The 72,089-nt window shown below is 39.4% G+C and overlaps 1 long non-coding RNA gene across 1 annotated transcript; it reads left to right on the plus strand.

Moving 5' to 3' along the window:
- The first annotated feature begins 35,459 nt into the window (after nucleotides 1-35,459).
- LOC129646489 (uncharacterized) lies at nucleotides 35,460-42,703 on the plus strand. The gene is made up of 2 exons (XR_008711979.1): nucleotides 35,460-36,588; nucleotides 42,400-42,703. It is a non-coding gene; the product is annotated as an uncharacterized LOC129646489 (long non-coding RNA).
- The last annotated feature ends 29,386 nt before the right edge of the window (nucleotides 42,704-72,089 follow it).

Here is a 72,089-nt window from a genome sequence, read left to right on the forward strand (position 1 = left end):
CCCACCTGCAGTGCAGGAGACTCCAGTTTGATCCCTGGGTCAGGAAGATCCCCCAGAGAAGGGAATTGCTACCCTTTCTTGCCTGAAGAATTCCATGGGCAGAGGAGCCTGGCAGGCTACAGTCCACGGAGTCACAGAGTCAGACATGACTGAGTGACTAACATACATACACATATCCTTCAAAGCACTTCATACTCTGGTCCTTACCTGCCCGTCAGCCTCAGATCTAATGAAATTTTCTCCCAGCCCCATTCCCTTCACATAGGTGATGGGGAAGTAGATTTTAGCTCAATATAAGGAAGAATTTTCTGACAACAAAGCTGTCCCAAAATAGCATGAACTTTCTCTAGAAGCAGCCAAGTCCCCCAAGCAATAACAAGTGTTCCAGCTGAGGCTTAATAAACTTCAGTATGGTAATTGGAAAGGGGATTGAAACAGGGTAACTAAGAAAATAGACTTCAGAATAAAAAAGTTCAAAGATGCATGATTTGGGGCAGAGTGGTAGTTTCTAGAGCTTTATTGGCCTCTTTTCAATACAGGTCTGCGGCTTAGTAGCTGTGTGACCTTGGCAAGTCATTAGAACTCTCCTGGTCTCAGTTATCTATAAAATGTAGACAACGAGAGTGCCTCCCTCACAAGGGCTGTGCTCAGCATTGTGTGAGGGCTAAGAAATAAACATGCATAAAGCTCTTAGAACATTATCTGGCATATCATAAGCACTTAATAAATGTTAATTATTTTATTATTATTTAACCACTTAAACCTATGTTTTCTCATTGATAAAATAAAGGTAGTATTTATCTCGCAAATTTCTTTTGAAAAAGAAATGATGTATGATCAACATAATTCTTAACATACAAAACAGCTATGATTATTAGTTTGATGAAATTTTTTACTGTATATAATATCACTTACAAACCTGAGATTCTATGATTAAATGACTCCAAGGGCCAGATATCAGAGGAATTTTCCCAGCATATTCTGTGGAGGCAGATGCCTATAATTTATGTATAGAAACAAAACTTTCCATCATTCCATCCAATTTAATACATGAATGATGAAAGAAGGAGAGAGGGTGAGACAGAGAATATAAATGAATTAGGAAGAGGAAGAAAGAAAGAAAGAAAATGACAGCTCAAAGATTATAATCCTTACTCCCAATAATCTATGAAACAGCACATGGAAAATTTGGTACCAAAACAAATCTTTAAAAAAAAAAACTCCATTGGTATCATAATCTTTCTGATAAGCAAGATATTTGTTATTTCTCATTACTATCATATTTTTATTGGGTTTGCAAAATATGCATTTTTCAGGTTGAAGGATGGAAACTGATTTTAAAATTCGAACATAGTTTTTGACTATATTCTAAAAGCTATAAATTCCTTATTGGTATAATCACCTATACTGAACTGTCATTATTAAGACACATATGAATTGTGCTTCTCTGTGAATATTTTTAGTGTATAGGTTTTGACACTGGATTTAAAGATGTTTCTGTCTTTTAACTTCTCTCTTTTATTCTGATATTAAAATGTTAGAATAGAAACACCTATTTTCATGGTTTGCAAGCTCCTAACAATTGAAATTGAGCTCTTCCTCCAACTGCTTTGATTTTAATTTTCTAATTGAACAGTATTCCTTTCTATAATAAGCACTAACTTGTCTACATGCAGTGGGCTCTATGGAATACACAAGGGGAGTTTAAGAGCTCATCTCCCATTTCTAGTTTAATATACTCCAGCTAGGGTGGTACAAGGAGGAGGAAATGAGAAATGTGCACAATAGTTAAGTGATAACACAAGCAGTTGGCTGTTTACAAGGTGGACACTGTCAGTACTTCGGGGTTCAGATATATTGCTGGGCAGATGTGGGAGGAATTATCACTTTGAAGAGGTCCTGCTGCAGGGCAAGAGAAAATTCTGGCTCCTGATATCTATGCTCTGTGACAGTGGGCAAAATAAGCTCCCAAAGATTCTGCTGCTTCATCTATGGAATGCGCATAATGCTGCCTCCCTCTCTTTAGAAAGAATTAAAAACAATAATAATACTATAAGTATATATATGCATATATAGTATAGTATATAGTACATATATACTATAGTATATTATCGTGTAAGTATATATATATATAAAATGTATAATATTGTATATATATATAGTATTCCATTATATGTAATAGAATACTGCTCAGCCATAGAAAAGAATGAAATAATGCCATTTGCGGCAACATGGATGTACCAGGAGATTATCATACTAGGTGAAGTAAGCCAGAAAGAGAAAGACATACACCATATGCTATCACTTATATGTAGAATCTAAAATATCACACAGATGAACTTATTTACAAAGCCGAAACAAACTCACATACATAGCAAACAAACTTATGGTTACGAAAGGAAAAAGGGGGTGTTGTTTGTTGTTTTTAGTTGCTAAGTCATGTCTGGCTCTGCAGCCCCATGGACTGTAGCATTTCAGGTGCCTCCGTCCATGGGATTTCCCAGGGAAGAATACTGGAGTGGGTTGCCATTTCCTTCTCCAGGGGATCTTCCTGACCCAGGAACTGAACCTGCATCTTCTTCTTTATTGGCTGGCAGATTCTTTACCACTAAGCCACCAGGAACCCTAGAAAGGGGATGGGGGAGGGATAATTAGGAATATGGGATTAGTAGATACAAAACTACTATATATAAAATAAACAACAAGGTCCTACTGTAGAGCACAAGGAACTGTAATCAGTATCCTGTCATAAATCATAATGGAAAAGAATATGTAAAACACACACACACACATATATATATATATACACACATATACATATACATATACATATACATATATACCAGAGAAGGCGATGGCACCCCCCTCCAGTACTCTTGCCTGGAAAATCCCATGGGCGGAGGAGCCTGGTGGGCTGCAGTCCATGGGGTAGTGAAGAGCCGGACACGACTGAGCGACTTCACTTTCACTTTTCACTTTCATGCATTGGAGAAGGAAATGGCAACCCACTCCAGTGTTCTTGCCCGGAGAATTCTAGGGACTGGGGCGGGGGCTCGTGGGCTGCCGTCTCTGGGGTCACACAGAGTCGGACACTACTGAAGCGACTTAGCAGCAGCAGCATACATATATACGTGTATATGTGTATTCTTAAATCACTTTGCTGTTCACCTAAAACTAATACAACATTGTAAATTAAATATACCACAATAAAAAAAGAACTAAAGACAATATATGGATGATGCCTATCATATGAGAAGAGCCAATAGTTAGGAGTTTGACATGCAGTGTAGCTAGGATTCAAAAGGATAGGTTAAATTCAGAGACACAAATTTTTGGGGAAAAGAAGTAAACAACAGGAATGGAAGTTTCATGTTGATAGTGATAGATTGGGAAATTTTGGAATAAACATGAGCATCCTAGAAAGGAGGGTTTGAGTCCCAAACTAGTTGTATTTAAAAAAAAAAAAGCTGGAGTGGATTTTTTTTTCATTTAATCTTGCTGCTGCTGCTGCTGCTACTAAATCACTTCAGTCATGTCTGACTCTGTGCGACCCCAGAGAAGCATATATAATTGAATATGCTCATAAGAGTTTTTATACAAAATTAGGTGAAAAATGAATGTTTATTTTGAGTGGGGAAATAAATCACAACATATTACAAATTTTTAAAGGCTGAGAGATCTCAAAAACATTACAAAATTTAGGAAATAGCATAATGTGATTGTGAACCAAAAAGGATATATAGCACTAAGTTGGATTGAAGTGTATTCTTTAACTAAAATCCTGTTATACAGATCCAAAACTTTTCCACTACTCTGTCACCTCTGGACAAAATGAGGGTGTCAACAAGGTAAAGCCAAAGCAGAACAGCATGGCAGTCTTCATGGTTTTGGATTATACTATTTTACTTTTGCCAATTTTATACTAGCCTATGATTGTGTGAACATGATGCTGAATTCCCTGCCAGGGACTAGTCCTGAATGTTAAGCCTCGTTAACGTTGTGACAAATTCACCTCAGCATGAGGACAATGGGAAAAAATCACTGGAGTGAATCATCAGAATTATTGTTTTAGGAAGATGAATCTGGTGTTGTCATAGCTAGAAAAGCAACTGGATATGGAGACAGCAACAGTCAGATATCAAAAAATGAGAGATATCAGAGAGACTTCAACACTCTGACAAGATGTGGACAATGACAGAAAAGGAGGAGCCCAAAGTGACAGGAAGGTTGAGCTCATGTCACTGAGAGAATGCACACTAGAGCGTTTAGCAGGCAAACAGCCATTTGCCGGTGAGAAAGTCTGTCCACTTTATATTGGCCACGGACCTTGGGAGGTGAGAACATCCAGTGGTTGAAGAAAAAAATGCCCCTTTTCTGGCCTGCATGACCACCTCAAACATGGAAATAGCATGGAGTAGGCAATGGCACCCCACTCCAGTACTCTTGCCTGGAAAATCCCATGGACGTAGGAGCCTGGTAGGCTGCAGTCCATGGGGTCGCTAAGAGTTGGGCACGACTGAGCGACTTCCCTTTCACTTTTCACTTTCATGCATTGGAGAAGGAAATGGCAACCCACTCCGGTGTTCTTGCCTGGAGAATCCCAGGGATGGCAGAGCCTGGTGGGCTGCTGTCTATGGGGTCTCTCAGAGTTGGACACAACTGAAGTGACTTAGCAGCAGCAGCAGCAGCGGCAGCAGTCCAGTACTTAACAGGAGTTAGAAATCAGGAAAATATGGGGTTCTCCTATGGCAGTATTATTGCCAGAGTCTAGGAGTATCTGAGATAACCTAGACCTAGTTTCTAGGAGATCACAGAGGAAAATATACTTGTAGCAAATAGCAGGTACATTATTCTTGGTTATTGTGGGTATTCTCTGCCAGTCACTGAATGAGAACTGTAGAAACTGGGATCCACCATGTGCAGAATCTCTGTTGCTCAGGTTAGAAATCTTCTCCTCAAGTCTGAGCCTAACTCCCAGTCCCAACCATGATGGGGGCTGGAAGCTGATAGATAACAAGAGGAAGAGTGCTTGTCCCTAGTACCTGTGCTGAGCCAGCCCGTGTTGGAGCCTGAGGACTAGCTCTACCTGGCTTCCAAGTGAGATGAAGAGTGAGCATCCAAACTAAGAGGGAGCAGCTAGCCAAACCCAGGTAAAATGACTACTCCAGCCATGGAAAGGAGAAGCAAGAAGGGGACCACATCCGTATTCTGTCTTAAGTAGGTAGCTGGACTCAATCTGCCATCTTCCTGGACAATGGCTAACCTACAGAATGGTGCCAATTCCTTGGCAACACGTTTATTTTTTCATCGAATCATCACCTTCACTAATGGGCAAGCACTGTTATTCTACTTCACAGATGACCAGTAGGCTCCAGGTTCAGCTACTTTACCCAAGACTGTGTAGCTCTAAAGGCAGCACCAAGCTAATAATGATACATAACACAGTATTGTAAGTAGTTTTGCTATGTTAGCTCATTTAGTCATCACCACAAGGTTCTAAGGTGATGCTATGGCTATCCCTGTTTAATAGGTGAGGCTGCTGAGGCACATTGATGTCAGGTAGCTTGTCTGAGGTCACAGCTGGGAGTTGACTAAAGGCCTTAGGTTCCAGGATATATTACATGCACCATGTACTCTTCTGCCTTTTCAAGGTTTTAGACCATGCCTGCAATGAAGGAGACCTGGGTTCAATTCTTGGGTCAGGAAGATCCCCTGGAGAAGGGCACAGCAACCCACTCAGTATTCTTGCCTGGGAAATCCCATGGGAGAGAGGAGACTGGTGGGGTCCATGGGGTCACAAAGAGTCAGACATGACTGAGTGACTAACACTTTTACTTTCTGATTCTTCAACCATCCTCCTTCTGCTCATTCCATCACAGAAAGACAGAGGGAAAATCTGTTCAAAGGATGAATAGGAGAAGTAGGAAGCACTGGGAGGGAAGGTGATTAGTCAAGTTTTGGAAATGCAAAATGAAAACTTGTGAATGCCCCTGAGGAAAGGGGGACTTTTGGGATTTGTCCTAGAAATGCAGATTTGAGAGGCGGCAGCAGGAGATAATAGAGCCATGAGATAGAATCTGCTCCTGTATAATTATGTAATTAAAATAATGATACCTTAGAGTCATTTAGTACTTGATAATTTTCAAAACACTTTTATATATACTATTATGTTTAATCACCTATGATATTTTTAAGTTTAAGTGATACAGAACCTGCTACATATTACAAATATAAAAGGAATGAATTCCTATTGCAGAGATAAAAGAACAATATGACAGAGAAAGGCAAGGGAAACCATATTTATTGAACCCCTGTTGTGTGCCCAGAAATGGGCAAGATGTTTATGCCATTATCTTACTTAATCCAACAAGGAGTTTATGGGAGAAAATCACATCTTCCCTTTAGAGATAAGGAAACAAAGGCTCCGAAAGTTTAGGTCACTTGTCCAAGATCACACCTCTTGCATGTATTGGGCCATCCTGCCAATGACACTGTCTAAATATACATTCCCAGGTTGGTGCTTCATAGCGTTCCTTTATTCATTTCTGTTTGTTCTGGATACATATCATTCACACATACAAAATGAATAGGGTGGAGATCAGAAAATCTGTGTCAACACATCTCCCACCGTGACCATGAAAATCCTGCTTCAAGCCCAGTTCAACTGCTTGCAGTTGTCTTCCACAGAGCAGACTTGGCTCTGGAGTCAAGCTGTATCCCTGTAATTGCTGCTATTTCTCATGTAATGAGAATTGCTGAATTACATCCTGTCTGCCTCTTCCATTCCTCCTATATTCTTAGCTACCCGTCTCTCGGGACTTCTGTTACTTTTAGAATAAATCAGTTTCGACCCTGAGACCTGCTGTGTCTCCTGTAACCTCAATCCCCAGCTGACCAAGCCTGAGAGTTGACCACTTTTGCTAAGAGATTTAGGGATCAGGAAGGCCATTCAAACAGCGTGACATCATAGTAGATCCAGATAGAAAAAGCTCACCATGCCAACTAGCATAAATGTGTTTGTTGGATCTAGTCTTCCCTGGGCCAGACCATTTTCTGGGCAGTCTCTAGGCTCCATGTTCAAAGCTACCTTACAAGTAGTTAAAGCAATGGGTCTTGAGTAGGGGCAGTATTATATAGTGGTTAAGACTAGCAGTTTTGTTTTTTTTTTAATTTTTAAATTGATTTTTATTTTATTTGAGTGTAGTTGCTTTACAGTGTTATGTTAGTTTCTACTGTACAGAAAAATAAACCAGCCATAGTATACACGTATCCCCTCCCTTTGAGACTTCCTTCCCATTCAGGTCACCACCGTGCATTATGTAGGGTTCCCTATGTTATGCAATATGTTCTCATTAGTCATCTCTTTCATACATAGTATCAATAGTGTAAGTTAACAGCTTTGAGATAAATCTTGTGTTCAGATCCTGCCCCCATTCTTTCAGATCAGTTCAGTTCAGTCGCTCAGTCATGTCCGACTCTTTGCAGCCCCATGAATCACAACATGCCAGGCCTCCCTGTCCATCACCAACTCCCGGAGTTCACTCAAAATCACGTCCATCGAGTCGGTGATGCCATCCAGCCATCTCATCCTCTGTTGTCCCCTTCTCCTCCTGCCCCCAATCCCTCCCAGCATCAGGGTCTTTTCCAATGAGTCAACTCTTCACAGGAGGTGGCCAAAGTATTGGAGTTTCAGCTTTAGCATCAGTCCTTCCAATGAACACCCAGGACTGATCTCCTTTAGGATGGACTGCTTGGATCTCCTTGCAGTCCAAGGGACTCCCCCCATTCTTTACTTAACTTATAAATTTGAAAGATATTTGAGACTTAGATCCCCCATTTATAAATGAGGAATTATGTCTGCCTCAGGGTTGTTACATGAATTAATGGATGTGAAATATTTGTTACCTGTGGAGCACTCAATGAGGCTTCTGCTGCTACTATTACTTTTATCACTGGGAGTTACAGGCATGAAATTTTTTAAGATTTATGGCCTGTTCATAATGTTACTATAGCAGCCTAGGGAGCTAAGTGTGATATAGACCAGTGGTTCCCAAACTTGGCTACATACTAGAATCACCTAGGGATTTTTTTTTCAACATTCAGTTTCCCATCCTATTCTAGTTTAATCAGAATATCTGGATAAGGGAACTAGGCATCCATAGTTTTCAAAGATGCCAGGTGTTTCCAACCTGCAGCAAAGTTTGGGAACCACTGTTACAGACAATTTCCTTCCATTCTTCTAGCACCTGTTCCAAGGATCAGTAGGATCAGTGCCTCTCTGTGCTCACTTCCACAGCCTAGCAAGAAAGGTCAGTGACCCTGGCTCCCTCACTCTTGTCTGCCTTCCTCCCCCAGGTACATGTGCTCCACCAATGGAATCATTGCTGAGCTTTCTTCCATAAAATGTTGAAGCCGGAAGAATGTGAACTGTTAAACAAGGACCAGGCGGGGAGGTAAAGGCCCTGCTGCTGCTGCTGCTGCTAAGTCGCATCAGTCGTGTCTGACTCTGTGCGACCCTACAGACGGCAGCCCACAAGGCTCCCCCGTCCCTGGGATTCTCCTGGCAAGAACAATGGAGTGGGTTGCCATTTCCTTCTCCAATGCATGAAAGTGAAAAGTGAAAGTGAAGTTGCTCAGTCGTGTCCGACCCTCAGCGACCTCATCCTTCCAGGCTCCTCCATCCATGGGATTTTCCAGGCAAGAGTACTGGAGTGGTGCCATTGCCTTCTCCAGGGTAAAGGCCCTAGGTTCAGCAAAAGAGCAGATGAAGAATTTAGGCCTTTGGGACTCCAAGATGATAAGAGCAGTTATTGAAATCCTAGTCAGTCTCTCTCAATGCCTCCAGGATCTTTTCACTTCGACTTTTGCTCCTGCTAATAGGCTAAAATGGAAAAATGCTGAGCTTTCAAAGAAAGTATAAATGTCCCTTGTGTGTGTTTAGTCACTCAATCATGTCCAAGTCGCTGTGACTCAATGGACTGTAGCCCACCAGGCTTCTCCATCTATGGGATTCTCCAGGCAAGAATACTGAAGTGGGTTGCCATTTCCTTCTCCAGGAGATATTCCCATAGGATTTGAACCCAGGTCTCCTGCATTGGCAGGCAGATTCTTTACTGTCTGAGCCACCAGGGAAACCCATAAATGCTCCTTCTCAGAGGAATTAATGAATAGGGAGATTAAAGGTTCCAGAGTATTCCTGTGGAAACTGTTGAAAAAGCCAGACATTAGAAGTATAGGGACAGATTTTAATTAGTAATAACTATGGCAATGGGAAGAGATTCCAGTGTGAGCCAGACTCAACTTCTCACCTGTGACTGTGTCTTTGAAAGGGAGAATGAAGGATTAGGAGGGGGTGAGCAGTGCTCAGTAGAGACAGGAAGTGGAAAATGACAACAGGCTAGAAGGCAGCTGGTCCATGTGAAACCATCTAGGTTTGCAACTCGGAGCTTATTACAGCTGGGCTCCTGCCCCCACAACAGAGCCTGGGAGGCAGGGGACCTATCTTCAGATGTTGTCTGGAACAAACAGTAAATTCTTTTAGCAGCCTTGAGTTTTCTCAGGCAGGCACTTTAAGAGGGGTTAGGGTCCACCCGTGCTTCCCTGGTGGCTCAGGTGGTAAAGAATGTGTCTGCAATGCAGGAGACCTGGGTTTGATCCCTGTGTCGGGATCTCCTGGAGATGGGAATGGCTACCCACTCCAGTATTCTTGCCTGGATAATCCCATGGAAAAGGGAGCCTGGCAGGCTATAGTCGATGGGGTCACAAACAGTCAGACACGACTAAGCACGCAAGATACACACAGGGTCCTCCTGGGGATGTAGCCTTGAGCTGTTAGAAACTACATGAATATTTTCAAGTGTTTATAGGCCAAGGTTCAGGCCTTGTGCAGAAGAGGACTTGGGTGACCTGGCTAGAGTTTGGTTAAGGAGGATCTTTATCAAGACAGAAGATTGGTGAATGTTATTTACAGTCTTTCCTTCCCCTTGATGCCTTTCTGCCATGCTGCACAATTAAGGCCAGAATCTATGTAGCATGTGCTCTGCGGTCCACAGCAAAGCAAGTAGCACAGGCCTGACCCCCTCATGAATGAGGTCCCCGTGCTTGATCTCAGGGCTTTCTCTTGTTTAACACTAACTCAGCCCCCTTGTTCTTCTCCAGTGTCTTATCTTCTTTTTACCAGTCATGTGGTTCCACTTGGCCTCTGAATATGCCCAAAAGAGAGTGGCAGGTCATCAGAGAAACTCTTATGGTGATGATCCTGGCTTTTGAGGCCTCAGCCCATTTGTCAAGATCCTGAGGGTGAAAGAGGAGAATGAAAAAAGTTGGCTTAAAACTCAACATTCAGAAAATTAAGGTCATGGCATCTGGTCCCATCACTTCATGGCAAATAGATGAGGAAAAAATGAAAACAATGACAGCCCAAGAAAACAAAAATTTTCTTGGACTCCAAAATCACTGTGGATGGTGACTGCAGCCATGAAATTAAAAGACACTTGCTCCTTGGAAGAAAAGCTATAATCAACCTGGACAGCATATTAGAAAGCAGAGACATCACTTTGCCAACAAAGGTACATATAGTAACTATGGTTTATCCAGTAGTCATGTACAAATGTGAGAATTGGACCATAAAGAAGGCTGAGCATCAAAGAATTGATGCTTTCAAACTGTGGTGCTGGAGAAGACTCTTGAGAGTTCCTTGGACAGCAATGAGATCAAATCAGTCAATCCTAAAGGAAATCAACCCTGAATATTTATTGGAAGGACTGATATTGAAGCTCTAATACCCTGGCTGCCTGATGCAAAGAGCTGACTCATTGGAAAAGACCCTGATGCTGGGAAAGATTGAGAGCAGGAGGAGAAGGGGGTGACAGAGGATGAGATGGTTGGATGGTATCATCATCTCTTGGACATGAGTTTGAATAAAGTCCAGGAGATAGTGAAGGATAGGGAAGCCTAACATGCTTCAGTCCATGGGGCTGCAAAGAGTCAGCCCTAGGGCCATGGATGTTGTAGTGTTGCCATGGCAACATGACCACCCTGACCCTTCCTGGACTCAAATTCCCTGGCAGTATGTTTTTTAGGATTGTGAAAATAAGAAAGAGTGCAAACCAGTTTCTTCCATAAACCACTACTGTGTAGCCAGATGGGAAAAGCTATCACTTAGCCATTTTTTAAACATGCTCTGCTAATTTCTGGTCAGTGCCAAGTGCCGTTCTTCTGAAACTGTGGCATCATGGAGAAGAATGCATATGCTTATTCTAAACTGTGGGTGGCGCCACAGCTCTGCTACTTAGTAGCTGCGTGACTTTGGTCAGTGCTTCTCTGTGCATAAGCTTCCGGTATGTAAAATGGAATAACAATTGTGATTATTATGTAATTAATATGTATAAAGTACTTAAAATAGTTCCTGACAGATAATAAGCACTTTAAAAATATTTATCATTGTTATCCCAAAGTTTTCAATACCCTTCTGCTTGTCTTCCCCTTTGGTAAAAGTTTACACTGTGGATTATGAATTTTTCTTGAAATTTCTTCACTGTGACTGAGACTCGCTTGTGTCTTTCGGTTTCTCTCCTCTCCGTGTTCTTGCTTTCCCTTACTATCCATCCAAATTCAGCTACCCTAGCATTTTGGTTCATGGCCTTCTTTCTGTTCATCTCTGTATGTTCCCTTCAGACAGTTTCAGTTGCTCCCTGTAGTTTCTCTCATGATAAGGTACCTGATTCACAGCCTCTGTCCCTGCCTTCAGATGGAGCTTGAGATCTGGCCTTTTGGGTGGAACTTGTGTCTTTATTTATCTAGTGGTTGATTAGCTTTGGCATCAGAAAGCCTTTTTTCGGTGGGGCTTTTCTAGATCAATGGTATAATTAGCAATTCATTTAATTTCTCTACTTCTTCATTTTTCTCCCAATAAACTGGGAGATAATAATAATAGCTTCTAGTGCAGAGTAATTATAAGCATTAAATGGATATTTTTTAGCAAATGCTTGGCAGAGTGCCTGGTGTTTAGAATGTGTTCTAGCTATTCTGGTTGAATCCTCAAATTTCACGTGTCTAAAACTCAGATTATTGCCCACTTCTCACAAAACCAGCTTTTCTCCTAAATTTGTTACAACTGCTAATATTACTGTTATATTCTGAGCCAACCTGTTTCCATGAGTTGAACCATCCTGGACTCTTTCCTCTCTTTCATCTGATGGGTCAGCAAATTCTGTTATTCAGGTTCTTGCTGATATCTTCCAACCCATGTTTTGTTTATTTTTTTCTTTTGAAATTGTCAGTTTCTCTCTTTATTCCATTTCTTTCACATGCATGAGTTAGTCCATTATAAAATTAACATATGCTCCTTGAACATCCAAAGATATATCGACATATCAAGAAAACTCCTCCTCCTATCTGCTTTCCCCCCACTATTTTATTGTCACTCTCCTATATCTTGTTTGCTCTAATTCAGTAGTCTCTCAATAATCTCTTTGACTTTAGAGGCCCACTGCCCAAATTCTATGATCAGCAATTGCACCTTGCATAATCAGGGTGACAGATGACAAAGACCTGAACAGGATGGATGTGTGCATGTGTGTGTGTTTACAATTTTAACATTGAATGTTATTATTTATATTATGTCACAAACCCAACTATTTCCTTTACTTTTAAAAATAATGTATTTGGCTGCACTGGCTCTTAGTTACAGCATGCAAAGATCCAGTCTTCGCTAAGGTATGCAGGATCTTTGAGTTATGGCATGTGTACTCTTAGTTTTGGCCTGTGGGATCTAGTTTCCTGACCAGGTATTGAATCTGGGCTCTCTGCATTGGGAGGGCAGAGTCTTAGCCACTGGACCACCAGGGAAATCCTGCCTCCTTTACTTTTTATTCTGTTTGATGCCTGAAGAGTTTTGGACTTGTAACCTCTGTTAACCTGGTTAATTCCAACCTTTTGATGATATAACAAGCAAAATTGCCCCAAAGTGCCTTTGGCAGCTAGTGGGGACTTGTACCTTCACCAAATCTCAGCTTCCCGTATGGCTTCCTCCTCTCACAGAGGTTACAGCAACATTTCATGGGTCCCAAGGTCTGCAAATCCCAGCTCTCTTATTTCCCCAGACACCAAAGAAAAATAGCAGGCTCCACAAATTGAGACTCAATCTGACTAGGTAATCTGAACATTCACCCACTGTGATGCTTAATTTATAGGTCAAATTGACCATACCATGAGGTACCAGATTAGACATTATTTCTGAGTGTGTCTGTGAGATTACTTCTGGATGAGGTTAGCATTTGAATCAGTGACTCAAGAAAGCAGATGTCCCTCCCCATTATGGAGGTGTCTTATCACCCACTCCATCAAGGGCCTGAGTAGAACAAAAGGTAGAGAAAAGAGGAATCGATTCATTTTACGTCCTGTTTGACTGCTTGAGCTGGGACATCAGTCTCCTGCCCTTGGACTAGGATGACGCCACTGCCTTGCCTGGGTGTTTGGCTGGCAGACAGCAGACTATGAGACTTCTCAGCCTCCATCATTACATGAGCCAGTTCCTCATACTAAATCTTATGTATCTTTATCTCTGTATCTGTTTGTCTATGTATACACACACCCTATTGATTCTGTTTCTCTGGAGAATCCTGACTAATACATCCACCAATGGGCACATTTTTCATACTTATCCTTAAGAAGTGAGAGTATTAAAGGAAGGTGGTCTGACAACAGTTGCTTGGAAACACAGCAAGTTCAGCAGTTCCTTGACCCCAGTACAATTCTTTGTGGCACGAAGGGAGTACCCAGGCTCCCATGACTTCTTTTCCTTGCTTATCTTTGGTCTATTTAAGCTGCTCAATGGCTCCTGTTCCTTAATTCATATGATGTGAAGTTGTGAACTTGGTACAAAACCCTAGCACATTAGAGGTAGGAACGCAGAAGTGATCTATTTAATAGCTCACCACAACCACCTTTTAGTCTACCATGGAACTTTCTTTATAACCCTGTGACTAACTTCTCTCTCCAGATTTTTCTTCCATTAGTCCTGATTGACCTTCTATGCACACAGAGATACTTACCATTTTAAGTCATCTCCTTATGATTTGTTGATTCTACTCTTTGTAAGTTCTCATCTCACTCCTGTCTCCTCCTGCCCACCTCCCACCATCTGATTTAAAGGCTACCTTCTCTCAGAAAGCTTTCTTTAGAGACTAGTTCAGGTAAGCTGTCTTCTTCCAAACCTTCTTTTTCAGACCATCTTGTGGGATAGAACCCACTCTGCCTTGGGTTGAAAATATTTGGTCACACTTAAAAAAAAAATCTCCTTATCCTTCAAAGATAGGACTGCTGTTATTCATCATTGCACTCAGCACACACTGCTTTGCTTGAAGTAGTCAATACATGAGTGGCTAAAATAGGACTTCTGCCTCATAGCATATATGAAGAAAAAGGTGGCCCTTTGAAAGCCTTCAAGCCTTTGGAGGCTTTCAAAACTAACACAGAGTTTTTCTTGAATTTTGAGGGCTGCACAAACCAATGACTTACTGAATGCAAACTACAACTAACAGCCTTTCCCTGCGATTCTGACTCATTGGAGATGCATCTTCCAGGTCTCAATGCCTGGCAAGTACCCTGAAATTAGTTTTTATTTGTTGTCTTTCTTAGCCACATCTTGTGAATAGCCCTGATATTTTTATTTGACTGTGTTTGGCCCTTAAATTACTCTCCAGCAATTTGGCTGGATGTGGGACCTCATTTCCTAGCCAGCCTGCTTATCTGTAAGCCAGCTGTTTCCTGTATGTAGACCACCACACCTATTTTTACTGTTACTGTCTTTTTTATTCAAATATATTTCAAATATGAGTGAGTGAATGCTTGAGAAGAAATCTGCATGATGAAATATCTTTCATCTTATTTAAATAAGGCTTTATCAACAGGGTGTAAAACTTCTGGGTATAATGTCAAAACAATAGAGGTGTTTGACATAAGCCATAGATCCTCCAAGTATTGGATTTTTTCTCCCACAAGATATTCAGGATACTTTGAAATAAATTTTTAAAATTTGTGATCTTTGAACTGATTTATTGTTGCTTAAAATAGGGGTGAATGGAAAACAGAGCTATCTTAACCCATCTTCTGACCAACAGCTAGTTGTTTTTGTTTTAATTTATTTTAATTGGAGGATAATTACTTTACAGTTTTGTGATAGTTTCTGCCATACATCAACATGAAACAGCCAGAGGTATACACATGTCCCCTCCCTTTTGAACCTCTCTCCCACCTCCCACCACTTCCCATCACTCTCGGTTGTCACAGGGTTTGAGTTCCCTGTGTCATACAGCAAATTCCCACTGGCTATTTTTACATATGGTAATGTAAGCTATCTGTACCCATGTTCTGATTGATAGCTAGTTTTTGACCAAAACCAAAAAGTACATAAAGTAACTAAAAATCACAGAGGAACAACTTCCACTCCCAATCAAGAGAAGCAGGGGTTCAGTTTACTCTCTGTATGGACTGAATGTTTGTGGTTTTCACTAAAACCACATTTAAAAATTAAAATGTTTAATTTAATTTAAAATTAAAACCATGTAAAAATTAAAATGTTTAAGCCCTAACCCTCAATGTGATGGTATTAAGAGGTGGGCCCTTTTTAAATGAGGTCATAAGAATAGAGATAGCATGATGGGATTAATGTCTGTTAGAGGGCAGAGATATTGAATAATATTCACCAAACTGAAAAGGAACTTTAAGACTGAAACACCAAGCAAGCAAGTGGGGTCTGAGAAGCATCCCAGCATAAGTGATGTTTGAGTTGCTTTTGAATGGTCTACATAGGGCAGGCAGTTGTGGCTCAGAGGTTAAAGCATCTGCCCGCAATGCGGGAGACCTGGGTTCAATCCCTGGGTTGGGAAGATCTTCTGGAAAAGGAAATGGCAACCCACTCCAGTATTCTTGCCTGGAGAATCCCATGGATGGAGGAGCCTGGTGGGCTATAGTCCACGGGGTCGCAAAGAGTCGGACACGACTGAGTGACTTCACTTTCATATAGGGTAAAGAGTTGGGTACAGCTTTCTAGGCAGAAGGAGTAGCAAATGCAAATCCTGGACGCATCAAACCAAATGGGGCTTGGGAGTAAATTAAGTAGTCTGTAGCCTAATCCGGACTTTTTATGTGAGGGAATGGATGAGGATTGACCCAAAGATGGAAATGGCTCAATTTTGGCAGAGTTTATTGTGGAGCATTATTCTGGAACTGCTGCTTTCTGGAATAGTAACTGGATCTTACAGACCACACTTGATCTTAGCCAAAAGACTGAGAAGCGATGCATCTTACAGACCAGAGTAATCACTCCCTTCTCAAGCCTTTCTCTGTCAGTTATTCAGGGACTTATTCAGCTTGTCTTGCACTCATCAAAAATGTCATGCTTTCCATTTTTCCTCTATATGACTCAGACTGTGGTTCATTTGTATCTTCCGTAGATGTTAGCATTGTTCTTGGTATATAATGGCCCTAAATATATAGTTGTTGCATTACAACATTTAAGAAGGTATGTATTAAATACAACGTGATCCATCTGTGATAGTCTGCTTATTAGGATGTCAGCTGAAAAGATAAACACAGTGCCATTGTAGATGTATTCATTTCTTCCACATGAATTTTGGCATATCTGATTTTAGAATATTTCTCTTTTTGGGGGTTGCTGTGATCAAATGAGAAGTACAAATGAAATGCTACACTGTTTTCTTAATTTATTTCTACACTCAAAACTTTCCCTAAGCTTAAATGGAAATGCTTTCATCAGAATATGCCTGCATATTCAAGAATAACATCACCATAAAATGAATGCTAAAAATAGCTTTTTATTCTCTTGTCAGTCCAGACTGCCAAGGTATTGTGGCATTTTTAGCAAAGTCTAGATCCTCATTTTCAAATGAGAGTTTGCTTTGTCTTCTCAATTCTGGGCTATGTATCAGCCAGACACCTCATTAAAGCCTAGCTTTATTAAAATAGAGGGAAATAACAACTCCTAGTATTGCTTCTGTAATGTACACTATCTATAACAAGCCCCCAAAATAAAACTTGAATGGCTGTAGAGTAAGGAAATAACTAATTAGCAAGATGTATTATAATGAAATATAGGACATTTGAATGTACAACCTGAATAATATAAAGCCAGAATGTTTGTATACAGTCACAAGGGAACTCTAGGAAAATATCATACTATTTCCAAATAATGTAGCACATTATTTTTATTATTGATATTATACCTTTATGAAAGAGCAGGAAATCAAAGCTATCACTTTTGCTTTTGATTTAATTATCTCCTTTTATGCTATGGTAAATGAAACTATTGGTTATTTTATCCCGCAAATATTTTCTCTACAACGCCATCTGTAAGATCCAGACTATTGCATACAAAAGATGCTCCATAAATGGTTGGAAAGAATTAAACTCCTACAATACCTGTTTTTTTCTATATATTTAAAAAATTTTATTAAAGTATAGTTGATTTACAATGTTGTAGTAATTTCTTCTGTAAAGCACAATGATTCAGTTATATACATATATATACAGACACTTATTTTCACATTCTTTTCCATTATGGTTTATCAAAGAATATTGAATATAGCTATTTGTGCTATACAGCATGGCCTTGTTTTTTATCATCCTCTGTATAATAGTTTGCATCTGGTAGTCCCGAACTCCCAATCCTTCCCTACCTCCACCAGCTTTTTCTGAGATGAAAGACAAGAAAACTAAGTCAGAATAAATCTTTTTAAATTTTTTTAAAAAAGATTTGCCTCCCTGCTTCACACTTTAACGTATCCAGAGCTCCTGTGCATCCTCACTGTTACCTTTCTAAGTGCCACGTCATCTTCACATGGGTTCCTAAGATGAACTGTAGCCTGTGCTCACTACAAATCTCTTCCTTCCCAATTTTCTGTAAATAAGTCACCCAACTAGGCATTCATTGCAGTTATAAATTTGCAGTCACCAACATTAACCAGACAGTCACTTCTCCTGAGTTTCTGTATTCAACTCTGCCCTATTTTCTTTAATCTCCCAACATTTACTTCTGTGGGACTTACAGCAGAAAATCTAGTCTTATATTTCTTTGAGTAAACAAAGGCTAACAGAAGCACACTATTTCAACTTCTTCTTTTGGAAACCTCAAATCTCCCTTCCCCTAAACCCATCTGTTCTGCCTTGCCTCTTGTCAAAATGAACGTAAAATGCCTCTCCCAGTGCAAGGCCAGTCTTCCCTCTGGTACTCTAATGACTTCTCAGAACTCGCATTCCTTTTGTTCCTTTTTTCTGTTGCAAAAACCTTCTTTTTTTAAATTTTTTTTATTTTGTAATTGGAGGATAATTTCTGTACAATGTTGTGGTTCTGCTATATGACAACGTGAATCAGCTATAAGCATACATATATCTCCTCCATCTTACAACTGTCATTGTTTTGACTGTCTTTTCCTTTGGCACCTTTAACCTCTCTTTCTCTACCAACTTGCGTGTACTAGCTTTGCAGTATGCTCCAGACTTGTTTAAAACAAGCACGCTTCCCCAGCTTTCACTCCTAGCTGCTACTTTCTCTGTGTGCCTCTTCACAACCAAGTCTTCTTGAAAGGGCTCTACACTGACTATTTTCAATTATTTAACCCTTACTTATGCCTCAACCCATGGCTTACCCTGTCCTATGCAGCAATGGCACTTTATAATATCACCAGTAACATCCTTGTTGCATAATTTTATCAGACTCTTCAGCTCCTTCCAGCTTTAACCCTCATATATAACATCACCCTTTGATACTGTGCAGAAAAGACTTAACAAAGCAGATCTGACTACTTATCTTTAGAAAGGCCTGTTTGCAAGGTTGGTCCTTGTAAAGAATCTGGGAACTTATCCCTCAGGAGTGCTATCACCTCCCACATCCAAACCATTTACAACAGGGGGCTCAGTGTTTTGGCTTGCAGTGTGTCAGGCAAAACAAAGCTGGTTCGGTAACAGTTCAACTTCAGAGGCGGTGATCCTTCAGCAAACAAGAGATTTTGTGAATGCTTAAATGAGTAAAATATTGGATAATCCTTATTTTCCTCAGTGTCTTTAATTTCTTGGCTTCTTAAGTAGGATTTAAATAAGCCCAGTGCTTCCTTGAGAAAGCAGGCTTTTACAGGCTCTGGATTTTCACGTATGTTATTGGTGTTGTTCAGTCACTCAGTCATGTCTGACTCTTTGTGACCCCATGGACTGTAGCACACCAGGCCTTTCTGTCCCTCACTATCTCCTGGAGTTTGCTCAAACTCATGTCCATTGAGTCGATGATGCCATGCAACCATTTCATCCTCTGTTGCCCTCTTCTCCTGCCCTCAATCTTTCCCAGCATCACAATCTTTTCTAATGAGTCTGTTCTTCACATCAGGTGGCCAAAGTACTAGAGCTTCAGCATCAGTCCCTCCAGTGAATATTCAGGATTGACTTCCTTTAGGATTGACTGGTTTGATATCCTTGCTGTCCAAGGGACTCTCAAGAGTCTTCTCCAGCACCACAGTTCGAAAGCATCAATTTTTCAGGGCTCACATATGATTGCAGTATTAAAGAAGACTGGTTGGTACCCCAGTCCAAAGACAAACATTTTAAAAACAAACTATTGGTTGCATTGGGTCACTGAGGCTGGTTGAGAGAGAAAATCATTCATGATTATAAGCTCAAGAGGCAGAGACAGTGGTTACTGGGAGCATGTAGACCAGCATAACCTGCAAGATATCCATAGATTCATTGGGTACACTGGGGGAATGGACAAGCTGTGTGCACTAGACTATTTCTTGACATGTAATCTATCCTCAAATCTTTGATGCTGACACATGCATGTTCCGTACCAGCTCATCTTCCTTTGCTCCATTGACTCTACCTATCCCACATGTCCTTCAGGCTCTCTTCTGTGACTCAGAACCTTAACTATGCTCTAGTAATACTGCCTTCTTCATCTCCTAGCTAATGCAACTCTTTTAATCCAGTTTTTAAAAAATTTTCGTACAATTGTAAAGGCTAGTTTTCATTTGCAGTTATTACAAATATTGGCTATGTTTATATGTTGTTCAATGCATCCTTGAGCCTGTCTTACACCCAATGGTTTGTACTGTCCACCCCTCCCCCACACTGGTAACCACTAGTTTGTTCTCTAGATCTGTGAGCCTGCTGCTTTTTGTGTTATGTTTATGTCAATAGTTTATTTTTTTTAGATTCAACACATAAGTAGAATGGTATTTATCTTGCTCTGTCTAACTTTTTTCACTTTAGCTTAATGCCCTCCAAGTCCATCCATGTTGCTGCAAATGGCAAAATTTCATTCTTTTCATGGCCGAGTAGTATTTCGTGTGTGTGTGTGTGTGTGTGTGTGTGTACATATATACACACACACCACATCTTTATCTATTCACCTATTGATGGACACTTAGGTTGTTTCCATGTCTTGACAACTGTAAATGATGCTGCTGTGAACATTAGTGTGCATATATCTTTTCAAATTAGTGTTTTGTTTTTTTTTTCTGATATGTACCCAGGTGTGGAATTTCAGGGTCATATGGTAGTTCTAATTTTAGTTTCTTGAGGAACCTCTGTGCTGTTTTCCACAGTGGCTTTACCAATTTCTATTCTCCCAGCAGTGTAAGAGGGTTCCTTTTTCTCCACATTCTTGACATTTGTTCTTTTTGGTAACAGTCATTCTCATTGTGGTTTTGACTTACATTTCTGTAATGATTAGTGATACTGAGTATCTTTTTATGCATCTGCATTTCCTCTTTGGAAAATTGTCTATTCAGTTCTTTTGCCCATTTTTGAATTGAGGTTTTTTGATGTTTCAGTTTATGAACTATTTATATATGTTGGATATTAATTCATTATCTATTATAACCTTTGCAATATTTTCTCCCATTTAGTAGGTTGTATTTTCATTTTTTTTGATGGTTTCCTTTGTGATGAAAACGTTTTTAAGTTTAATTAGGCCCCATTTGTTTGTTTTTGCTTTTATTTCCTCTGCTTTAGGAGATAGATTAAAAATATACTGCTATGATCTATGTCAAAGAGTGTTCTACCAATGTTTTCTTAATCCCTGCTTTTGAGCTTCAATCTCTTGTATGGTTGTCATTTTTGTACTCCAATAAATGATTTATAATTTCACCTTATTTATATTTTAATGGGTAACACATTATAAGGGAGAACAGTACAACCCAAAGCAGCTTAAACAAACTGATAAAATAGGAAACACTTTTTGGCTTAGGAAGTAAGAAAAGATACCAGGATTTGAGGAAGAGCTACAAGAACTAAGAATAATCCTGGGATTCAAATCCCATTTCTGGTTTTTATTTTTAATTCTCACTTTGAAATTATCCCTCTAAATGGTGGGAAGATACCTTCTAACAGTTCCAGATTCATACTTTAGTTATAAACTCTAGTGCAAAGGAGTTTTGTTTTCTCAGCATCTGCATATCAAAAATAAATAAATAAATAAATTCAAAAGCTAAAAGTCAACAAACAAAAAGGAATGTCTACCTTTTGGCCTAAATATTTGTTCAGTTAGAAAGCATATAATCAGACAGACTTGGAACATGTGCCTATTTCGGAAAGTAGATTAAGGAAGTGTGGTTCTCTGAATAGAGTGAGAGAAACCAGCTGGAGTGATGTGCTGCCTGAACTTGTGACAGTGAAGAGCTCGTGGACTGACTCGGTCAATACATAGGTGCTCTGCATGCTAGTGGCTTACTTTCCTTGTATCCAGTGTTCTTTTGTTTCCCTTTCCACTCAATAGATTTATTGAATCATGAATATAAAGACATAACAGAAACAAATCATATGAAAACCTTTTTAGAATGCTCTACATAATTAGGTGGTTGACATCTTCTGAATTTTTTGTGTTGACTTTAGCTTTGAATGGTGTTTTTTTTTTTCTCTTTACCATAGCAAAGTCTGGTTTAGATGACTTCTGGGGTCACTTCATATCTGAGAAATTTGTCAAAATAGGACAATTTCTGCTCTACTGTTATAACAAAATTGTATCACGGATTCATTAAGCCCCAAGTAGTCCTGGAGGAGTGTCACTCTCTGCATGTCCCAGGAGAGGGCTGCAGATCCCATCACCTGCCCGGGCTAGATATTTTGCTCTTAGTGGCTGCTTTGTCTGTTACTCTGCCTTCAGTTTGAGAGGTGCTCTGCATGCTGGAGGCTATAGCATCCCCAAAGCAGACTAGGGACAGCAGTCATTATTCCACAAAACAAGTGCACCAAGATACCTACAGGCACAAGCTGACACAAACTAAAAATTCAGAGTCACATCACTCAAATGTCAAATCAATCACGGAGATTGAAAGAATATATTTCAGAACATGTTCCTCCTGCTCCTGTTCCTCACTTGTTTTGACACAGTGATACCTTGCTTTGGATTCAATCCATTTATCTACTCCTATATCTGAATTTCATTTTTTTTCCAAGGTTGCAAGCAGGAGGTATAAACATGTTTCATTTGGTAACACAGCTCTTTCAAAGATACTGAGATATAAACGGTGGTGAAGATCTTTGGTTCTTTATCTAAATAATTTTTGGGGCTTACAATATTTCTAAGACTGGGATGTAGGCAGGGCCTATGAAAAAACTGCAGAAACTCTAAAAATTCTTCAGGAGTCACACGATAGGCATATGTATTGCCTTCTCTCTATATCTAGGATTTTATTTCCATAAGAGTGGAACTGGTAGACTTTTAAAATACATATATATATTTGACTGTGCCTGGTCTTAATTGTAGTAAGTGGGATCTTTATTTGCAGCATGCAGGATCGAGTTCCTTGACCATGGATTGAACCCAAGGCTCCTGCCTTGGGAGCTCAGAATCTTAGCCACTGGACCACCAAGGAAGTCCCTGGAACTGATAGACTCTTTGGCCACCAAACAAAAAATGCTTACCCTAATTGGTGGAATTTTGTCCCAATATAATTTAGAGGCTGCCTTTCTTTCAAGCTCTAACCCATGACCTAACAATCTAAGACTAAGAAAAAAGGTTCGGTATTATACAATACATGAGCCACATTTATTTCTGCAACTTCTTTTCTGCAAAAGTAGCTGGGCTTATGGCAGGAGCATTAGACTAATTGTCCAGTGAACATTCTTTCCCTAATCAGAAATTCAGACCTAATTTTCAAAGGGAATAGATATGAGGATTTATGCACACAATTCACTCCTTCTTTCACTCACTGAATGAATGTCACTTAAACATGCCAGGCACAGTTGTTTGGTCATTAAGTCATGTCCGATTCATTGCAACCCCATGGTCTGTAGATCACTAGGCTCCTCTGTCCATGGGATTTCCCAGGCAAGAATACTAGAGTAGGTTGCCATTTCCTTTTCCAAGGACTCTTCCTGCCCCAGGGATCAAACCCAAGTCTCTTGCATTGGCAGGTAGTTTCTTCACTTCTGAGCCACCTGAGAAGCTCACCAGGTACGTTACACTCTGGAAATTGAAAGGTAAATAAACCAGTGTCCTTAGATGTGGAGTAGCTTACAATCAAGTGGAAGAGATAGATATGTAAATTGTCACTGTAATTTGATATGCTAAGTTCTTTAAGAGGTATATAAATAGAATGTTGTTGAAACACAGAAAGAAAGATGAGTTGAACACCCTGGAATCACATCTAGAGTGACTAGAATACTCCGATTAGATGTCTCCTAGAAGATTTCAAGAGGAGGAAATGAAGGACTATTTAAAACTATTGGCTCAAAGCTAAATCTTTAAATAAAGGTAATATTTTCTGCAGTTGAGTCCAACAATGCTATATCCTGGTTTATAATGACACGGATGACTATCTATCTATCTATTCATCCATCCACATGGATACAAGGTGAGAAACTTGAGACAAAGAGGGCTCTTTTCAAAATTACCCAAGAACAGCAAGCATGTCTTGGGTGTCTTCCCCCAGATGCAGAATTGGAGACAATTGTTCAAAAACTAGCCCTTTATTTCAGAGGTTATCCCAGAAAGCAGCAATGGAACATGGAAGAACCAAGACAAAGACAGGAGGGAGGCCAATAATAGATCCACATCAAGCAAGTTACCACTGTGGTCAACTAAGACCCAGTTCCTCTGAGAATCTCTAAGAAAATCACTCTAGAGTTATCCCCCAAGGTAAAAAGGAAAAGAGGCTGTTTATTCTTCATCTTCCATCTTTCATTGTCTGAGACTCAATCTCAGAAACATAAACTATTTTGAGCCAAGAGAAAGCTCTTATAGGGGAGAATCCCAGGTGCCTGCACTGGAACACCTTAGACATACACTTGAATGTGATATCAAGGTGTTATAGGTGAAAACCAATAGCATCTTCTGTACGGTATTAACTGAGATTGTCCCAGGTGAACTGGACTGAATATATGGTCTCCCTACTGTTGACCTCATATATTAGGAATGCATTTTTCTTTCTTTCCGTGAGTTGAATATGAATCTGAAAAATTCAAAACAGTTAAATTTGGAGGATGTAATTAAAAATGTCCATTATTAGATTTCTACTAAGATCCTCTCTTGATGTCTTGCTCATATAATCCACAACCATGTAGAAGCTCAGTGGTTTGTGTTGCTATCTTCCTTTATCCAATTATATTTGCTCCATCTGTACTTTCTTGTGAATTTTCTCTAATTATCAAGCACACATTTAATTAAGCACCTTTTTAGTCACTTAGCATGAAGTTGTGAAAGTTGAAAGAGTGAGAATCAGTCATATGAGACGAATAGCAAAAAGCATGAAATAGACCCACCTGTTCAAAACTGGTGAAATGAAATGAATGTGAGGAGTATTAAATATTCTGAGGAGCAACTATCACTTTATTGTTTTGCAAAATGGCTTTTGAATTGTCATTAATGTTCTTAGTAATTAATGAACACCAGATGGAATATGCAAGACAAGACCATATCCATCAGAGGGTGTTTCCTCAGAGTTAAATGAGGCAGAGCTTGGAAAGTTTTCTCCTCCCTTAGTCTTGGGTCAGAAAAAAGGCCCATATATTTTGTCATAACTTTGGAGGAAACCTAAAAAGCATGCCCTGGCCTCTCTGATACCCAGACATGAGACACAGTACTTTATTTCTACCCATCCATTTTCAGTACAAAATTCTGCTCTCTGACTCCAAATGTTTCCAAGCAGTTTTCATTCTTTCCCACTAGGTAAAAAGAACAGTTTTAAGAAACTATAAGTGGGTGAAAAGAGGAAAGCAGCAGGCCGTATAGTTCCAGTGTCTGAATCATGAAAATGAATGAGTCAGTTGTTACTCCATGACTTGGGAGGGCAGATGTACATCCACAGCTAAAGCATATTAGTATTAGTACTTCTAAATAGTAATAGAAACACAAGATCTAAGGTTCTCTAAGGTCTTGAAGGATAGGGTTTCAGGGGTGTAATCTAGAGAACTTCAAAATGTATGGAAATGATTGAAGATGAGCTATTATGGGATTGGGTAGTAAATCAAGATGCAGTGACTGTATGCCACAATAAAAGAATGAGATGATCTGTTCTTTAGACTTTTCTGTACTTTCCCTTGTGACTGAAACTTTGCAAAGTTTCAGAGAATGGAGTAGACTCTTTAGTTCTAAAAGGAAAATTATTAGAAACGTTTCTGCTGAATCTGGGTGGAAAAGAATCAGAGATGAAGCAAGGGAGGATGAGCTGTAATGTTGGGAAGTTGTCCTAAGAAGTAAATAAAACCAATGAATATGGAGAGCTTTGTTGATTATACTCCAGGTCTTGAGCTTGCTTCTTCTCAAAACCAGTTAGAAAGTTGGAAACAGGGATTTTGCATGTTAAAAATGAACAAATTCCTACCATTTGAGACTGGTGATATATTGACCTATTTGCTTATTTGACCTTACCATGCTCACTCTCAGTCTGAGGCTTTCTTGGTCATGTAGTCCCCATTAATTGAATTACCATTACCCACCACCTTTGCCCTTTCATCTCTCAATATGATGGAGCTACTACCTTAAAGGCCCCACAAAAGTCTAGCCTTCTCTAGGAAGATTTTCTTTATCCTCAAGTCCACTCTGATCTCTCCCTCTTTTGAAATATTTTGATATTCATGATCTGTTTCAGTCATTTCCTGATTGGAGTATAATATATTGTCTATACTATAATGCTTGCTATTACTTTACATGCATAACCGTTTATCTCCAACTAAACCGTAGATTCAGGAAGCCATGACTGTGACTTATACTTCTTCTGTGTACCCATATCACTGAACATAGAACAACATGGATTCGTGGACTATTTGAGCTGAAATAGTTAAAATGCTGTTAAGTTAAAATGCTGTATTTAAGGATAAGACAACTGAGACCCATAAAAGAAAAAACACCTTTCCAGTGTCTTTTAAAGAGTTAGAGTGTTGAAACTTGACTATAAAATTCTGACCCAAGTCTAATGCTCTTTATATTATACCAGATAGCCTCTGAAATCTGATATGTATTGAGACAAATTTCATTACTTTAAAGTTCTGGGGATTCTTAGGGGCATTCTCCAAAGTAAAAGTATTGGAACTCACCACTTCTTTTGTGAGGGGGAGCATTTTTCAAAGTTGTCAAACTGAAGAGTTTTCCTTGAAAGAGCATTTAACCCATTTTTCCCAATTGGACTGCAGCCTACCAGGCTCCTCCGTCCATGCGATTTTCCAGGCAAGAGTCCTGGAGTGGAGTGCCATTGCCTTCTCCGATTAATTAATTAGGCTGAATCAAGTCTTAGTTGCAGCACACAGGATTTTTTGTTGCAGCACAAGGACTCTAGTCGTGGCACACAAGCTTCAGGAGTTAGGGTGCTCAGTCTTAGTTGCTCTATGTATGTGGGCTTTTAGTTCCCCAACAGGTGATCAAACTCGCATCCCCTGCATAGCATGGCTGATTCTTAACCACTGGACCACTGGGGAAGTCCATCCCCAATTTAACTCATTTTGGTTGGAGCAGAGAGTTTTGGCTTTTCTCATCCTTTCCTCCGCTCTTTGATTCTATCTGATAATCAGCAAGAAGGGGGGTTTTATCATCTAAAATAAATCATCTATGTAACAATGAGAGCATCTTTCTGTCTTCTCTAGCAGTTAGAATGTCTGTGAATTTTGTGCCAAGTGACACATGGAAAAGGTCTAGCTACAACTTAAGACTTCATCAAAACCCCACCTGTCCCTTCTAGCCATAGATCGATCAGCATTTTCCCGTCAGCATATGAAATTTCTTCTAAATAAAAAGGTACAAACACACAGTAAGAGAAGAAAGGAAAAGGGCAGACAAAAAGCAAAAGTGACAGAAATCATCAGACAGGTGTCTTTGGCAGAGCTAATACTGCCTGACCCCCATTCCAAACCTTACCGGCAGGCAAGTATGTGACAGCTGCCAGCCTGCAGACACAGGCGCCAGCTGCTGAAAATGTACAATGCTTGGATTTCCTAAAACCTGACAGAAAAGATTAGCCTGATGGAGTCTTCTAGGGACAGTGCACATTGAACATAAGGACAGAAGCTGGTTGAAAGTAACAAGAATGGGAATTTACAGAGTGCTCTGTGAAATCAGGGACGTCCCAGGTGGCTCAGTGGTAAAGAATCCACCTACCAGGGCAGGAGCTGCAGGTTCGATCCCTGGGTCAGGAAGATTCCCTGGAAATGGCAACTCACTCCGATATTCTTACTTGGAAAATCCCATGGACAGAGGAGCCTGGCAGGCTACAATTCATGGGGTCACAAAGAGTCAGACATGACTGAACAACTGAGCACGCACAGATTCAGACTGTGAAATTAACCACCAGGATACATTTCCCTTGAATCCTAAGCAAGCCGAGCCTTAATCTTAGGGGTAAAGGTTGGCTGACTAATTAGTCCTGAGTTTGGAAACTTGAAGTGCTGCTTATCACCTTTTTGATTTTTAAATTTATTTTGGACTGGTATTATTATTATTATTATTATTTTTCTCTCTGCTGAGAGAGAGCTGCCTCAGCCGCTATCTCAGCTATCAGAGCTGCCTTAAAATCCTCTCTCACATTTCTTTCTTTTTTTCAAATATAGTCACAAATTTGGATTTCCAAAATGTGCCAATTTATAAAAACTAATTCATAGAAGAGAAAAAGCATTAGATATCTTTTATGTTCTGAATGTCTCTGAAAAATAATTGAGGCTGTACCTGACAACTAAAGCAAGTTAGAAAGCACTCTTTCACAAGACCTATGATTTTCTTCCTATTGTGCTGAATCACAGTGGGTCCTGGAAACAAAGAGAATAAAGGCATTTCCTACATGGTGTTGTTTAATTATAAAGTAGATTTTTACTGAAATATATTTGTGAATGATATACACATTTTAGCATTGACTTGTACTACAATTCACTACAAGTTAAAGCTGATATTTTTCCAAGCTTTGAATGCTATTATACATTTATAGCCAAATGTGATGCCACTGTTACAATTCAGGGCCAGGACTAAGGTGGAACGAGTGAAGCTCCCAGGGAGAAAATTCAAGAGACGCTCTCAGGCTATACTCACACGATGGTCTCATGTGAGACCTTCTTAAATTTTGCAGCCTAGGAGTTTCCCTGCTCTCACCTGGTTGAAATTGTGGTCTTTGCTCTTTGTCAATAAATGATCTGCCGTATTATCTGGAACTGGGTATTGCAGTGTTGTCTACCCTGATAGTCTCTCTTTTTACCATCTCTGTGTTCTAGTAGAGATTGTAGACCTCTAAGTATCTCATTAAATGCGTCCAAGGCACAAAAAAGAATATTGCACTAAACACTAAAATGCCAACTTCTTGGTGACTGAAAGAAATGGAGGACACCAGGGTCAAATTCCAGAAAGTAATTGGGATGGGGGAGAGTTTGGGAATTATGAGGAGTATTATAAGGTTCCCTGTCTGGGATTACTGACCAACATTTATTTCAAGTGTCACTGGAGGAAACTGTGGGTGGTAACACGTTTTAGCATCAGGGCATTTGAAGAAAACAGAAGAATTGCCTGTTGATAGATCTGGCAGCCATCCCCTCAGAGACTAACCTATAAACACTCAGTGTTACCATGATGCAGCTATCTGTTATCCTTTACCTTATTCCAGATATTTTGCCAGATATGCAGACAGACTATCTCTAAATCTCACAGAAACCTATTTTTCAGGTGATATTGCAAAGTATCAGAGGCATTGTTTGCGCCCATAAAGTTAACAAGTGTCAGAACCTACATTTTAAGCCAGCTTCATCAACCTCCAAGATCTTTAGTATAAATCACTGCTTGTGTTATGTGATTGATTGTAAAATATAAGCAAACACACACTACCATAATTAAAGAAGCCAGAATGATATTAGAACCCATCAGAATATATTGTGAATAGCCTTCTGACTTATGGCAATATATAAGCATCTCATCCTCAAGTGTTGCCAAAACTTCAGCCTCTGTTCACCAATGCTGAATAGAAACATGAAGACAGTTTTGGGTCAAGTAGGAAAGAATAGCTTTATTGCTTTGCTAGTCAAGGGCGCCCACAGTGGGCTAATGACTCACAACTGCGCATCTCACCCTGGAGGGCGTAGTGAGGAATCTTGTAGTGTTCAAGGATGTCACCCCTGTTCAGCTATTTACCTTATTTCTCATTTCACATTCACAAAATGTGGTTGATGCTTTGTATTTTTCAGAACTCTTCTGGTTACAGGTGCCAGAAATCCAACTCAAAATGGCTTAAGCCAAAAAGTGGTTTAAAAACAGACCCATATAACCACAAATTCAGGGGGTAAGCTAGTTGAGGCACAAGTGAATTCAGGGGTTTATATAATATCATTGAAATGAATCAATTCTCTTCAACTCTGAAGTCCACACAATGACATCCTGGCTCAGTTGTCCAGCAATCTCATGTGTTAGTGAAATGGTTGCCAGCAGCCCCTGGCTTTTATCTGTATTTCATCAGCCCGAGGAGAAACTAAATTCATCTTTCAGAGCTACTTCATTCTGTCCCAGGATTGAGTCCACTTTGAGTCTCATGACCAACTTTCAGCAGGAAACAGTGACAAGGAGATTTTAGTGTCTGATTAGTCAAACTTGTGTTCTATTGCCTGTTCAGATTTGTAGCAGGAAACTCTATACTTGAAACATATGCGCTTAGTTTGAGGGTGGGGTAGTTTCCCAGGGAAAAGAAGGACTTTCAGAGAATAGTTTTTCTGGATAAAATACAGGATTCTCATTCAAATATGAATTTCAGACAAATAACGAATATTTTTTAGTAGAAGTCTCCCAAATGCTGCATCAATTTTAGTATAAATATGTCCCATGCAATATTTGAGACATACTTACACTAAGAAATTATTCATGTGTAATTGAAATTCAAATTCAAGTGGATGTTTTCTACTTATATTTGCAAAGTCTGGCAACTCTATAAGCAGAAACAGCAGAGGTTCACTTAAAGATTTTATTAGTTACATTTTTCACATAAGATTTTTTACCCAGGGAAATTTCAGAACAAGCCCCAAATCATACACATATCATAAATCTCGACAGTATATTAACTCATGGCTACTGGTTTATAAAGCCACCATTTAATCTAATCCCAAGCTTCCTCATCTCAAACCCCTTAAAATAAGAGGACCCATGCATTCCCTAGCACTGAAGAACTAATCCTGACCTTTGGATTAGTAGTGCTCATCTGAGATCCAGTGAGATTAGCTCCTGACTCATCAATGCTAACTTCAGGAGGATCAGCAAACTTTTGCAGCTTCATTTTATTCTAAGAATGCTAATTAGCCAATATTGTGTAAAATGTACCTTTTCCCACCAGTTCCCTTGAAGGGAAAGATAATCTGGAAAGGATCACAGAGATTACATAGAAATTGACTTCTGTCACACCCAGTTTACTGATCAGTTCAGTCCAGTCGCTCAGTTGTGTCTGACTCTTTGCAACCCCATGGACCACAGCATGCCAGGCCTCCCTGTCCATCATCAACTCCCGGAGCTACTCAAACTCATGTCCATTGAGTCGGTGATGCCATCCAACCATCTCATCGTCTCGTCCCCTTCTCCTCTTGCCTTCAATCTTTCCCAGCATCAGGGTCTTTTCAAATGAGTCAGCTCTTCACATCAGGTGGCCAAAGTACTGGAGTTTCAGCTTCAGCATCAGTCCTTCCAATGAACATTCAGGACTGATTTCCTTTAGGATGGACTGGTTGGATCTCCTTGCAGTCCAAGGGACTCTCAAGAGTCTTCTCCAACACCACAGTTCAAAAGCATCAATTCTTCTGCGCTCAGCTTTCTTTATAGTCCAACTCTCACATCCATACATGATTACTGGAAAAACCACTGCCTTGATTAGACAGAACTTTGTTGGCAAAGTAATGTCTTTGCTTTTTAATATTCTGTCTAGGTTGGTCATAACTTTTCTTCCAAGGAGCAAGTGTCTTTTAATTTCATGGCTGCAGTCACCATCTGCAGTGATTTTGGAGCCCCAAAAAATAAAGTCTGTCACTGTTTCCACTGTTTCCCCATCTATTTGCCATGACTTGATGGGACAGGATGCCATGATCTTTGTTTTCTGAATGTTGAGCTTTAAGCTAGCTTTTTTACTCTCCTCTTTCACTTTCATCAAGAGGCTTTTTAGTTCTTCACTTTCTGCCATAGGGTGATGTCATCTGCATATTTGAGGTTAATGATATTTCTCCCTGCAATCTTGATTCCAGTTTGTGCTTCTTCCAGCCCAGCGTTTCTCATGATCTACTCTGCGTATAAGTTAAATAAGCAGAGTGACAATATACAGCCTTGATGTACTCCTTTTCCTATTTGGAACCAGTCTGTTGTTCCATGTCCAGTTCTAACTGTTGTTTCCTGACCTGCATACAGGTTTCTCAAGAAGCAGGTCAGGTGGTCTGGTATTTCCATCTCTTTCAGAATTTTCCACAGTTTATTGTGATCTACACAGTCAAGGACTTTGGCATAGTCAATAAAGCAGAAATAGATATTTTTCTGGAACTCTCTTGCTTTTTCAATGATCCAGCAGATGTTGGCAATTTGATCTTTGGTTCCTCTGCCTTTTCTAAAACCAGCTTGAACATCTGGAAGTTCACAGTAAATGTATTGTTGAAGCCTGGCTTGGAGAATTTTGAGCATTAATTTACTAATGTGTGAAATGAGTGCAATTGTGTGGTAGTTTGAGCATACTTTGGTGTTGCCTTCCTTTGGGATTGGAATGAAAACTGACCTTTTCCAGTCCTGTGGCCACTGCTGAATTACCAAATTTGCTGGCATATTGAGTGCAACACTTTCACAATATCATCTTTTAGGATTTGAAATAGCTCAACTGGAATTCCATCACCTCCACTAGCTTTGTTCATAGTGATGCTTCCGAAGGCCCACTTGACTTCACATTCCAGGATGTCTGGGTCTAGGTGAGTGATCACACATCATGGTTATCTGGATCATGAAGATCTTTTTTGTACATTTTTTCTGTGTATTCTTGCCTCCTCTTCTTAATATCTTCTGCTTTTGTTAGGTCCATACCATTTCTGTCCTTTATTGAGCCCATCTTTGCATGAAATGTTCCCTTGGTATCTCTAATTTACTGATAAAATCAATAAAAAAGAGATTTGGTAGTACTGGAGCCAGAGGGTTCCTCATGACAAAAAGAGCTCACCACTTGGGCTTTGCAGAGGAGCAGGAAGTTAAAATCAAACAGAGATCTTTAAGAAAACACAAAACTCATTTCATTGGCTTTAAGTGCATAAGCACCTAATTTTAGACTTGGACTCTTCATGGCAGTGTTGCCTGCTTTGTTGTTATTTCAGGAAGAAAACTACAACTAGTTCCACTTCATTTCCTAATATAGTAGATCCATTTTTTTTTATCACTTCACACAAATTAGTATATTAAAGCTGAATAAACCTTCTATTTTAATTGCTAATCTTCTCACTGTGCTTACAAATGTCCCTCTACAATGTATACAGGGAAAGAGCCAAGAGAGTGCCTGCTTAAATGGATTTATTAGCTCATTCAGGTAAAGATTAGCCCCTGTCTTTTACGGACGCTCCAACTGGATGAAACCAAAACGAGAGGTGAGTTCAGACAGAATAGTAAGACACAGTAATGAAATCAATAATTGGATTCAGTTTAGCTGAATAATAATTGGAGTCAGTTAATAATGACTGAACATATCATCCTGATCAGTCCATCCAGGTTTGTAGAACTGGGCTAGGCTGGGGACCTGGGCCCCTTTACCAGAGTGTTTGCACTTGCACCCGGTCAGATGTCTCCTCCAGCAACAGAATAGAAAGAAACTATAAGGGACTAAAAGTAACTGAGCAGGTAACTATACACTTGGACGGCAGAGGCAATACAAACAATAAAATACAAAAAAGTTGCAAACTGACTGCCACTCCTGAAGTGCTGGGAGCAAAGGTAGGGTACTCTGCACACAGCACAACCAGGGAAGTGGGCAAGCAAAGTCACCCCTCCAGCCCAACCCACCTACTCTCACCTCATTTAAAGACCAGGGCACCAGTTTCTTGTGCCCTGCCAATGCAGGAGATGCAAGAGATTCGGTTTTGATCCCTGGGTTGGGAAGATCCCCTAGAGTAGGAAATGGCATCCCACTCCAGTATTCTTGTCTGGAGATTCCCATGGACAGAAGAACCTGGCCAGTTGCAGTCCATGGGCTCGCAAAGAGTTGGATACACACATGTCTGCTGTAGAACAAGACCTGGTGAAGCCTTGCCTGAACTCCTTGTTGGGTATCTTATCAATTTTTATTGACTAAAGAATCTAAGAACTCTAGTCCGCAACAGGGTGATCCAGCACCACCAAGCTGACATAATTAGGAAGAAAATAATCATAACCCTGAAAGCACTACCACTTTCAAATATGTAGACTCTAAGTACTTATATTAGCTTATGTAAAGTTTGCAACAGTTTCATGAGGTATGTTTTATTTTCACATTTTACAGATCAGGAGCCTGGGGTTCTAGGATTTGTAATGGAACTTACTCAGTGGCAGAGTTGGGATTTTAAAACAAATCTGTTCAATTTCAAAATCCATACCATTTACTACTGTACCTTACTGCATCTCTAGGTTGCAAACTAATCATGAAAGCAAGGTCAGAAAGCTTTAAAAAATTTTTTTTAAACAATGTTTGATTGCGTCTTTATTCACACATTGGCTACTTATCAAAATAATGTAAGTAGATGCCCTGTAAGATTCTTTCCAAAATAATCACCTTGGGCCTCATGTGCTTTCAGAGAATCTGTCATAACAGGAGGACACAGAGCTCCCTGTGCACTGATGCCCAGGGTTCTCATCTCAGGGCCTGACCGAGCACTTCCTTCCCTGCTTGACACCTGAAGGTCTCAGTAGAGTTCCCCCACTTGGTAAGGGCACTGTTTTTCTGTCCTTAGCTCAGGCTGCTATAATACGGTTGGATTGGGTGAGACCTTCTTCCTGGTTTGCAGATAGCTGTGTTCTAGTTATGACCTCATTGTGGGTAGGGGTAGGTCTAGTGTCTCTTCTTTTTATAAAGGCATTACTCCCATCATGAAGGCCCTATTCATATAATCGATTGTTGTTGGTTAGTCACTAAGTCGTATCCAGCTCTTTTGCAAGCCCATGGACTGTAGCCTGTCAGGCTCCTCTGTCCATGGAATTCTCCAAGCAAGAATACTGGAGTGGATTGCCATGCCCTCCTTCAGGGAATCTTCCCAACCCAGAGATCGAACCGGTGTCTCCTACTTTATAAGACTTAATCTAACCATAATTATTTCCTAAAGACCTCATTTCCAAATACTTTCACATTGTCATGAGGGCTTCTACATATGAACTTTGTGAGAACACAGGTATTTAGTCCATAACAGTACTTTCTGTCTAAACACCAGCAACATCATGCTTGTTAAAAAGTATTTAAGTGTTTTCTAATATTTCTGTGCCAACAAGAATTCCATAGACAGGGAAATTACCTGGGTAGTTCTTAAATAGAGAGTGCTTATTAAGCATTTGCTATGCTCCAAAAACTGTGCTAATACATGTTCTAATCTTTAAAACAGCTCTTCAGAGTAAGCATTATCACTCTCTCTTTGCAGGTAAGAAAACTAAAGTTCAGTGAAGTTTGTAACTTATTTAAGGTTAAAAAAAGCTAGTTGGTAGACACAATAAGATTTAGCTTCAAAGAGTGAGATTCAACTTCTGATCATAGTATGAACAGAAAATTAGCATCTTTTCTGTATTAGCACCATAATACAGAAAATACTACCATAATACATAATTGATTATGAAAGTAATCAATAAACAGTCTTAAATAGGAATGTGCGTGCTAAGTTGTTTCAGTTGAGCCCGACTCTGTGAGACCCTATGGCCTGTAACCCTTCAGGCTCATCTGTCCATGGGATTCTCCAGGCAAGAATACTGAAGTGGGTTGCCATGCCCTCCTCCAGGAGATCTTCCCAATCCGGGGATCAAACCTGTGTCTCTTACATCTCCTGCATTGGCAGGCAGATTCTTTACCACTAGTTCCACCTGGGAAGCCCAAAATAGGGATAGAAAAATTTTATTTGAGCCAAATTGAGGACTATAGCCTGGAATCCAGCTGCTCAGATTACTCTGAGAAAATGATTTGGAGAAATCTGGTTTTCAGCATGGTTTTATGTCTAATCAAAGAACACCAAAAAAATCAGGAATGCATTTCTTCAAGGTTTCAAAACAAACAGAAAGCATCAGAACATACACAGGCAGTCATCATGAGCGTGGTGCCTGGGAAAGGAGTCTGATCATTGAAAGAGGATGCATCATTGAAATGTGTCCCAGGAAGGGAGGCATTTAGTCTTTATTTTTAACATGGGCATTTTTTTTTTTTAAGTTTTGCTTAGTACACCCTTTGCTTAAAAAAAAAAAAAAAGTAATAATAATTAAAGCAGATGTACTTTGTATGTTTGATAGACTAAAAACAGGCTGTTTTGCTTAACATAAAATTCAAGTTACTTCATATATAAGCCGAATGACTTCTCCATACTTTAATATGTGAAAATTTTTTTTGTCAACTGCTAAGGGAAGTAAACTGAACAGAAAATGAAAGGAATGAAGCGGTACTATTACATTCTTCTGATGTAGTAGAGCAGAGTCATTAAAGGGTTGATCTTCTGTAGCCAGACCTGGGTTCAAATTCGGTTTCTGTGTTATTAGCTTTGTGACTTTGCTTATTAACATGTGTTTTTGATGTTTTGATAATGGAGACCCCTGGAGAAGCTGCCTCTCCCAAGTGTAGCCAATTTTATTTGGAAGTGCACCTTTTCCCTGCAAACCAGCCAATCCAGAGCCCGTACCCTCAACAGCCTTCTTTATGGGATTCCTGCTCACCAGGGCTCTCTCCCCCAGCCTTAATCACCCCTCCCAGACAAATAGGGGCGACCCTTATGCCCTAGAGCCAATCCTAAGCCTGTTTACCCTCTCTCACCTGTCCCTTACCCCGGAAGGAGAATGAAGTCTTTTGTCCATGTGGTCCTCATTCTCCTTCTGCCTCCTGACCAACTCTGCTGCTCCCTGTGTGATCTTCCATGGCGGGGCATCACTCAGTGGTATGGCATACCTCCTACCTAGTCTTGGGAACTGTGAGTAACAAGCTGCCTTTTTAATTATAATCTTCTCCTAATCTGTTGGCTTCTCCATACCTGAATAATTGTGAAATATGCATTTTAAAACACCTTGGGAAATTCATTTCACTTCTATGGGCCTCAGTTATTTTTCTTTTTCTGTAAAATTGTTGATCATGGATTTCTATATGAAACTGCATGAAAGGCTCCGCACAGAGCCAGGCTTATGGTAAGAATTCAACTGGTAGTATTAATATTGTCCAGGTTTTTAGCATCATTACTGTTTGTTTCTGGAAAACATGGGTCAGTTTTGGTTTACCTCGTGTGTTTCTAGTGGTTGACAGAGAGTAGACACTAAAAAACAAAAGTTGTGTTTTAAATAAATTAAGGCATTTATTCTTTCTCAGAAGTCCTTATGACTGAAATTAAAGACCTAATTGAGCCAACCTGCCTTGAGGACCAGAGTGCCTTGATTTAGCAGCATCTCATAGCTCAGTGGTGGAGAAGGAAATGGCAACCCACTCCATTGTTCTTGCCTGGAGAATCCCAGGGACGGGGGAGCCTGGTGGGCTGCCGTCTATGGGGTCACACAGAGTCGGACACGACTGAAGCGACGCAGCAGCAGCAGCAGCAGCATAGTTCAGTTGGTAAAGCATCTGCCTGCAATGTGGGAGACTTGGGTTCAATTCCTGGGTCAGGAAGTTCCCCTGGAGAAGGAAATGGCAACCTGCTCCAGTATTCTTAATCCTATAGACAGAGGAACCTGGCAGGCTCATGGGATCGCAAGAGTCGGACACAACTTAGTGCTATCTTTCTTTCTTTTCTTTGCAGTATGGCTGAGCAAAACCACTTGTTCTTGGGCATCTACATTTTATTTTCTAGGTAAACACATGAGCATCGCTAAACATACAAAAACAGTAAAGTGACAGGAAAGTTCTTCCGTGTACACTTTTCTCAGTCTTGCAGTCTTAACTATTAAGAGTTTGAAATTTGAAAAAAAAAAAAAAAAGAGTTTGAAATTTGAGATATATCCTTGAGGGAAAAAATTACACATTTATAAAAATGCCATAAATAATAAATGTTTTTCCTTCAGAACATGGTGCCTGCCAGGGACGAATGACGGCCGCATTGAGTAGAAACAGCGTGTGTCTTTTTATAAACAGGGTTCTTCTAAAACTGCTGCATCTTCCTTTTTTATTCTGATTGTGAATTCCAGAGATGTAGCATAGCAGAGAGGCCTGGTGCGTGAAGAGGGGCTGCTCTCAGGAAAGCTCTGGAGTCAAATGACAATTTGTGAGGAATGAGACAGTCTGAATTTTGGTACCATGTGTGCAGGCTCTGATCTGCCTCTGGCATGGATTTCTTTGCTGTGTTAAGGGAAACATTACCTGATGCGTCAAACAGAAAGTGTTAAGAGTGGATACTGTTGTGTCTGAGCAGTCATTTCTTAGAACCTGAAATTCTCTGTGATTTCAAAACTTGTGATAGCTATGGGAGAGCAGGATATAAGAGAGAAGAAATGTGGTCCCGGGGGACATTTCTAAATACCATCAGCGCTAATGGCTGACTGACAAGGTGGTGATGTGGTAGTGGCCACAGAATTGCCCATGGATCACCTTCTCTCCTCAGGTTGCCCTCTATGTGGGCTGATGTGGATTGGATTAAAAAAGAAACATAAGTTCTCTTCTTTTAGGTCACATAGTCTGGGGGTCCCCAACCTCTGGGATCTAACGCCTGATGGTCTGAGGTGAAGCTGATTTAAGAGGAATATAAATAAAGTGCACATAAATGTAATATGCTTGAATCATGAAAACTGTCTCCACAAAACCTGTCTGTGATGCCAGAAAGACTGGGGACTGCTGAGAGTCTCCCTTCTTTTCTTGCTGCTTTGTCTTTTTGTGTTGCAACATTTAGCCCTTATTTCATAGATAAATTAGGGCAATAACCAAATCTGGACCAATATCAATAATACATACTTTCTTCAGAATTTATGATTTTTTAATGTGCTTTCAAACACACTAATGTTATATAGCTGAAACTGCTTCTATATTTTCAACATTGGCTTACGATTACAGTTGGCATGAAAAAATAGTGTATAGATAATATTTAAAGCATTACTTAATGTGTGCCTATTGTGTGCTGGGCTCTGTGCCACCTTTATTGCATTTATTATCTTTTATTACAAAAATTCTCTAGGCTATATATACCCATATTACAAATAAGGAAACTAAGGCTCAGGTTACATTGGGAAGCAAAAGTCACTTATATATAAGCAGTGGCCTATAAACCTACACGGAGAAGGCAATGGCACCCCACTCCAGTACTCTTGCCTGGAAATTCCCATGGATGGAGAAGCCTGGAAGGCTGCAGTCCATGGGGTCGCTAAGGGTCGGACCTGACTGAGCGACTTCACTTTCACTTTTCCCTTTCATGCATTGAAGAAGGAAATGGCACCCACTCCAGTGTTCTTGCCTGGAGAATCCCAGGGACGGGGGAGCCTGGTGGGCTGACGTCTATGGGGTCACACAGAGTCGGACACGACTGAAGTGACTTAGCAGCAGCAGCATAAACCTACAACTTAGATATTTTTCTACAACTCCATCTTGTGCTTCAAATTTTCAGTGCGTTCCCAAAGTATGAGAAAACAAACAATCATTTATTTGGTTATTTAACATAGAAATTCACATTATTTCTGTCCTTGGGCATATTAATAAAACAAGAAAGAAGGATATTTTTTCTGGTTGATTCTGATTTGTCTGATTCCATAGAATTTCTCATTTTTTAATTGAAATATAATTGGTTTACAATGTTGTGTTAGTTTCTGCTGTACAATGAAGTGAATCAGCTATAAGCATACATATGCCCCGTCCCTCATGAGCCTCTTCTCCTTAACCAGCGCCCCTCCCCCTCCCGCCCCCATCTAGGTCATCACGGAGCACTGAGCTGAGCTTCCTGTGCTGTACAGCGGGCTCCCTACTGTATACCATATATACATATGTATACCATATATACACATGGTAGTGTATATATATCAATGCTACTCTCAATTTGTCCTGCCCTCTCCTTTCCTAATTCTGTAACATTTCAGAGGAAAGTTGATGTTTTAGGTCTTGTGCAGACGCTGACTTAAATGTTTAACTCAGAGCTTTGTCCTTCCCATGGAAATGTTCTCCTCTACTGTGACGGGTCCCAGGAAGGCACCAGGTATGCTCCTATGTCACAGGCCCCAGAGCAGAGCTAGGACGACAGATATTACAGGATTTCATGAAGCCCTGGGATTAGGTGGGCCTTTTGATGAGGCATTTAATTTGGAGTTTAGCTTTAGCACTCTTTAATGCAGCAGTCATCTCTGAGTGGTGGATGATGCCTTGGGCCTAGGCCTCTAATCTCCAGATGTTTGTTCTGTCTAGCTAAAGTGATTTCTTCAGCTTAGCATATAAAACAGTACAAATTATCAAGCAGAGGCTCTAGAATGCCAGCAAACAAGCACTAAGATATAAGCTGTGTCTGAAAAGTTGAATGAAAATCACCCACAGAAGGTTCATACTAGGGATAAACAGTGAAATGCAGAGGAGGTCTCAGTCCGCCCCTCCCCATCCCATCCCCACCCCAGGACCCATGGGATGGAAGGACAGTCAGCTTTCTGGTATGTTCCCTCTATCAGCACCCACGTGAACCTTTCCAAAGGCCAGTGTGGCTGTGATTCACAACGACCTCCCCACCCACCCGCCCCTTTCTCTCCTTTGTTTTTGCTTTTTGAGTGTTTAAGGCTTAAAGTGGAGGATTTTTGCTTACCCCCCACCACATACACCTTGCCTCCAGCCTTAACATAAAATGTTAATGCTGAGAAATTAGAAATCTCTCAGGACACATGCCCTTCTGTGGCCTCAACTGTTCAGTGGTGACAATCTGAAAAGGCTACATACTATACAGTTCCAACTATATGGCATTTTAGCAAAAGGCAAAAATATGGAGACAGTAAAATGATCAGTGGTTGTCAGGGTATAAGGGAAGATAAGAGTGTATAGGTGGAGCAGAGAAGATTTTTTAGGATGGTAAAACTATACAGTACTGTAATGGTGGATACATGTTATTGAATATGTCAGAACTCATAGAATATATGACTCCAAGAGGAAAGCCTATTGTAAACTTTGGATTTGGGGTGATGGGGAAGTGAAAATTGACCAGTTGTAGCAAACATGCCACTCTGATGTGGAATGGTGATAGCAGGGGAAGCTTAGTGTGTGTGGAGAGGGGGAGAGGGATGCATGGGGCATGTATGAGAATGCCCTGTACTCTCAACTCCATCATTTTGTGAAGCTAGAACTGCTGTAAAAAAATTATTACACACACACAAAGGTGAAGTGTTTTTTATTCAAAGAAACACAATTCTTGCTATCTATATTTTTACTATCAACATAATTGGATGTTATTTTTTAGATGTCAAGATAGATGAATGGTTTATAAATAGATGGATAAAGATAGATACAAGTACTTGTATAAAATTATAAAAGTACATGCTGTTTTAATAACAAGACTATTCTGGGTCTTTTGCTTCTCCATAAAATCTCTAGAATCACTTTTAGATATCTATTAGATAACTTGCTGTTATTTTAACTGGGATTGCATTGAATCTATAGATAAAGTTGGGAAGAACTGACATCTTGACAGTATTGAGTCTTCCTATCCATGAACATGGACTTGCTCTATTTTTTAGTTCTGTGAGTTTGTTCATTAGCTTCATAGTTTTCTTCATATAGATTTTATATATATTTTGTTTGATTTATACCTAAGTATTTCATTTTGAGGGGGCTACTAATGTAAATGGTATTCTGTTTTAAATTTCAAATTCTACTTGTTCATTGCGTGAAAGGCCATTGACTTTTGTACTTAAGCTTAGTATCCAGCAATGTTGGTATGATCGCTTATTAGTTCCACAAAATTTTTTGTCCGTTCTTTCAGATTTTCTGCCTAGATCATCATGGTACCCATAAATAAAGATAGCTTTATTTCTTCCTTCTGAATCTCTATCTCTTATTTCCCTTTCTTATTGCATTGGCTATAGCTTCCAGTATGATATTGAAAAAGAGTGGTGATTGGGGTGATCCTTGTCTTGTTCCTGATCTTAGGGGGAAAACATCTAGTTTCTCACCACTGAGTATGTTGTTAACTGTAGGTTTTTTGAAGATGTTATTTATCAAACTGAGGCAGTTCCTATCTATTGCAAGTTTGCTAAGAGTTTTTTATTATTAATAAATGTTGGATTATGTTGAATGCTTTTTCTTCAACTATTGATGTGATCATATGATGGTATTGACTTCTATATATTATATATTTTTTGGAACTGATATTTTTACTGTTAATTTGTCTCTGATTTAATCCCCACCCCACTCAAAGATTGATTTTGCTTCTGTTATGAGGTTAGGCTAGGGCAGATTAATTTAATCCAGCAAGGAACTGAGTTTATTTGAAGTTGGGCTTCTATCTGAAAGCTCCTTATTTCCAGTTTACCTTTATTTACATTGTGTAGCCTTCCTACTGTGTAGTCCTTTAGAGTTGGTTACAGCTGGAAATCTGGAATAATTAACAAGGCTTTTTCTCTTTGGTGTTTCCTGAGCTCTGATTTTTGTTGTTCCTGTGAAATAGTCCAAATAGCTCAGATTCTCAGTTTTTATACTTTCTGCTCACGTTCTCAAACTCTGTGCCACAACTTTGAATTAGCAAAGTCTGAAGTGAAACTGCAGCACAAATATAAGCTTCACTCTTGAAGATTCCCTCCACTCTATCCTTTTAGTGCTGCACTCACCTTTTCATTGCTTTGCTCTCCAGTGGATTTTAAATGTAATCACAACAAACTGTGGAAAATTCTTAAAGAGATGGGAATACCAGACCACCTGACCTGCTTCCTGAGAAATCTGTATGCAGGTCAAGAAGCAACAGTTAGAATTGGACTTGAAACAACAGACTGGTTCCAAATCCGGAAAGGAGTACCTCAAGGCTGTATATTGTCACCCTGCTTATTTAACTTATATGCAGAGTACATCATGAGAAACACTGGGCTGGAGGAAGCACAAGCTGAATCAAGATTGCAGGGAGAAATATTAATAACCTCAGATATGCAGATGACACCACCCTTACAGCAGAAAGAGAAGAAGAACTAGAGTCTTGATGAAAGTGAAAGAGGAGAGTGAAAGAGCTGGCTTAAAACTCAACAGTCAGAAAACTAAGATCATGGCATCTGATTGCATCACTTCATGGCAAATAGATGGGGAAACAGTGGAAACAGTAACAGACTTTTTATTTTGGGGCTCCAAATTCACTGCAGATGGTGACTGCAGCCATGAAATTAAAAGACGCTTACTCCTTGGAAGAAAAGTTATGACCAACCTAGATAGCATATTCAAAAGCAGAGACATTACTTTGCCAACCAAGGTCCATCTAGTCAAGGCTATGGTTTTTCCAGTAGTCATGTATGGATGTGAGAGTTGGACTGTGAAGAAAGCTGAGAGCCGAAGAATTGATGCTTTTGAACTGTGGTGTTGGAGATTCTTGAGAGTCCCTTGGACAGCAAGGAGATCCAACCAGCCATCCTAAAGGAAATCAGTCCTGAATATTCATTGGAAGGACTGGTGCTGAAGCTGAAACTCCAATACTTTGGCAACCTGATGTGAAGAACTGACTCATTTGAAAAGACCCTAATGCTGAGAAAGACTGCAGGTAGGAGGAGAAGGGGACAGCAGAGGATGAGATGGTTGGATGGCATCACTGACTCAATGGACATGAATTTGAGTAAACTCTGGGAGTTGGTGATGGACAGGGAAGCCTGGCATGCTGCAGTCCATGGAGTCACAAAAGGTTGGAAACAACTGAGCAATTGAACTGAACCAAATAAGATACTCATTTAGTGAAGGAGAATTGGTCTGAATTGTTTACCCACCAGTGCTAGAAATGGGATTTTTATTTTTGAAAGACATTTTGCCTAGGCAATTTTCTTTTTTACTGTTTTCCTCAGAACTTTGAAGTTATTGCCATTGTCTCTTATATTGAATAAGGCTTGAATTGAATAATCTTAGTGTCACCTTGACAATGGATTTGATTTTCCTGCCTAGGTATCCAGCCTAAGTATCTAAAAATAATTTTTCTGTTCTTGACCTGTTATAGATTACCTACTGTATATTTGTAAAAAGCTTTTAGAATAAATTTTGCTTAAAAATGAAATAGAAAACATCTTGATATGCACATTTTTGTGTTTAGAAATTAAAATATTCTTGTATTATATTTTGAATGTTTTCCCCATTTCCTGAAGTGTCCTCTACCAGTTAACATTGTGGTATACTGTTGTCTGTTGAATTTCTTTAACTTACATTTACTATCTTTGTCTTTTTATTTACTGTGTTTTATATTATGTTTTACATCTATATCAGTAATTTGAGTAACAGAAATATTCCATTACTTTCTAATTAATTTAAATACATAGTGATGTTTGGGGTTCTCTTTCTCGTAATAATGGTTTTTGTTAAGATATTAGTAGTTCACTTTTTATGCATCATTTTGCTTTAGTATATTTCTGAGTTCTTATTTCACTAAGATTTTGTAGTGTGAAACAATGAGAGACATTTGCTTCCAATCTTTGTGTTATGTTTTCATCTATCATGGACTTATTTTCTGTAGTTTGCATACACAGTGCATTTGCTAAGGTAATGCGAGCTACAATAACAAATTTATAGTGTAAGATTTCTTGTCAAGACTGTGACACATGTTAAAAAATATTTCAGTTCAGTGTAGTATTATAAAAACAGAAAATTCCTCATTTCTTATACAAAGAGAAAGGCCAAAGTTATATTTGTTGGTTGAAATAATACATATAATGTATTTTCTAGATAGTTTTATCAGTATAAAATAAGTCAGAATCTAATGGTCAAAATTAATTTTTAATATTAAATTCAAGCTCTATAAAAAAAACAAAAAAAAATATTATCTATAATGTTTCATATATGATGGAAGTTTATCTCTTACATGGATGTTCCTGAGAGTAGAGAGCTCTCTGACAAGTTTCTTCCCAAGAATCCAAGCTCTTTCTATGTGTGGCTTTACCATTTTCAACACATAAGTTTCAAAGTCAAAGTATTTGTATTAAGGTGGTAAAAATGCAAACAACCGTACTGTGCCTCATGTGGAACTTTTGAATGGGCCAGTCCTTTCTTCCTTCCTCCGTTCACCCTCCCTTCCCTTTCTTCTTCTTTCATCCCTCCTTTTATTCTTTCTTTAGGCTGCCCGAGTTGTCAAGACTGCTTTATTTACTATTTTGCTCCTTTTTGGGAATTTCATCTACACATTCTGTTTGCGCTGATAAATTGTTAACTTTTAGACTCTCCCCTTGAAAGTGTACCTTTGCTTTTTTGTTTTTTAATCATGAGGTATAGTAAGAGCTGAGTACTTCATTATTTCTATTTTTTCTACAGCCTGAGGAAATGGCAAAGAAATGGGTAAAACCCAGCTGAGGTGGTGTGAATGCTTAGTTGGAAGAGCTTGAATCTGTTCCCTTGGAGGCTTTCATAATGGAAATAATGAAATAATAACACTTACTAATGTGGCTAGGGTGAACTGGTTACACCATTCTTACGGGAATAGACTAGAGAGGTTGGTTTTCCAGGATTCATTGCACTTAATCTAGGTAGGGGAGGAAGGGATACCCTATTCCTTGGCAACACACCTTTATAGAGGCCTCAAACCTTTCCATCTGTCCAAGAAGGTTAGTTCGCTACTTCTTTTTTTTCAATTACCTGTTACAGTGTTTGCAGTCTTCTTTTCAGTATCCTTGCCACCATAGTCCAGAATTTTCAAAGTGTTCTCAAGTATGCAAGTTGTTAAATTCCTCTGGAACCTTGGATGATGGAATAAATATCCATTATCATACAGTTACACAAAGCAAAACAAACATGTCACCTCATGTTCTCTGACTATAAACAGGGGAACAAATTATCGGCTCCTGATAGATAAGAAGCCACCTTAGTTTAAAAATAAATATCCTACTTATATCCTAATAAAGGAAGGAAAATTGATTCCTAAATCTTATTCCCTCTAACTGGGCTTTTAAAATATTTCCTTTTGCCAAAGCCACACAGAAAACTTAGGACTCCCCTAAGAAAAAACTGCCTTGGATCAATTGATCCCAGCCCTGTGCTAAGTGAGAAGTTCCACCTCAAAACTCTCCTTTTGGCAAGGTAAATAATATATTTAAGGATAAGATATTTATAGGTCAAATTTAGATTTATTTGATGAAAAAATGAAAGCAACTTTATTGTTCCCAAATAGAGAAATAGTTATGTTAACAATTATAGTTCTCAATCATGGAAGATTGTGATGCTTAAAAATGTTTAAATAGTTGTGAATGATACACCAAAAACTATGGAAATGTCCTAACTACACTGTCAACTCCACAAGGTCAGATACCACGTCTATCCCCATGGCACAAAAATAGATTGAAGGAGCAAATAAATGAAAGGTCATATCTGACTACATTTGACCTTTGAACAACATTAGGAGTGGGTGTGCTGACCCACACACAGTCAAAAATCTGCATATAACTTTAGAGTCAGCCATCTGTATCCAAGTTTCCACATCTACAACTTCAACCACCCACTGATCACGTAGTATTGTAGTACATATTTATAGAAAAAAATCCACATATAAGTGGATCCATGTAGTTTAAAGTTATGTTCAAGGTCAATCTCCTGTCAGAAAAGGCAGATGAGGGGCATTTCCTGGTGGTCCAGTGGTTAGGGCTCAGCTCTCACTGCCAGGCCCTAGGTTCGATCCCTGATCTGGGAATCAATACCACATAACTGGTGCGCTATGGCCAAAAATATAATTAAAAAAAAATAAAGAAAAGGCAGATCAGGTGGTAAGTGCTCAATGTAATCAATTCCAAGACACTACTTCCGAGTAAAGATGCATATCTAAATGACACTACCTAAGATACTACACAAATTAACTTTTTTCTTCCAAATGGAACTTAAAGTTTTTGAGTCTTCTTAATGAATTCAGGCCATTTGAAAATCTCAAAAGAAATATACATCACATTGAAATCCTACCAAGTTCTAAGAAACCACATTCTTTTTTTTCCTAGCTCAGATCCTAATTGCTATAAAATTTTGACAACTAGTTCACACATTCAAAATTCTGTGCTCTGCTCTTCAGTTCCCCAAGTCCTTTAATCATCTTGGCACTGTCAGCAGAGAACCAGGGAAGAGTACCTCAGCCAATAAGGAGTAGGGTGGCCCATGGCTTCCTTCTTGCAAACTTAGATTAGCAGACAGTCACAAAACTAGGGTGTCTTTTTCAAAGACCAACTGAAATTTAATGAAAAGAGAAAGTTTTCATTAAGCTGAAGAATCAGAGAAAACTAAAAATAAATTGAGACATTTCTTTTAGAAGCGTCAGAAAATACAACTTTGAAATCAAAGAATGTTTAAGATTTTGAATACACAGTCAGGTATTTTTAAAGTACCTACTCTGCAAAGAAGCGTGTAAGAGTACACAGAAGGAGAACAATACGACATTTTTCATTTCTCAGCACTTCCAAGCTTATTCATTGATTGTCACAATTTTGTAAAGTATTTGATTCTCAATGAACTTGTTATTGTTCAGTTGCTAAGTCATGCCTGACTCTTTGCAACCCAGTGGACTGCAGCATGTCATGCTTCCCTGTCCTTCACTCTCTCCCAGAATTTGCTCAAACTCATGGTCCACTGAGTCAGTGATGCTATCTAATCATCTCATCCTCCATCATCCCCTTCTCCTCCTGCCTTCAATCTTTCCCAACATCAGGGTCTTTTCCAGTGAGTCAGCTCTTTACAACAGGTGACCAAACTGTTGGAGCTTCAGCTTCAGCATCAGTCCTTCCAATGAATATTCAGGGTTGATTTCTTATAGGATTGACTGTTTGATCTCCTTGCTGTCCAAGGGACTCTCAAGAGTCTTCTCCAACACCACAGTTCAAAAACATCAATTCTTCGGTGCACAGCCTTCTTTATGGTCTCTCACATCCATACATGACTACTGGAACCATAGCTTTGACTATATGGGCCTTTGCCCACTGAGGGATGTATCTGCTGTCTAGGTTTGTCATAGCTTTCCTTCCAAGGAGAAAGCTTCTTTTAATTTCACTACTACAATCACTGTCCACAGTGATTTTGGGGCCCAAGAAAATAAAATTTGTTACTGCTTCCATGTTTTCCCCTTCTATTTGCCATGAAGTGATGGGACCAGATGCCATGATCTTATTTGTTTTTAATGTTGAGTTTTAAGCCAGCTTTTTCACTCTCCTCTTTCACCCTCATCAAGAGGCTCTTTAATTCCTCTTCACTTTCTGCCATTAGAGTGGTATCATGTGCATATTTGAAGTTGTTGACTTTTCCTGGCAATCTTGATTAACTCAATGAGCTAATAATTCATAAAAGAGATAGATTGTCCATTCATTCATTTATTCATTCCTTAAGGATATCAGTGTAGTCACTTTGTAGGTGTAGGAGAAAAATACACATACTGACCATGTACACAGACAGACCAATGAACATTTAAGTAAGTGCAACAAAATTCTGGCTGGATAACAGGAAAAGACACATAGTTGGATTCCCTACCTCATTCTATGCAGTAAAATAAATCCAAAATATTCACATGGCATTACTTAAAATGCATACAGAAAGACTCAGCTTAAATGTTTATGCCTCACCTTTTTAACCATGGGAACAGATAAAAATAAACAGGAAACTTGCTATTATATGTAAAGTCTTCAAGTTCTCCCATCTTTTCTAGGGATCAGCCAGAATAGGGAAAATGAGTGTGACTACCTCTGTTTGCATCCCAAACCTGCTTCTTTCCAGCTGTACAACCGTAATTCCACATACTTCAATTTCCTTATCCTGGAATGTGAATAGTAATAGCACTAGAGTGTTTATATGGGAATTACATCAAGTTAAGATACATGAAAGAACTTAGACTGTTACCTGGCCCATAAAAAGTGGTATATAAGTAAAAACTGTTATTACTTGAGATACATCATTTCGTAAAGGAAGCACACACATCTAAGCACAGTAATGTAAACACTGTATATATATATTTATGTCTATATAAGTAAATACACATATAAAACCATTTCTGAAGAATAAAAATGCAACTGTGAATAGCAGTGAAACTGAGTGAAGACTAAGAATGAGAGGAATGTTTTGAAAATGAGTAGCTATCCAATTGTCCAAGCAACATGTATTGAATAGACTTACTTCCCTCATTGAATACTCATGGCATTCTTGATGAAAATAAGTTGACCACAGACATGCAGGTTTATTTCTGGACTCACTTCTATTCCATTGATCTATATGTCCTTATGCCAGTATCACACTGTCTTGATTACTCCAGCTTTGTAATAAGTTTTGAAATGGGGAAGAGTGAGTCTTCCAATTTTGTTCTTTTTAAAGTCTGTTTTGGCTATTTTAAGTTCCTCTAAACTCCAAATGAATGTTAAAAGTCAGCTTGATTTCTTTCTTCAAGTGGACCTAGAGAATGTCATGCTGAGTGAAGTAAATAAGAAGGAGAAATATTGTATGATATCTCTTATATGTGGAATCTAGGAAGAAATGATACAAGTGAACTTACAAAACAGAAAGAGACTCACAGTCTTAGAAAACTTAGGGTTACCAGAGGGAAGGGAGAGACAGAAAGTTTGGGAAAGTCATGTACACACTGCTGTATTTAAAATGGAAAACCAACAAGGGCCTATTGTATAGCACATGAAACTCTACTCAATGTTATGTGCCAGCCAGATGGGAGGTGGATTTGGGGAAGAATGGTTACATGTATATGTATGCCTGATATTTCTATCAACATTTTGTATATGAGTATATGAATATACGGGCTTCCCTGGTGGCTCAGTGATAATCTGCCTACCAATGCAGGAGATGCGAATTTGATTCCTGAGTGGGGAAGATCCCCAGAGGGCATGGCAACCCACTCCAATATGCTTCCCTGGAGAACCCCATGGACAGAGGATCCTGGCAGGCTACAGTCCATAGGGCCACAAAGAGTCAGACACGACTTAGCGACTAAACAACAAACAACATCACATGAGTACACCTTGTGCACTTCTTTTGTTAAACTTATAACTAAGTATTCTTTGTAATGCTTTGTAAATGGAATTGTTTTACTTGATTACTGCAAGTATATAAAAATACAATTACTGTTGTTGTGTATTGACCTTGTATCCTGAAACCTTGTTGAACCCACTTATTAGTTCTAATGGGCTGGTAACACCATTTCCAGTGAAATTCTCAGAGAAAGGGAAATAGTTTTGAGGTGGGAAGATATACCAAGACACGTCTAGTGCATCAGATGTCCAATTTTCTTTTGTTATTCTCCATCTTTTATATCCTATCTAGTTCGGAGAAGGCAATGGCACCCCACTCCAGTACTCTTGCCTGGAAAATCCCATGGTAGGAGGAGCCTGGAAGGCTGCAGTCCATGGGGTGGCTAAGAGTCGGACATGACTGAGCGACTTCACTTTCACTTTTCACTTTCATGCATTGGAGAAGGAAATGGCAGCCCACTCCAGTGTTCTTGCCTAGAGAATCCCAGGGACAGGGGAGCCTGGTGGGCTGCCGTCTTTGGGGTCACACAGAGTCAGACACGACTGAAGTGACTTAGCATAGCAGAACATTTGTTACTTCTTTTGTTGGCATTACCTTCTTAACATATATCTTAGAAAAAGTCAGCCAAGATTTATCTAGTTCCATGTTAATCATTTTTCTCCAATTTTTCTAATGGCGATAATAGTTTTCTTCACATTTATGTGAGGAGTCTTCTAGATCAATTAAATATAAAACTAGAAATGAAAAATTTCACATTATTTCTGAGTCTTCTCACTAAATCAAAAATCAATTCTAGGCTTATTTTGAGTAAGCCCAGTTCAGCCCTCAAAACATTACTAGGTAGGTCATGTAAAATCAACTTTTTTAAAAAGTATATTATGAGGCAATTGATTAATTTTATCTCAGTTACCTAGATTTATCCAAGGAAATTCTTCAACCTTAATTATTTTCCAAATACTGTCAATTCAACAATTTTATAGCATTAAATTAAGAAACTCAACAACATCAAGATATACAGATTAGGAATTAAAATCTTAATTGAAATGTATCAGTTTCTCATTGTTAATATTTCATTGCACATATTTCTGGCTTCATGAGGAAATTAGATTTAATAATCCATATAGTTTTCTCATGCTATCATTATTAAAATGTTATACTGGAAAGATCAGAAGCTTTAGGACTTGACAAACTGAATTCACATCTTAATTCTGTTCTTTTAGCAGGCATATAACTGTCTTTAATTTCCTTAAGCAAAGTGAATCTTGAGTCACATATAATATAAAAATGGTGTATAACATGATTTGCTATGAAATATATTGATAATGAAAACATTAAGGCTGAACCTCACACATAATGGTTGTTTTACAAATAGTTAAGCTTCCCAGGTGGTGCTAGTGGTAAAGAACCTGCCTTCCAATGCAGGAGACATAAAAGATGCAGTTTTGATCCTTGGGTTGGGAAGATCCCCTGGAGGATTGTATGGCAACTCACTCCAGTATTCTTGCCTGGAGAATCCCATGGACGGAGGAGGCTGGTGGGCTATCGTCCACAGGGTCACACAGAGTCAGACACAACTTAAGCAACTTAGCATGCATGCAAGTTTTTCTTAGGATATGAGAAGGCATGAAGAAAGCAATGCTGACACATGGCTGAACATAAAGTATTTTGAATGAGTCCTTAAGGGGGACAGGAGAGAATAAGAATGAATAGAGATAATTTTATGATTAATAGTAGGCAACATCAACAAAGACATAGAATAGACAATCTTAAAAACTGCAAATGAATAAGAGTAAAAACAGCTTTCCATTTCAAGAAGCTGTATTCTTTTTCAATACAAAATTACAAAATGTTCTTTGTTAATTTTATCTACATTCTGTGGTGATAAATAACCTTTCTTATTGCCCCTTAACCTTTCTAATTGCCCTATGTCAGATATCTTATACTAAATTCTGCTGCAGTATCAAATAACTCCCTAAATCTCAGTGACTTCCACAGAAATTTAGTTTTTGCTTAAGTTATATGTTCATTTTGAGTTATATGTTCATTTGGGTTAAATGCAACTCCTTTTCTTCATTCCGGGATACAAGATGAAGGAACAACATCCATTTGGGACAGTTTCAATCCCATGGCAGAGGAAAAAGGAAACAGTGGCAGAAGGACATGATAGTTCCAAAAGCTTCTACTCATCAACAATACCCGTAATTTCTGCTCACATTTTATTGGTCAAAACACGTTATGGGTAAGACCAAAGTTAATAATTTGGGGTACATAGGCCTCCTACAGGAAAAGCAGAGAATACTTTGTATGAAAGTGAAAGTGTTGTCTGACTATTTGACACCATGGACCATAACCCACCAGGCTCCTCTATCCATGGGATTCTCCAGGCAAGAATACTGGAGCGGATAGCCATTCCCTTCTCCAGAGGATCTTACCAACCCAGGGATTGAACCCAAGTCTCTTGCATTGCAGGTGGATTCTTAACTGTCTGAGTTGTAGTTTGTATTTCTTGTTGTTGAGTTGCTAAGTCATGTCCAACTCTTTGCGACCCCATGGACTGCTGCATGCCAGGATTCCCTTTCCTTCACCTTTGTGTGAGAAAACTCCCACAGTTTGCTCAAACTCATGTCCACTGAGTCAGTGATGCCATCCAATCATTTCATCCTCTGTTGTCCCTTTCTCCTCCTTCCATCAATCTTTCCCAGCATCAGGGTCTTTTCCAGTGAGTCAGCTCTTCGCATCAGGTGACCAAAATATTGGAGCTTGAGGTTCAGCATCAGTCCATCCAATGAATATTCAGGGTTGATTTCCTTTAGGATTGACTGATTTGATCTCCCTGCTGTCCAAGGGACTGTCAAGAGTATTCACCAACAACACAGTTCAGAAGCATCAATTCTTTGGTGCTCAGCCTTCTTTATAGTCCAACTCTCACATCTGTACAAGAATACTAGAAAAACCATAGCTTTGACTATCTGGACCTTTGTAGGCAAAGTAATGTCTCTGCTTTTTAGGTTAATCATTGCTTTTCTTCCAAGGAGCAAGTGTCTTTTAATCTCATGGCTGTACTCACTATCTGCAGTGATTTTGCAGCCCAAGAAAGTAAATTCAGTCACTATTTCCATTGTATCCCCATCTGTTTGCCAAGAAGTGATGGACCAGAAGCCATGATCTTAGTTTAGGAATGTTGAGTTTTAAGGCAGCTTTTTCATTCTCCTCTTTCACCTTCATCAAGAGGCTCTTTAATTCTTCTTTGCTGTCTGCCATAAGGGTGGTGTTATATGCATATCTGAGGTTATTTAGATTTCTTCCCACAATCTTGATTCTAGCCTGTGATTCATCCAGCATGGTATTTCACATAATGTACTCTGCATATAAGTTAAATAATCAGGGTAGCAATATACAGCCTTGAGGTACTCGTTTCCCAGTTTGGAACCAGTCTGTTGTTCCATGTCTGGTTCTAGCTGTTGTTCTTGACCTGCATACAAGTTTCACAGGAGGCAGGTCAGGTGGTCTGGTATTACCATCTTCCGCAGTTTGTTGTGATCCACACAGTTAAGGCTTTAGCATAGTCAGTGAAGCAGAGAGTAGATGTTTTTCTGGAATTCTCTCACTTTTTCTATGATCCACTGGATGTTGGCAGTTTGATCTCTGGTTTCTCTCTCTCTTCTAAATTCAGCTTTTACATCTGGAAGTTCTTGGTTCACATACTGTTGAAGCCTGGCTTTAAGGATTTTGAGCATTACTTTGCTAGCATGGGAAACTAGTGCAATTGTGCAGTAGTGTGAACATTTTTGGCATTGCTCTTCTGTGGAATTGGAATGAAAACTGACCATTTCCAATCCTGTGACCACTGCAGAGTTTTCCAAATTTGCTGGCATATTGAGTGCAGCACTTTTCTAGCATCATCTTTTAGGATTTGAGATAGCTCAACTGGAATTCCATCACCTCCACTAGTTTTGTTCATAATGGTGCTTCCTAAGGCCCACTTGACTTCACATTCCAAGATGTCTGGCTCCAGGTGAGTGATCACACCATTGTGGTTATCTGGATCAATGAGAATTTTTTTATATAGTTTTTCTGTGTATTCTTGCAACCTCTTCTTGATATCTTCTGCTTCTGTTAGGTCCATACCATTTCTGTCCTTTATTGGGCCAATCTTTGCATGAGATGTTCCCTTGGTATCTCTAATTTTCTTGAAGAGACCTCTGCTGCTGCTGCTGCTAAGTTGCTTCAGTCGTGTCCGACTCTGTGCGACCCCACAGACAGCAGCCCACCAGGCTCCCCCATTCCTGGGATTCTCCAGGCAAGAACACTGGAGTGGGTTGCCATTTCCTTCTCCAATGCATGAAAGTGAAAAGTGAAAGTGAAGTCACTCAGTCGTGTCTGACTCTTCGTGACCCCATGGACTGCAGCCTACCAGGTTCCTCTGTCCATGGGATTTTCCAAGCAAGAGTACTGGAGTGGGTTGCCATTGCCTTCTCCAGAAGAGACCTCTAATCTTTCCTATTCTGCTGTTTTCCTCTATCTTGACATGTTCACTTAAAAAGGCTTTCTGATCTCTCCTTTCTATTCTCTGAAACTCTTGTATTCAGATGTGTATATCTTGCCTTTTCTTCTTTGCTTTTAGCTTCTCTTCTTTTCTCAGCTATTTTTAAGGCCTCCTCAGACAACCATTTTGCCTTTTTGCATTTCCTTTTGTTGTGGAAGGTTTTAATCACCACCTCCTGGACAGTGTTATGAACCTCCATCCATAGTTCTTCAGGTACTCTGTCTATCAGATCTAATCCCTTGAATCTATTGGTCACTTTCACAGACATACCTGAATGGCCTAGTGGTTTTCCCTACTTTCTTCAAGTTAAGTCTGAATTTTGCAGTAAGGAGTTCATGATCTGAGCCACAGTCAGCTCCAGGTCTTGTTTTTGCTGACCGTATAGAGATCTCCATTGGCTGCAAAGAATATAATCAATCTGATTTCGGTAATGACCATCTGGTAATGTCCATGTGTAGAGTCATCTCGTGTGTTGTTGGAAGAGGATGTTTGCTATGACCAGTACGTTCTCTTGGGACAACCCTGTTAACCTTTTTTCCTGCTTCATTTTGTACTCCAAGGCCAAACTTGCCTGTTACTTCAGATATCTCTTGACTTCCTACTTTTGCATTCCAGTCCCCTATGCTGATAAGGACATCTATTTCTGGTGTTAGTTTTTTCTGGTCCAGATGGTCTTGTAGGTCTTCATAGAATCATTCAACTTCAGCTTCTTGGGTGTTAGTGGTTGGTGCATAGACTTGGATTATTGTGATATTGAATGGTTTGCTTTGGCAACAACCAAGATCATTCTGTTGTTTTTGAGATTGCAACCTAGAACTGCATTTTGGACTGTTCTGTTGAGTATGAGGGCTACTCCATTTCTTCTAGGGAATTCTTGCCCACAGTAGTAGATATAATGGTCATCTGAATAAAATTCACCTATTCCTGTCAATTTTAGTTCACTGATTCCTAAAATGTTGATGTTCCCTCTTGTCATCTCCTATTTGACCTCTTCCAATTTACTTTGATTCATGGACCTAACTTTCCAGGTTCCTACGCAATATTTTTTTAAAAGCGTTGGACTTTATTTCACCAACAGACACATCCACAACTGGGCATTGTTTCCACTTTGGCTTTGCATAGTAATATAATAATCTAAAAGAAGATCCATCCTTTTCTCATCTTCTAAAATACATTATTGATTTGATGAGCACTTAAATACTGCTATAGACATAAATTCATGTTTTCCTCTGCTTTTCATTAGTAGTAGAATCTATTTTTCTTTCACTATGTCAGGTATATCCTAAATAAACAAGAACTCTCTCAGGTGTTTGGTGATGATCTTGATATATAAAAGCTTGAGCGTTGGCCTTTATCCTGCTATCAAAATATTGTCTTCACCTGACATGAATTGTTACACTACCAAAATATTTGGAGAACTATTGAAACCTAATCCTAAGGAGAATTTCTTAAGTTTAAAACAAGTAAGAGTTGGTGAAGGTGAAGTCGCTCAGTCGTGTCCGACTCTTTGCGACCCTGTGGACTGTAGCCTACCAGGCTTCTCCGTCCATGGGATTTTCCAGGCAAGAATACTGGAGAGGGTTACCATTTCCTTCTCCAGGGGATCTTCCCAACCCAGGGATCAAACCGAGGTCTCCCACATTGGAGGCAGACACTTTAACCTCTGAGCCACCAGGAAAGCCCAAGTAAGAGTTAGGGGAAAGAAAATAACTTTAGAAGGAAATAGAGAAAACTAGCCTCGTCAGCTCAGCAAGATCACTACTGACATCTACTGGATAGAAAATCAACCAGAAAGTTGAGTCAGCTTGTGAGAACTGTTGTTTTGATTGGCATCTGTTGCATTAAAAAAAATTAGAATTAGCTATTAATTTTAGGGGGGATCCATCCAATTATATTTGGTAGTCACTGTTTTCTGGTATTATGTTGGTAACTGTAGCCAAAAAAAAAAAAAAAAGAACAACTATTTCAGAGTAATAGTTTATTGAAAAATTTCACCAGTCACCCTGTCAGCATACATTAAGCTTTACTATGAGTTGTTTTCCAGGTTTGCTAACATATATAGTGCAGCACTTTAACAGCATCATCTTTTAAGATTTTAAGTAGCTCAGATGGGCACACCTAACAGCTTTCAAAATTAAGTTACTCATTGTACTAGAAACTTGATTAGCTGCTTATGTACAGTGTATCACCTTTCCTTACCGTCAAGGATTCTAAAGGTTCTGCGATTTTATTCTTCTTGCAGACTAACAAGTTAACCTACCACATTTTTATGGATGCTGACAGATTAGAGACTCCTGGTTCAGAAAGGAACTGCTTATTACTCGTAGTAATAGTGGCAGCTAGAGTAGTTGCCTCGTTTTTTTCTTTTTGTTCTGTGAGTCCAAATCCCAATTCCCACATGTTTATGTGAAGAGGAACAGAAAGCATTTGCACATGCTGTAGATTGTTTTACAGTACAGAAACTGTGATTAGAGCCCTAATATTTTTTTAATAAGAAATAAGCATGCCTGTCCTTTGCTCCAGTGGGAAATTTTATCATCATTATATTTGAGGGTAAGAATGTGTTTTATCTTTGCTCTGGAGGGAAACACTATATCTTCAATACTGTTCTCTCTACAAACATCTTTAAACAGATCAGAATAAATGACTGAAAATTATTTTATAAGACACACAAAAATGCAAGAGGTCCCTAGAGAATCCTCTCCCAGCAGTATCTGTCCCTCACTGGTACTCATCTTGGCTTCTGCCAAGTTTCCCCATGAGTATGCCACTGTTTTTCATGCTCAGTGATCTGAACAACATAGATCAGGACCAAGTCCATTAATTTGCTTCATGTTTCATTTAATTAAGATTGCCATTATAGGTGGGATCAAGATGGTGGAGTGAGAAGATCTGGAGCTCACATCTTCCCATGAACACACCAAAACTATGTAGAGAACAACTCTGAGAATGACTTGAAGACAAGCAGGATAGATCTTTTGTAATTAAAGATGTAAAGAAAATCCACATTGCAACAGGTAGGGGAAGAGATGGGATCTAGTCAGGACTCATGCCCACAGTGTGCTGACCCAGAAAATGGAGGGCATATCACAAACTCAGAGTTTCCCCTCTAGGAGCAATGGTGTAAGCCTAATACGGGACACCCCAGCCCTGGGATCTGGCACCAGGAAGAGGAACCACCATAACTGGCTTTGAAATACAATGAAGCTAAGGTCTAGAAGATCCTAAGGCTATAGAAAACTGAGATTCTGCTTGTAAAGTGGCCACACACAAACTTACTCAGTGAGTCCTGGTGTAGAGGCTGCAGGTTGAGAAGAGCCTGGCGCTCTAGATAACCTGCCAAGACCACCCCAGCAGCCCCTTGGCCCACACCTTGATCCAACTCCAGCCCTCCTGGCAAGGCTGTGGGCCCCATCACACCCTGGGAAAAGCTCCAGCCTGCACTAGACTCTAGTTCTACCCCTTCTGCCGAGGTAGACCCACCTTACTTTGGAAAAAAGCCCAGGTCAGGAAAATCCCCAGATTGTTTCCAGCTCAAGCCCCAGCCTCCTGCCAAAGCCACCAGGGATACTCAATCTGCATAGGAATGCTCTTACACAAGGCTACATCTTCAAGTCCAGGAGGCGTACTGTTTCACCTAATAGGAACAAACACAGAAAGTCAACAAAATGAGAAGCCAAAGAATTAGTTCTAACTAGGTAAAACCCTAGTGAAATGATGTTAAGTAATTTATCTGATAAAGAATTTAAAGAAACAATGATACAAATAAATCCTCACTGAATCTGGCAGAGAATGGAGGTACACAATGAGAACTTAAAGAGTCAGAAATAAAAAATTACCAAACAGAGCTGAAAAAATGCAGTAAAAGAAAAGACAAATACACTAGGCAGAATCAACAGCAGATTAAATGATATAGAAAACACATGTTGTATCATGCATATTCATAGAAGTCTGGGTGTATTCTGATAGTATTCTATCAGAACAGCAAAAAATAAACAATTTTAGAAATGAAGATAGTTTATGGACCTCTGAGTCAACATCAAACCTACTAGTATTCACATTATAGGGGTCCCAGGAGGAGAAGAGGGATAGAAGAGGCAGAAAATTTATTTGAAAAAGTAATGACTGAAAATTTCCTTATCCTGGGGAAGAAAACAGATATCCAGGCCAGGTCACAAAAAGTCCCAAAGAAGATGAATCTGAAGAGATCCACACCAAAATGTATTATACTCAAAATGGCAAAAATTAGATAATTTTGAAATCAATAAGAGAAAAACAATGAGTCATGTATAAGGGAATCTCCATTTGCCTGTCAGCTGTTTTCTCAGTGGAAACTGCAGGCCTTTCTTCTTTTAGTCTCTATTCTTGTGGCTTTTTTTTTTTTTTTCCCTGCAGCATTATGTTTGAGTACCTTTTTCTTTAGTTTTTACATATTTATTGTAGGTTTTTGGTTTGTGTTTACTATGAGGTGTAAAATTATTTTTTTAAGCTTATGGTCACTTAAGTTCAAACACATTCTAAAAGCTCTACATTTTTTACTCCCTCTTCCACATTTTGTTTTTTGACATCATATCCTTAATTGTGTATGTTTCTTAGCTATTTATTGCTACTGTGAAGGTTGAAAGACCAAAAAACCCCGTCAAATCAACTATGCATAGGTGCTATAGTCCGTGGGGTCACAAAGACTGACTTATGTATGCGTAGTTGATTTTATGGGGCTTTTGGTCTTTTAACCTTCACACTAGCTTTTTAAGTGGTTGATCCATTGAGTTTACTGTGTATTTGCCTTTATTAGTAAGAATTTTTTCTTTCATATATTTTCTTGTTTCTAGCTATGACCTTTTTTGTTTAAATAAGACCCCTTAACATTTCTTGTAAGACTGGCTTAATGGTGATGAAGTCCTTTAGCGTTTGCTTACCCTGGAATTCTTAATGATACCTGACCAGGGAGAGCATCCTAGGTTGTTGGTTTTTTCCTTGCAAAAGGCACTTTAAATATTATCATGCTGAATGAAGGGGGTGGGAGAGTTGGGTGAAATAGGTTAAGAGGCTTAAGAATTACAAACTACCACTTATAAAATTTAAAAAAAAGTCACAAGGATACAGTGTACAGCTCTGGTAAAAATAGTCAGTAATACTGTAATAACTTTGGTGTCTAATACAAAGTCTAAACTTTGGTGTCTAAAAATATCACTATGATGTGCATCTGAAACTGATGTAGTGGTGTAAGTCAACTATACTTCAGTAAAAGAATAAAAGGGTATATATATATATCATCAGGAATCCAGGTCGCAGGAGGCAGCCAACCTGCAGTATTGACCATTACCCACAGCTAGAATCAATCAGCTGAGTGAATTACATAAATCATCAGGGTTTATCCTAGAAATACAGGTGATTTTCTTAAAAACCTGCACTGACCTGTCTACTTGGTCCACAGTTGTTATCCAGGTACAATAAGGGGCATCAGTGATTACAGACTTCATCTTGTCCTCCAAAGAGGAAATCTATGGCAATTCTATCCTGTGTCACAACTCTGACTATTGACTTGTTGATTACCTAAATGAATTTTAGAACTGAGGTGGTATTATTGATCACATCAGCTCCATTAAGGGCCAACTTTATGCAACCTCTACTAATTGGATGTTTCCCATTATAAGAATAATTGTCCACAAGGTATGTATTAATAATGAGTCATTTATCTCTCCAGAAATCTCCTGATTAGGTAAGGAATTTTACCTAATTTTAAAGATTTCCACAGTCATGTGAGGGTTATATGGTCTACTGATAGCTCTTTCTTAAGTCACCATGTTTTCAGAAGGAAGTCAAGTTAATACCTGACTTACACAACAGGAAGCAAATGGCCACAGTATACTTGGGAATAAAGTGTTATTTACAATTGTTGGTGCCACCAAAGTAAAACCTCCATTGGTCAAGGTCACTGGCTATCAGGACTTCCAACATGGTCCTCTGGCCAATAGATCTAAGGGTTCCCCGTTCAATTAAATGAGGATTTAACTCAATTGTTTTTGGAGGAACTGCTTGAGGAAAGTCAGTACAATCTATCCTGCTTATGTTACCAGTTGGGAGAATTTTACCTCATGAAACTGCACAAGGGCTATAAGAATGGAGGTAGGAAAAAGATCCAGATGTGTTTACAGATGTACTATGTGGGAGGTAAGGAGATGCTTTTTTCATTAGACTTCTTAGTAAGTTTAAGAAAGACGATGATCAAATCATAGTCACACATGCCTGGTGGGGAATGGAGGATGGTACCTCAAGTGATCAGTTCAATTTTAAGCTCTTAGAGCACTTCTGGGAAACAAAATCAGGAAATTTTCCTTTGTGAAAAGGCTCCAGAGGTAGTTCCGAAACTCAGAGATTAACATTCCTCTCTTCCGGTGTCTTAGGAATTTCTGCTTCTGGCGCTAGGATGTTCTCTCTCCATCATCACAAAATTGGAGTGCCCTATTTCAGATTGAGGGCAGGAGGAGAAGGGGATCACAGAGGATGAGATGGCTGGATGACATCTCCAACTCAATGGCATGAGTTTGAGCAAAGTCCAGCAGTTAGTGAAGGACAGGGAAGCCTGGCCTGCCACAGTCCATGGGGCCACAAAGAATCAGACACAAATTATTGACCGAACAAGAACAACTACTTCACTTTTTTTTTGGTTAAAGTCATCGCCCATGCACAGCTAGACTTCTGACTCAGAAAGGCCAGGTATAAAGGGGAAAAAGGACATTTTTTACAAAATTGTAGAAACCTATTATGTTACTCAGTTTGGCTTGAGTGGGCCACTGCAGGGGGACTCAACTAGCAATGGAGTCAAACAGATCATTATCCTGGCTGAGGACCATGTCAGTCCAATAAAAGAACTCAAGTGGCTGAACCAGAATTAAGTTTACATCCTTTACGCCCCCTTTTCCTGAGTTCCTATCCAAAGAGTATACCAACCAAACTAGCCTGGATTTTCCATTCAGTTCAGTTCAGTCGCTCAGTCGTGTCCGACTCTTTGCGACCCCATGAATCGCAGCACACCAGGCCTCCCTGTCCATCACCAATTCCCGGAGTTCACTCAGACTCACGTCCATCGAGTCAGTGATGCCATCCAGCCATCTCATCCTCTGTCGTCCCCTTCTCCTCCTGCCCCCAATCCCTCCCAGCATCAGAGTCTTTTCCAATGAGTCAACTCTTTTCATGAGGTGGCCAAAGTACTGGAGTTTCAGCTTTAGCATCAGCCCTTCCAAAGAACATCCAGGATTGATCTCCTTTAGAATGGACTGGTTGGATCTCCTTGCAGTCCAAGGGCTCTCAAGAGTCTTCTCCAACACCACAGTTCAAAAGCATCAATTCTTCGGCCCTCAGCTTTCTTCACAGTCCAATTCTCACATCCATACATGACCACTGGAAAAACCATAGCCTTGACTAGACGGACCTTTGTTGGCAAAGTAATGTCTCTGCTTTTGAATATGCTATCTAGATTGGTCATAACTTTCCTTCCAAGGAGTAAGCATCTTTTAATTTCATGGCTGCAGTCACCATCTGCAGTGATTTTGGAGCCCCCCCAAAATAAAGTCTGTCACTGTTTCCACTGTTTCCCCATCTATTTGCCATAAAGTGATGGGACCGGATGCCATGATCTTAGTTTTCTGAATGTTGAGCTTTAAGCCAACGTTTTCACTCTCCTCTTTCAATTTCATCAAGAGGCTTTTGAGTTCCTCTTCACTTTCTGCCATAAGGGTGGTGTCATCTGCATATCTGAGGTTATTGATATTTCTCCTGGCAATCTTGATTCCAGCTTGTGCTTCTTCCAGCCCAGCGTTTCTCATGATGTACTCTGCATGTACGTTAAATAAGCAGGGTGACAATATACAGCCTTGAGGTACTCCTTTTCCTATTTGGAACCAGTCTGTTGTTCCATGTCCAGTTCTAACTGTTGCTTCCTGACCTGAATATAGGTTTCTCAAGAGGCAGGTCAGGTGGTCTGGTATTCCCATCTCTTTCAGAATTTTCCACAGTTTATTGTGATCCACACAGCCAAAGGCTTTGGCATAGTCAATAAAGCAGAAATAGATGTTTTTCTGGAACTCTCTTGCTTTTTCCATGATCCAGCAGATGTTGGCAATTTGATCTCTGGTTCCCCTGCCTTTTCTAAAACCAGCTTGAACATCTGGAAGTTCACGGTTCACATATTGCTGAAGCCTGGCTTGGAGAATTTTAAGCATTACTTTACTAGCGTGTGAGATGAGTGCACTTGTGCGGTAGTTTGAGCATTCTTTGGCATTGCCTTTCCATTGGGATTGGAATGAAAACTGACCTTTTCCAGTCCCGTGGCCACTGCTGAGTTTTCCAAATTTGCTTGCATATTGAGTGCAGCACTTTCACAGCATCATCTTCCAGGATTTGAAATAGCTCAACTGGAATTCCATCACCTCCACTAGCTTTGTTTGTAGTGATGCTTTCTAAAGCCCACTTGACTTCACATTCCAGGATGGCTGTCTCTAGGTGAGTGATCCAGAAGGTAAAAAGCTTTGTGCCCAGAAATGGTAAGGAAGGAATCCTGAATTTTTAAAATGGGTTGGTGTAACCTTCTACCCTTTGAATTTGATCATTATTCAAGATACAGCCAAAAGGAGATGATACTTTTCTGGGGATAGTTGTATTCAGTGTCCAAATTGCTTTACTCTAAAGTAGACTGGGGCTGGAGGAAAGGAGAGTCAAAACTGACAAACAACTTTAGGGAATGATTTTGCAGTGTACAATATCAGATATATATGGATGGAAGGGAACATGGAAATTTCATCAAATAGCTGATAATCAGTTCATTAAGTGATATTTTATGCGTGTGTAATTAACACTTATTAGTGAAGAAGCAATGGCACCCCACTGCAGTACTCTTGCCTGGAAAATCCCATGGATGGAGGAGCCTGGTAGGCTGCAGTCCATGGGGTCGTGAAGAGTTGGACACGACTGAGCGACTTCACTTTCACTTTTACCTTTCCTGCATTGGAGAAGTAAGTGGCAACCCACTCCAGTGTTCTTGCCTGGAGAATCCCAGGGATGGGGGAGCCTGGGGGGCTGCCATCTTTGGGATCACACAGAGTCGGACACGACTGAAGTGACTTAGCAGCAGCAGCAGCAGCAACAACACTTATTAGACTGCAAGCTAGATGGATATCATGAAAAGTATACCTAGGCACAACATAGCCAATCTGTTGAAATCTAAGGACTAAAAAGAAAGTCACAAATTCCCTGGTGGTTCAGTGGTTAGGACATGTTGCTTTCATTACCAAGGGCCTGGGTTCAGTCCCTGGTCAGGGAACTAAGATCTGGAATCCGCAAGCCACATGGTGCAGGAAAAAAAAAAAAAAAAACTTTTAAGGCAGTAAGAGCAAAAAAGTGGTATGATACATAAAGAATAATAACAAGATACTAGCCAAATCCCTGAAAGAAAAAAAAGGTCAGCAGAAAATGGAAGGGCATATTTAAGTTGCTGAAAGAAAAAAAAAAATCTTTATCAAGTAAACCATCCTTCAAACCAGAAGACAAACTAAAAACATTTGAGATAAATAAAGTTCAGAATTCATCTCAAGTACTTTGTGTTGTAAGAAGTGCTAGAAAGAATCTTTTGGTTTGAAGGAAAATGATACAAGATGATATCTTGTATTCCCAGAATCAAAGATGATGGGAAATAGCAAACACCACACACTTTGTCATTTTCTTCTCTTAGTTTCTAAAAATGGCATATATTTAAAACAAAATTCTAACATTCTATGTGTAACATGTATGGATATGAATACGGTGGTGGTGGGCTTCTCTGATGACTTGGCTGGTAAAGAAGAGAGACCACCCGCAATGCAGGAGGACCAGGATTTGCTCTCTGGGTCAAAAAGGTACCCTAGAGAAGGAAATGGCCACCCACCCCAGTATTCTTGCCTAGGAAATCCCATGCACAGAGGAGCCTGGTGGGTTATAGTCCATGGGGTCGCAAGAGCCTGACACGATTTAACAACTAAACCACCACTACCACATGCATATGTATATAAGACAGCACAAAAGGTGTTAGATGAAAATATTGTTAAAAAATTTTTATGCTTTACACAAAATAAATATGAAGTTTAAGTAAATTGTGATAACGTCATGATTCATATTATAACCCCTAGAGCAACCACTAAAGAAAGCAATGCAAAATACAGCAGAAAAGCCAAAAGAGGACTTGAAATGGAATACTCGAAGTATATTCATTTAACCTAAAATTGGAAAAGAGAGAAGGAACAGAGTAACAAACTCATGAGCCAAATAGAAAAGTATTAAGGCAGATTTAATGCATGCATATTAATATATAAGTGGACAATAGACTCATTAAAAGGCAGAAATCAGACTGGATGAAAAGCAAGACACAACTATTGACTTCTCACAGAGATGCATTTTAATTATAGAGTAATTTGTTCTTGATATTCTCATAGACCGTAGTCGTACTACCTTAGCTAAACTTAGGTCTGCAGCTTGGAAATACATATAGATGAAAACTGTAGGGACTGAGAGAATCAGACTTGGATCTATTACTCTTATTATCACAAGAGAGCAGTCCTACAGAGAAAAATGTGAAAATCAGCAAGACAGAAGGAGAAAAATTGGAATTGGTAACAAACTGGATACAAATGAGGTGGAAGTGTGAGAACTGACTTTGGACTTATTACAGAGGCATTTTGAAATTAACTTTGAACAGCATTTTTTTTTTTTTTTTTTAATTCAGTGAGTGATTTTAGTGGTTACCATAAAGGGAGTAAATATGGTTTTGTGTATTTGATTTCTTCCCCCTCTTCTCCTCCTTTTGGCCTCAGTTAGTGACAAGTATAGGTAGCATATAGTGGTAAAGAACCTGCCTGCCAATGCAGGAGACTTAAGAGATGTGGGTTCGATTCCTGCGTCAGGAAGATCCCCTGGAGAAGGAAATGGCAACCTACTCCAGTATTCTTGCCTGGACAATCCCATGGACAGAGGAGCCTGGCGGGCTTCAGTCAATGGGATCACAGAGAGTCGGACACGACTGAAGTGACTGAGCATGAGTGACAAGCATATTCCAGAATGGGGAGAAGCTACCATCCGGAGCTTTAAATTGTACGAAATGGCAAAATTCAAGTGATTCATGAAAGAAGAGAAATCAACTTTCTACCAATTTTGTTCAGAAAGGTTTTTTCCTCCTATTCCTCAATTTTCCCCTTCTAGTACTGTCAAAATGCCCAGCTATCTTTTTATCCTTACTTCTCGTGTGATCTTATATGTAATGGAAAAACTTATTTTCCTGAGGAGGTAAAACACCAGATACATAAATCAGTCATAATATAAAGAACCTACAGCATGTCTGCCCTCTCAACTCAGTATACAGAGACATGCACATTACCACATTGTGAGAATCTGAAGTAAATTCCACACACACAAAGCTATTCAACTTCTCTATCTCTAATTTATGAATAAATGATACCCAAAATCAAAGCTGCTTTGGTTTATCCATGAAGCAAAAACGTTCATCCTTAGATCATCATAGAAACCTGCCTGGAGGGTTGAACTGATTGGAAAGAAGACTGTGTCATTACAATGCTTTTATTTTTTTATTTTTGGGCCAAGCCTCATGGAAATGTTTTTTAAACATATTTTCCTTTAATGTCAGGGATGGCCCTATGTTCAGATTAGCTGTATAAGCTCACAGCGGAGTAAGAAATAGCCTCATAGGGATAATATCTCTGAAAAAAGAGACATTAATAATCCAAATAAGCCCAACTGTCCCGAAGAGATAAGATATGGAGAAATGAGTAGAAGGCTGAATATAGATTGAACCAGAGACATCGGGTACACAAAAGACTATTCTAGGGAGGAAACTACCTGGTATTCTACATTTGAATACGTGCAGTTTTAGACACTGATGTGGTGACTTACTAGAGCAAACACTGCCAGGTAGATAAGAATTGCTGTATCTTCCAAAAGCACATAGCCTAAGTCTCAACACATATATTGCATTACAAAGCCAGTTGAGAGAGCACCATATCAAATAATTGTACAATTCTCTTCCCTTTCCAGTCCTGCTGAGATGTCATCAGCTAAAGCAAGGGGGCTTCACATTCAGTGGTAAATAGAAAATATTTTGGAAAGTAAATGTGTTTCCAGAGAGTTAAAAAGTACAGTCTTGGATAAAATATATGTTTTTGGAATATTGATTTGTGTCTTTGACTGTATTATTCCTCATGTGTGTGGAGTGTACAAGACAGAATTAAGCCTCATTAGGACTGTATTCTATCCACACACAGTGCTTTCTGTCCACACATATTCCAGCCACTCAGGACACAAGAATCTTGACTCTAATTTTACAAGATGATTCCCATTCAATACTTTATCAAAATAGGGAGGTCTCTTTAATTTGGGAATGTATGTGAGGACAAAAAAAAGACAATAAGAACTACATATTATTTCCTGTGCACACATATAATGAGCTCTAAGGTAATTTGATGGCTTTTGATTTTTATTTGCTGTCGTATTTATCATAATACTGATCATAATTTATAAGCATGTAATAAGGGTCTAGTTCTGCTCTTCTCTGTTATCTTTTTGGGTTTGCTCCAATGTCTGCATTTTGAAGTTTGAATGCCTTATTTTGTTTCTATTTTTGCTCATGGGACCGCCTCTAGCAGTTGATTCCCATAGAAGCTGTATTTTACTCCCATGCATTCTACTCAATGCTAGCTTCCCATTTTTTTGTATTATCAAAAATAGCTGTGGGCTCTTTGCAAGCTTCTCTCTTCTTGGTGAGGCCCATGGCTATGCTCTCTGTCATCCATGTCCTCTCTCTGAGATCAGTATTATCCTGGAGGCTGTTGAAATGGGAAAGGCATTTCAAACCTCTTCAGTGAGAAAAATCATTTTCTGCACAGAGACTTTACAGAAAGTGCTGCAGTCTAGTTCAAGCCAATGTGATATGAGGATTCAAAATTGTGAGGTTCTTTTTTGGTTGAAACTGGGAAATCTGCAGTACCTTGGAAGTGGTTGAGAGCTCTCAGTATCTCCCTTACTGACTCACTACCAGGCGGTAGGTTACAGTGAACACAAACTCTACCATACATACCAAGGTTTATCAGCAAGCATGCACAGAAATAATCTGAGAACGTGTTTGGTAATATTGATGTGGTCCCCGGTCTCTGTTCACTTCATTGTTTCAACATCATCTTACATGATCACTAGAGGCAGATACGACATCATTTTAGAGATAATGACTTACTGTTATAGTTGGGGCAGATGATAAGTTTTCTGATAGGTAGTTATGATGGTTAATTTTGTGTGCCTTCATGACTAGGCCATGGGTTGCCCAGATATTTGGTCAAACATTATTCTGAGTATCTCTGTGAGGGTATTTTTGGTTCTGTTTAACATTTTTTTGAGGTTTCAGATACACTTTATAATTTTTTATTTTTAATTAAAGTATAGTGAATTTACAATATTGTGTTAATTACTGATATACAGCAGTGTTTCAGTTATACATATGTGTATTTTTTTAGAATTTTTTTTTTCCATTATGACTTATCATAGGATATTGAACATAGCTCTCTATGCTGTATAGTAGGACCTTGTTTTATCCATTCTATGTATAAAAGCTTACATCTTCTAATTCCAACCTCCCATTCCATCTCTCGCTCAAGCCCCTTCCTCTTGGTAACCACCATGCTGTTGTCTATGTCTGTGATTCTGTTTCTGTTTCATAGGTAGGTTCATTTGTGTCATATTTTATATTCCACATGTAAGTGATATTATATATATTTTTCTCTTTTTAACTTATCTCACTGAGTATGATTATCTTTAATTGCATCCATGTCTCTGCAAATGGCATTAGTTTATTCTTTTTATGGCTGAATAGTTTTCCATTGTGTATATGTCCCACAACTTTATTCAGGCATCTGTTGATTTAGGTTTTTCCCATGTCTTGGCTATTGTAAATAATGCTGCTATGAATATAGAGGCGCATGTATCTTTTTCAGTTAAAGTTTTGTCCAGATATATGCCTAGGGTTAGGATTGCTGGATCACTTGGAAATTCTGTTTTTAGTTTTCTGAGGAGCCTCCATACTGTTTTCCACAGTGGCTATATCACCTTACTCAATATATTACCACCAAAGGTCTAGGAGAATTGCCTTTTCTCCACACCCTTTACGACATTTGTTATTTCTAGAGTTTTTGATGATGGCCATTCTGACCAGTGTAAAGTGATACTTCATTGTAGTCTTGATTTGCATTTCTCTAATAATTAGTAAATTAGTGGCATTGAGCATCTTTTCATGTGCTTTTTAGTCATATATATATATCTTATCTGTATATACCTACTCACCTTAGGCTGGTAGTCATATAGACTCAAACACATTCTAGGAAAAAACATCTACATTTCTTACTCTCCTCCACTACATTTTATTATTTTGATGTCCTCTTTTACATCATCATGTTAATCCTTTTGCCATTCATTGTGGTTATCACTTTTACAAATGTTTTGATTGAATCTGTGTACTGGCTTATTTAGGTGATTTGCTTTCCAATTGTTTCTCTTTCCTTTTGAGTCATCTTTTCAATTTGAAGAGGAACTGTCAATATTTCTTTTAGGATAAGCTTAGTGTTGCTGTATTCTTTTAGTTTTTGCTTATCTGAGAAATTCTTTATCTCTCCTTCTATTCTAAATGATAATCTTGCTGGGTAGAATATCCTTTGTTGTTGTTTAGTCGCTCAGTTGTGTCTGACTTTTGTGACCCCATGGGCTGTAGCCACCAAGCTCGTCTGTCCATAGAATTTCCCAGGCAAGAATACAGGAGTGGGTTGCCATTTCCTTCTCCAGGAGATCTTCCCGACCCAGGGATTGAACCTGAATCTCTGGCACTAGCAGGTGTATTCTTTACTGCTGAGCCAGCAGAGAAGCCCCAGAATATCCAAGGTTGCAGATAGTTTCCTTTTAGGACTTTGAATATATCTTACCACTCCCTTCTGACCTTCAGTGTTTCTGTAGAGAAATCAGCTGATAGCCTTATGGGGCTTCCCTTATAATGGAACTCTTTGCTTTTCTTTTTCTGCCTTTAGAATCCTCTCTTTAAATTTTGCCAATTTTATTATAATATGTCTTGGTATAGTCTGTTTGGGCTTATCTTTTTTGTAACCATCTGTTTTTCCTGTACTTGAATATCTGTTTCCTTGTTTAGATTTTCATCCATAATTTCTTCAAGTACATTTTTGATCCCTCTTTCTCTTTCTTCCCCTTCTGGAATCCATATTATGCCTTGATTGGCATGCTTTATATTTTCCAATAGATCTTATATATTGCTTTCATTTTTTTAAATTTGACCTTTTGTCTGCTTTCCTGATTGGGTGATTTCCATTATTGCATCTTCCAGGTCATTTTTTTATTCTTCTGCATTGTATTTATTCTGCTATTCATTGCCTTTACTGAGCTTTTATCTCTGAAAATGAGTATTCTAATTTTTTTTGGTTTTGCTTTATAGTTTCTAGTTCATTTTTGCAGTGTTCTTTTTTTTGTTAATGAGATCAGATCAGATCAGTCGCTCACTCGTGTCCGACTCTTTGCGACCCCATGAATCGCAGCACACCAGGCCTCCCTCTCCATCACCAACTCCCGGAGTTCCCTCAGACTCACGTCCATTGAGTCAGTGATGCCATCCAGCCATCTCATCCTCTGTCGTCCCCTTCTCCTCCTGCCCCCAATCCCTCCCAGCATCAGAGTCTTTTCCAATGAGTCAACTCTTTTCATGAGGTGGCCAAAGTACTGGAGTTCCAGCTTTAGCATCATTCCTTCCAAAGAAATCCCAGAACTGATCTCCTTCAAAATGGACTGGTTGGATCTCCTTGCAGTCCAAGGGACTCTCAAGAGTCTTCTCCAACACCACAGCTCAAAAGCATCAATTCTTCAGCACTCAGCCTTCTTCACAGTCCAACTCTCACATCCATACATGACCACAGGAAAAACCATAGCCTTGACTAGACGAACCTTTGTTGGCAAAGTAATGTCTCTGCTTTTGAATATGCTATCTAGGTTGGTCATAACTTTCCTTCCAAGGAGTAAACGTCTTTTAATTTCATGGCTGCAGTCACCATCTGCAGTGATTTTGGAGCCCAGAAAAATAAAGTCTGACACTGTTTCCACTGTTTCCCTATCTATTTGCCATGAAGTGGTGGGACCAGATGCCATGATCTTAGTTTTCTGAATGTTGAGCTTTAAGCCAACTTTTTCACTCTCCTCTTTCACTTTCATCAAGAGGCTTTTGAGTTCCTCTTCACTTTCTGCCATAAGGGTGGTGTCATCTGCATATCTGAGGTTATTGATATTTCTCCTGGAAATCTTGATTCCAGTTTGTGTTTCTTCCAGTCCAGCGTTTCTCATGATGTACTCTGCATATAAGTTAAATAAGCAGGGTGACAATATACAGCCTTGACGAATTCCTTTTCCTATTTGGAACCAGTCTGTTGTTCCATGTCCAGTTCTAACTGTTGCTTCCTGACCTGCATACAAATTTCTCAAGAGGCAGATCAGGTGGTCTGGTATTCCCATCTCTTTCAGAATTTTCCACAGTTTATTGTGATCCACACAGTCAAAAGCTTTGGCATAGTCAATAAAGCAAAAATAGATGTTTTTCTGGAACTCTCTTGCTTTTTCCATGATCCAGTGGATGTTGGCAATTTGATCTCTGGTTCCTCTGCCTTTTCTAAAACCAGCTTGAACATTAGGAAGTTCACGGGTCACATATTGCTGAAGCCTGGCTTGGAGAATTTTAAGCATTACTTTACTAGCGTGTGAGATGAGTGCAATTGTGCGGTAGTTTGAGCATTCTTTGGCATTGCCTGTCTTTGGGATTGGAATGAAAACTGACCTTTTCCAGTCCCGTGGCCACTGCTGAGTTTTCCAAATTTGCTGGCATATTGAGTGCAGCACTTTCACAGCAGCATCTTCCAGGATTTGAAATAGCTCAACTGGAATTCCATCACCTCCACTAGCTTTGTTCGTAGTGATGCTTTCTAAGGCCCACTTGACTTCACATTCCAGGATGTCTGGCTCTAGGTCAGTGATCACACCATTGTGATTATCTGGGTCATGAAGATCTTTTTTGTACAGTTCTTCTGTGTATTCTTGCCATCTCTTCTTAATATCTTCTGCTTCTGTTAGGTCCATACCTTTTTGTTAATAGACTTTCTTAATTATTTCAGTATTTTCATGATCTCCTTTTTGAAATCAGTGTCTATTATGCTGCTGCTGCTGCTGCTGCTGCTGCTGCTAACTTGCTTCAGTCGTGTCCGACTCTGTGCAATGGCACACTCATAGACAGCAGCCCACCAGGCTCCCCCATCCCTGGGATTCTCCAGACAAGAACGCTGGAGTGGGTTGCCATTTCCTTCTCCAATGCATGAAAGTGGAAAGTGAAAGTGAAGATGCTGAGTCATGTCTGACTCTTAGCGACCCCATGGACTGCAGCCTACCAGGCTCCTCCGTCCATGGGAGTTTCCAGGCAAGAGTACTGGAGTGGGGTGACATTGCCTTCTCTGGTCTATTATACTGAAGAGGTCTATTTCATTGTTTGTCTTTCAGGGAAATCCTCTTAGTCTTTTAAGTGGGACTAGTTCTTCTACTTCCTGATTTTACTTCTATTTCTCTTATTTTGTGAGCTTAGGAGAAACAACTATCCACTGTGGTCTTGGAGGCTTGTTTATATGTGAGAGCATCCTGTGTAGCTTGTGTGGGTTTAATATATTTGGTGCAAGGGCTGCTTTTAGTATGGATGTCTGTCACCTCTTTCCTCA

The sequence above is a fragment of the Bubalus kerabau genome, chromosome 3 (genome assembly GCF_029407905.1).
Source record: "Bubalus kerabau isolate K-KA32 ecotype Philippines breed swamp buffalo chromosome 3, PCC_UOA_SB_1v2, whole genome shotgun sequence".
NCBI lineage: Eukaryota > Metazoa > Chordata > Mammalia > Artiodactyla > Bovidae > Bubalus > Bubalus kerabau.